This window comes from Diaphorina citri, unplaced genomic scaffold, assembly GCF_000475195.1.
Source record: "Diaphorina citri unplaced genomic scaffold, Diaci psyllid genome assembly version 1.1 scaffold882, whole genome shotgun sequence".
In the NCBI taxonomy this organism is placed as follows: Eukaryota; Metazoa; Arthropoda; class Insecta; order Hemiptera; family Psyllidae; genus Diaphorina; species Diaphorina citri.
In genome coordinates this window covers 69135-131955 of record NW_007378314.1, presented here as the reverse complement: position 1 = coordinate 131955, position 62821 = coordinate 69135, and the positions used below count along the sequence as shown (strand labels likewise).

Here is a 62821-nt window from a genome sequence, read left to right as displayed (position 1 = left end):
CCCTCACGTATGAGACGGCCGATTTTATAGAGGCTAAACACCGCAAGATGCGGTTTTTACGCACATGTGCTTGCGACACCCAAACTTTTAGCCGGTAGGAAAACCTTGAGTTCCACACAAGTTTTTATCTGTCCCGACAACTAGCTTCTTCCACTTAGATACAGGACCTCCGTCACACATGCCAAAGTCAGCTGTAACTGCCTGCCGGGCAGCTGATACACACCGTTTTGAATTTCTCGCTTTAGGCATTTCAATGCGGCAATGGATGATCAATAACAATAACTAATAATAATAAAGTAAAGATTCTCCAAACTGTCTAAAGACAATTGCATCTGAGTAACGCACCCGAGTAGCAGTCGTTTACATTCTACTCGACGCTTATGTACCACTATCCTACATTTCGGCCGGCTAAGGCTCAGTCGTTCGGTTAAGACACCTCACGGATGACCTGTTCGTCAGGTACAGGACAATTAAATTAAGGCCCTTAGCTCGATGGCTACGAAAGATCGCATCTAGTCCATCAATAGACCGAGATGAGCTTTCAAGTATAATAATAAAAAGATACGAAGAACGCAAATTTGGTAGAGATATTAGAAAACAAACTAATCCAGTGACAAACATGCTACTTGATGGTTATTCAAGACAATGGTGATCGTTCTCTCTAACACTGAAGAGTTTGTGAATCAACAGAACAAACATCTACAGAGTCAACAAGGTTCGTTCACAACATGAAAGTGAAAAAGACCTAACAAAAATGTCATCCAATGGGTTTACAGTTTATTCAGCAGACCTTTTTTAAAATTTGATACTTTAACGTTTTGCACAACGCAAAATGTTTACTTTCTCGCAGTGGATAACTGATAATCCAGTAAGAATATTAAAACGTTTACATGGGCATGCAATTTACTTAATTCGTCTTTACTTCTTATAACCTAATAAATGTTCTGAATATAGGACAAAAACTAAGGTTAACAGTTAACACACGCGTACCTCCAATTTGTCCTCCCGCACCCAAGCTAGGGTCGGCTCCGTCACCTTAAAATAGGAGTAAATAAACTACTCACAACTGGTGGTGAAAAAATAAAATTCAATATAACAAGATTCCCAATCACACCAATCCTTATTAGCGAGAGGAAGGCCGCAAATGAAGCCAGGATTAGAGAAGGTGAGTTATAGGTCACATAATAATACATAATCAATAATAATATCTTTTCAAGAGCTTTTGTGCAAGGCCGTTAGCGTTCTCTCCTCCCGGGTCCTCATCGCTTTCCCCGGTCGACAAGGCTCGTTTGCCTGTCATTATTTGGGAGTAGTAGAGAAGATCCAGTCGTATTTCCACACGCGACGCCTACCACCCTTAGTCTTGGACGCTAGACGTGACATCAATGGATATCGTACGGACGACGGTTCCTTGAACTTTTTTTAAACGCGTCCAACCTCACGCGGGGACTTAAAAGAGATTCTCCCAAACGTGTCACCCTTGACAATTTACGACGGATTCCAAGATAGCAGGGCTTTAGCTTCCTCTCGCATCATTCTGTCCTATCCTCTTTCGGTCGGCGAAGGGGCTTTGCTTGTAATATGGTAGTCCTATTTTTGGCGCGGCCCGCCTTAGCTTGGGCGCCCGGATCGTGAATGTTCCGTCCCTGCGCAATGGTTGATCCCGAACTGACGCGACTGGAATCCTCGAACTTAACTTCAACTTTCCGGACAGTTCTTATCAGTATAAGATTTTATTTTTGAAGACGATCCATTACCTTTTCATTTTTTCCTTTACGGACCTAAAGCAGGTTATGCGTAGCACATTGTTCCTGGAAACATTTAAACCCTCCACAATACAATCGACTGAGACCCAAATAATGAGGCCCAATAATGACTGACGGTTAACTTAAGACAATAAAGAAATGGCAGTTGAAGATTCCCCATCAATTATACTCCCAAATGAGTAAGCTCCTATTCGACGGCAGGCAGGAGTGGTTGAGTCGTAAATATAAGTTTGGAGTGAGTCGGATAAAGATAAATACACTTTCCTGTTAAAAAGGATTAGGTTTTAATAAGGGTGACACCCAGTGAAAAAATAGGGGTGTGGTCACGAAAAACATGACCTTTATTTTACGTTTCAGTCGGACTAAAGAAGAAAGGTAAATGATCAAGTTTACGAATTATTACTTTTTTTCACCTAAACAACCTTTTTTTTCTACCGCTGTTTTTCCTATGTTAAAAAAACGAGAAGGTTGTCTCCACTTTTTAAAAAGTGAGTTTAGAGGTTTTTTATAAGGTTGTTCTCTTTCCTCCCTTCACTTATTAATTTTAATGTTTTTGTACCCCTGTGCCTTTACTTTTTAAGTGAAAAAAGGTTGCACGGTGTTTTACTTTTATGCGCAAAATTCCGCGCCATGGTCGGGGTCTAACGGCTACGTAAGTGCTTTCTTTGGGCTTAGACAAAAGCCGATGTAAACCTTTTCGGGGGACAAAAAAACCACAAACCTAAAAATTAAAAACACTAATACTCAAACTCAAAACACATGTGAAAAAAGTAATTATAACTTCACAATTAACTTCACAGAATAACATTAAAATTTACGTTTTCTACCATCGTCTAACCTGGCAGACTAGGACAGTTTCCCGCGGTTCATCTATGTGAAAGCAAAAACAGTTAAAGGTTACGTTGCAAAAGGTAGGGTTCTAGACTTTACTGACAATGTTGGAGGGATGGATCTTATCATCCTTGGGAAAAGTCCATGGTCTTGGGTCTTCCGCTCCGTTTCTTTACGAAGATATATGTTGGTACATCCTTTTAACTTGGTTATGGCACATAAACGACGAACATAAGATACCTCTAAAGAGAACACATCTACTTATAGCACAACCTTATTTGTGTGTAGGCTGTCGAAAGGATATAACCATCCGAGCTACTAAGTACCTGACTTACATTTTTTTTATGAAACTGTGTTGAGACGGTAACATCATGCCATAAATGGATACTATAAACTATTTTTTGTGTTGGTACCTATCGTCATTCTCATTGGGGGATCCCACGATCCACGTGTCAAATAATGAATAGAAAAATTTTAACGTGAAACTCGTAGTAGAGCTCACAGCTTTTTACAAGTTTGTGGAGTCGTAAACTGACCTTTTGGACACCCACTCCACAAAACAATCCTTATACAATGTACAGTAAATAGTCGTAAGGTCTTGAATAAGGTGTTTCCTGACAGTCAAATCTTGGTTCTACAAGTAATACGATTGTTAAAATTATTTCGTGGGAGAATAATGTATTAAAACAAATGTCTGGACTAATTATTTAATTTATGTAAATAATTCCATGTCAAATCAATGAAAGAGAACACTGTCTGTCTTAACCGAATTAACCACTAAAGAGGTACTCAAAAAAAATAATTAGAGTCTTTCTTTGATATTTTAATTTTTTTTATAACTCTGATTTTGCTTTCTTTACGACAAGTGTCTAGCCACTCCTATTGTGTCGAGAACCTTGTACTCTCAGGAGTTCGTGCGGCTATAGTATGCATCGCTGTTGGGCCCGGGGCGGATTTTATCCTGAACGGATAATATTCGTTCTCGGAACGGCCGGCTTTCTCCCATCCTGTCTTCCTTCTCCCTTCGATTTCGGGACGATAAGACGTTAGCAGTTACAGTTCCCTCTGAAGAACCCCAGCATCACACTCATAGGTCGCTCTAGCATCACACCCATAAGTCGCTCTAGCATCACACCCAAAGGTCTTATAACAATCCCTGCATCTCCTTCATAAACTGCAGGTAGGCATCATCTTTAGTTTGTCCAGGGGCGGCAGGGGGCGGTACTGTCGGCGTATGTACGGATTTACCCGTTTGGTCTGGTTTGGTCTTGGTATCACCGGCTGGTTTAGAGGTTCGCTTCATGGCGTCATCTCCTTTCTTCATCCGCAGGGTAGTTGGTACGAACCGGGTTAAGTCAGCACTGAGATTCCTGAAACACGTGAAAGAGAAACAATTAAAATAACGCTTATATTAAAATTATATAAAGAAACAATTAAAATAACAATTAAATAATTGAAGTGAAAGCTAGCAGTGATATTGTAGGACGCATGTACTGCTCTGATACAGAGTTACAATTTATAGCGATACAATAAATTATCATGTAGGTATACTTTTTCAAATCGTTCTCGGAACGGCTGTCTTTCTTCTCTCTTCGATTTCGGGACGATAAGACCTCAGCAGTTACAGTACCCTTTATCAAACCTCTTGGAAAGAAATCCTTGTAATAAATATACAAAATTATCTGTATACAAACATTAAGGAGTCCAGATATTGTTTCTAGGCGTCCAAGGGGGGTTTAAAAACCCTAATCATTCCAACACCGTGAGATAGATACCATGCCTATCTCACGGACAGAAAATCTAAGAGAGAAATAGAACTAAGGTTTGATCAAGGGTGGGTTTCATTCCTGTAAATAATAATCTTCGAACTCTTGACGTTCGTGCGTCTCCCGGCACGCTTGATACAAAGATTCAACACTTACCTAATCTTAGGTTTGGCGGTAATGGTCTTGCCGTCTCTACTGGTAACACTCTCTATTTCTCCTTTCCTGTCCTCTTCTCTTTGATTTAAGGACGCTAAGACTTCTGTTGTGTTGTTTGTTGTTGTTTACAAATGCGATTTTATTCTGAAGGGATAAGGTTCGTTCTCGGAACGGCTGGATTTCTCCTATCCTGTCCTCCTTCTCTCTTCAATTTCGGCACGATAAGACCTTAGCAGTTACAGTTCCCTTTATCAGACCTCTTGGAAAAAAACAACTTGCAACCCAATATTATTCTACCATGGAACTGCTGGCTTCGTAGGCTGGACAGGAATTTAGGTGTGCTTGGTCCATGGGACCTTTGTTCTTAAAGTCCCTAATCAAACCTAGGTATTGCCAGCCTAGGGAGCTTGGTTGGTCGGTCTGCCTTGTAAGCGCTAGGCCGCGTGTTCCTGCCCAGGCTGGATTCTATTCGTTCAGGATAAAATAATAATAATAATAATGATAAATAAAATAAAGCACTCACCAGGTGGGGGAGGTACCAGATTGCCCAGTATGGACGGTGGTAGAGGAATACCCAAGTCACTAGGCAAAGGTATCTGTGATGTATACCCAGCTGCCAGGGCTGCTAATGACTCCGGTGGTAGTTGCTGCAGAGGTAGTGGTATGTCATCGACTTGGACTTGCTGTGCGTGTTTCACTGCCTCGTAGTACGAGATGAGAGCCGTACGACGTTTTTCATATTCCACCTCACCTCGCTTGAGCTCCTCCCCCGGTGGTAGTTGCTGCAGAGGTAGTGGTATGTCATCGACTTGGACTTGCTGTGCGTGTTTCACTGCCTCGTAGTACGAGATGAGAGCTGTACGACGTTTTTCATATTCCACCTCACCTCGCTTGAGCTCCTCCCACTTGTCAGGGTCATCTTTTACCTGATGGAAACAAGAAGGATTTGGTATAAGGCATTATAACACTACAATATTGGTGTCCTCAGAATTTATTCGTATTAAGATAATAACATTTTTATACAGATAATTTTTAGCTCCTCCCACTTGTCGGGGTCATCTTTTACCTGATGGAAACAAGAAGGATTTGGTATAAGGCATTATAACACTACAATATTGGTGTTATCAGAATTTATTCATATTAAAATAATAACATTTTTATACAGATAATTTCAGCTCCTCCCACTTGTCGGGGTCATCTTTTACCTGATGGAAACAAGAAGGATTTGGTATAAGGCATTATAACACTACAATATTGGTGTCATCAGAATTTATTCGTATTAAAATAATAACATTTTTATACAGATAATTTCTATTAGAAAGGTTTCAAATTGGTGAGCTTTTAGTACCATTTGGGGTATCATTGTCAGACCAAGATAGGGAGATGTTGACACTATCAGAGCAGGAGTAGAAGTGGAGAAAGTAAATGGTATAGAGACCTTCTAAGCTGACAACATAAATAGAGCAGTAATTCTTATACTTAAAGTTTCAAATCTAGCATTCCAAGGAGGCATGATATCAAAGTTTGAAGCAACATATTAATTTGAAGTGAAGAAAGTAAATGGTATAGAGAAGCACCTTCTAAGCTGACAACATAAATAGAGCAGTAATTCTTATACTTAAAGTTTCAAATTTAGCATTCCAAGGAGGCATGATATCAAAGTTTGAAGCAACATATTAATTTGTAAGTAATACTTACATACATCTTCATGACTCTATCAAATGTATCTCTAAGTTTTCTTCTCTTATCCTTGAGTACTTTTTCATTCAATGGGGACGGCTGAAGAACATTGTACTCTGAAATATGGAGAGAGGAAAGAACCAATAACAAACATATCCTTGTTAAGGTCAAACAGATCAGAAACACATTTTTGTTAAGGCATGTTCCTCTTGTCTAGGTTATGTGGTAGAATATGAAGTGGACCAGGGGTGATGTACCTAGTTTCTTTACTTCAAAGAGTTGTATAACTACTTTTTCATTCAATGGGGATGGCTGAAGAACATTGTACTCTGAAATATGGAGAGAGGAAAGAACCAATAACAAACATATCCTTGTTGAGGTCAAACAGATCAGAAACACATTTTTGTTAAGGCATGTTCCTCTTGTCTAGGTTATGTGGTAGAACATGAAGTGGACAAGGGGTGATGTACCTAGTTTCTTTACTTCAAAGATTTGTATAACATTTTAAAAGGAAAAAATAAAAAAAAAATATCATACCCATTTGATCAATTTTCTCCATTTCCAGAAGCAACTGCTGAGGATCTTTGCCTTTGAGTACAGCAGTCCTCACTAGCATACGCTGCTTCTTGTTCTTCTTCAGTTCTTTTTTTCTTGCTTCCTTTCCTGGAAAACACAAACAAATTGATTAATGATGGATTCTGAGACAAGATTGGTTATTCACAAGTTCAATTATCTGTAGCGAAAAAGAGAGTTTTTATTCTCTACCAAATGGAAACTACCTACTTTTTGCATTTACTTTTGAATGGCCATGATAGGATGGAAATAGCATTACTGCTTCCTTTCCTGGAAAACACAAACAAATTGATTAATGATGGATTCTGAGACAAGATTGGTTATTCACAAGTTCAATTATCTGTAGCAAAAAAGAGAGTTTTTATTCTCTACCAAATGGAAACTACCTACTTTTTGCATTTACTTTTGAATGGCCATGATAGGAAGGAAATAGATAGCATTATCTTCATCCGCAGGGTAGTTGGTACGAACCGGGTTAAGTCAGCACTGAGATTCCTGAAACACGTGAAAGAGAAACAATTAAAATAACGCTTATATTAAAATTATATAAAGAAACAATTAAAATAACAATTAAATAATTGAAGTGAAAGCTAGCAGTGATATTGTAGGACGCATGTACTGCTCTGATACAGAGTTACAATTTATAGCGATACAATAAATTATCATGTAGGTATACTTTTTCAAATCGTTCTCGGAACGGCTGTCTTTCTTCTCTCTTCGATTTCGGGACGATAAGACCTCAGCAGTTACAGTACCCTTTATCAAACCTCTTGGAAAGAAATCCTTGTAATAAATATACAAAATTATCTGTATACAAACATTAAGGAGTCCAGATATTGTTTCTAGGCGTCCAGGGTAGTTGGTACGAACCGGGTTAAGTCAGCACTGAGATTCCTGAAACACGTGAAAGAGAAACAATTAAAATAACGCAATAATTATATTAAGAAACAATTAAAATAACAATTAAACAATTGAAGTGAAAGCTAGCAGTGATATTGTAGGACGCATGTACTGCTCTGATACAGAGTTAAAATTTATAGCGATACAATATATTATCATATAGGTACTTTTTCAAATCGTTCTCGGAACGGCTGTCTTTCTTCTCTCTTCGATTTCGGGACGATAAGACCTCAGCAGTTACAGTACCCTCTATCAAACCTCTTGGAAAAAAATCCTTGTAATAAATATACAAAATTATCTGTATACAAACATTAAGGACATGAAAGGAGTCCAGATATAGTTTCTAGGCGTCCAAGGGGGTTTAAAAACCCTAATCCTTCCAACACCGTGAGATAAATACCATGCCTATCTCATGGACAGGAAATCTAACAGAGAAATAGAACTAAGGTTTGATCAAGGGTGGGTTTCATTCCTGTAAATAATAACTCTTGACGTTCGTGCGCCTCCCGGCACGCTTGATACAAAGATTAAACACTTACCTAATCTTAGGTTTGGCGGTAATAGTCGACCGGCCGTCAATCAATGTCGACTGAAACCGTCCACACTGCCTCCAGGACATAGATTCACCTCTTCGATCAACAGCCTGTCTATTTTTGAACACACTTTGAGTTCCAAAAGGACTCGCCGATTTTCAAACCCACAGCGTTAGTGTACCACGCATTTTTGCGTAGAACGCACAACTCGAGAGATTTCACCGCCAGAGTATGCACTCCCGCCCGGGGCGGATTTCATCTTGAACGGATAATATTCGTTCTCGGAACGGCCGGCTTTCTCCTATCCTGTCTTCCTTCTCCCTTCGATTTCGGGACGATAAGACGTTAGCAGTTACAGTTCCCTCTGAAGAACCCCAGCATCACACTCATAGGTCGCTCTAGCATCACACCCATAAGTCGCTCTAGCATCACACGATAATTTTTTATTAGAAAGGTTTCAAATTGGTGAGCTTTTTGTACCATTTGGGGTATCATTGTCAGACCAAGATAGGGACATGTTGACACTATCAGAGCAGGAGTAGAAGTGAAGAAGCATCACAGCCAAAGGTCTTATAACAATCCCTGCATCTCCTTCATAAACTGCAGGTAGGCATCATCTTTAGTTTGTCCAGGGGCGGCAGGGGGCGGTACTGTCGGCGTATGTACGGATTTACCCGTTTGGTCTGGTTTGGTCTTGGTATCACCGGCTGGTTTAGAGGTTCGCTTCATGGCGTCATCTCCTTTCTTCATCCGCCAACATAAATAGAGCAGTAATTCTTATACTTAAAGTTTCAAATCTAGCATTCCAAGGAGGCATGATATCAAAGTTTGAAGCAACATATCTATTTGTAAGTAATACTTACATACATCTTCATGACTCTATCAAATGTATCTCTAAGTTTTCTTCTCTTATCCTTGAGTACTTTTTCATTCAATGGGGACGGCTGAAGAACATTGTACTCTGAAATATGGAGAGAGGAAAGAACCAATAACAAACATATCCTTGTTAAGGTCAAACAGATTAAAATCTAAGGTCAAACAGATCAGAAACACATTTATGTTAAGGCATGTTCCTCTTGTCTAGGTTATGTGGTAGAATATGAAGTGGACAAGGGGTGATGTACCTAGTTTCTTTACTTCAAAGAGTTGTATAACATTTTAAGAGGAAAAATAAAAAAAAATATCATACCCATTTGATCAATTTTCTCCATTTCCAGAAGCAGCTGCTGAGGATCTTTGCCTTTGAGTACAGCAGTCCTCACTAGCATACGCTGCTTCTTGTTCTTCTTCAGTTCTTTTTTTCTTGCTTCCTTTCCTGGAAAACACAAACAAATTGATTAATGATGGATTCTGAGACAAGATTGGTTATTCACAAGTTCAATTATCTGTAGCGAAAAAGAGAGTTTTTATTCTCTACCAAATGGAAACTACCTACTTTTTGCATTTACTTTTGAATGGCCATGATAGGATGGAAATAGCATTACCATTTGAATAGCTATCAATCAGACATTTTCCTTTAAAAATAATAATTGTAAAAAAAAGTGCAGTAAAGGCACTGACCAAATATACTTACTGGCTTGATCTGTGGGGTTCATGTATTTACCACTCTTGGTGGTATTTATGGAACGTCGCCCCATTATTCAAGTTTTTGTGTCACTAAAATGTCAAGATCTACTGGCAAGCCTGAAATGAAAAGGAATAATCAAATTAACTCAAATAATGCATAGAACTATATTAAAACTAATCAGTCTCAGAATAACTGAATTTCTTCTATCCTACCTTGATTCTCTCTCTCTCTGCTTTTAGGACAATGGGACCTTAGCCCTCTATCAAACCCATTAAAAAAGTTTATTTGGCAAGAAACTGACAATCATCATAAAAAGAACTTTAAGTGACTTTGACCCGAGTGAAGTAAAATCTACTGTAGACATGAGGATAATACTCCTTTTGGAGGTAATAATAAATAGCAACAAGCTGGGTCCATCCCTCTGGGAATTTTTAGCCTGTAGTTTATTTGAGCATGGTTAAAGAAAATCAGTACCTATGTATAGGTACCTACCTAATTTGTTTAATATTCAGTTTATTATTATTATTGATCAGATTTTACTTTCATGCAATGATAATTATGCAGAAGTCACGTCTGTGGAAAAGAAAAGCTCCTTTTTGTATCCAACCTTATTTCCTTTTTGTAACCCTATAATAACACAAATCACTGCTCTAATTGTAAAAACTCCTTCTTGCGTTTAACTACACTCTCCGAGGCTGAGCTGACAGCTGACTTGTTGATAAGCTGAGGTCCGGCCGATAGAACATTGGGTGTGCTCATATTGGAGGGGTGGACTTGTGGGGTGGGAGGGAGAGGGATACCCATGGGGGGAGGGGGAGGGAACCGCATGATCCTGGGGGGCATGCCTGGAAGGGGGGGAGACAAAAAAAGAAAAAGAAAAAAGATGATTATGTAGGTACTAACTATTCTAACTAACAAATACAAATGGTTTTATTTTGTCAAACCCACAGGAAAAAAAGGAGAAGAAGAAGAAGAAGAAGAAGAAGAAGAAGAAGAAGAAGAAGAAAAAGAAAAAAAAAAAAACACACAAGCCTAGTTAGCTTGGAGGGTAGCACGCCTGCCTTGTAAGCGCTAGGTCGCGGGTTCGATTCTCACCCGGAGTGAAATTTATCCTAAACAGACAAGGTTCGTTCTCGGAACGTCTGACTTTCTTCTATCCTCTCCTTCTTCTCTTCGAATTCGGGACGATAAGGCCTCCGTTGCGTTGTTACAGTTCCCTCTGAGCGCTAGGTCGCGGGTTCGATTCTCACCCGGAGTGAAATTTATCCTAAACAGACAAGGTTCGTTCTCGGAACGTCTGACTTTCTTCTTTCCTCTCCTTCTTCTCTTCGAATTCGGGACGATAAGGCCTCAGTTGCGTTGTTACAGTTCCCTCTATCAAACCTCTTCTGTAGCATCTAAATGGAAAGTATTGTGTCTCTTCTCGCACATCTGATGAGAGACATACTACTACACAGACCACACGAATCTAATGTAGCAGTTGATTCATTGCTACCAAATAAAAACGGCAGTAACACTCATCTATTTTTTTTTTTTAAAAATATGAACCTATGTACTTTAAAATATGCTTTTTTTACAGCGTCTTTAATCCATCCAGTTTTGTATAACATGTTAAACAATACAATAAAGTTTGAATAGAATTTATACCTTTTTTAATGGAATATCAACCTTTTTTCAATAGAATAATGAACCTTAAAAAAAAAAAAAACAACACACAAAATTCGTTCTCGGAACGGCAGGCTTTTTCCTGTTCCATTCTTCTTTTTTCTTCGATATCAGGACGATAAGACTTTAGAAGTTACAGTTCTTTCTATCAAACTTAAAAAAAATCTTTTTGAAAAAAGAAAAGAAATAAAAAAAAATGCTCAGCACTGTTGCCAAATCATAGCGAGCATAAAAAATTTGAGAACCACTATAAGCGCAAATAAGCACACGCTAGCTTCACACACATGTATCGCTGTGAAGCGAGCTTTCTGCACAAATGTTTTTGTATTTCTCCCTCTTCAGTTCTTCGGTTTTTCCTGCTTTTCTCCCTCTTCTGTTTCTTACATTTCTTGAACTAAAGTGACTAGGTTTCTCGGAAAACGGACAAGGTGATGTAGGAAGTAAAAACCGGCGCATTTAATGCAGTTACGCAGTATGTATTTATAGCGGCTCATTATTATATTTCCTTGTCCTACTTATGAGTATTTCTCACCGACCTTCTTTAAGCTCTAATTTTGTGAATTTGTGCTCGTCTATCCCAAGAATGCCCAAGAAGTGTGTGAAATCAAGCATGTCAGTCTGACTCATTAGTTCTCCATTGCATAACAATGTGTGAGCATTAATAATTATTCTGGTCTGAATTGCCACAGTCGTTGAAGTGTTTTTGGCTAGGACATTAAAATGAAGTTCACCGTCACAGGAAAGCACAATCTGAGGCTGCCTAGTCCCTACTATCGTGATGGGTATCCTATCCAGGTATTGAACGCAGAAATGAAAACACAGTTGATTGAATTTTTCACCTATTTTTTTACCTATCAAACTGGTATACCTACTTGCAGCTCCTTTTAAGAGTCATAAATTCATTACGTAGGAAAACTTTGGTATGGCTTTTAATAACAATGAAAAAAAGCTAGGTACTCAACTAAGACGTTTTGTCACTTTCAAAATTTCATTCTGATAATTATTTAGGGTATGTAATATTGTAATGAAAAAAATCTCCACTTTCCCCCATTACAGGCACTAAAGGACACCTGTGTGATAGCTCCAATCCAAGGTGGTCTGGATTTATCTCTGAGGAGGTATTGTGCTGAACTGTATGCCACACGAGATGTGCATGGCTTCCTCATAGATGGACTTTGTGCTGATGAGGGAGCAACTGAAGATCTTGGCTGTGATGTTGTGAATGCTGTATTGGAAAACACAGTGGTGAGTTTTTTTTTCTAGAGGTTTGATGGAGGAAGATATAACTGCTAAGGTGTTATCATCCCAAAAGCAAAGAACATATAGGAGGTAGTCAGCCGTTCCGAGAACGAACCTTATCCATTCAGGATGAAATCAGATCTGAGTGGGAATCGAACCCGCGATCTAGCGCTTACAAGGCAGACATGCTATCCTCTAAGCCTGAGTGTACCTACTTGCTTTCTGTGTCCTTGAAAGCTTTATCTGAGGAAGCACGTTTTTCATCAGCTTCTCAATCAGCCCTAGGGTGATTGCTTTGAACAGGCTGCTATCCTCCCTGTTAAATGTCCCCCAGCCAAACTAAGCTGGTCTCTTTCCCATTTAATGGTCCCCAACCAGACATCTTGAGCTATTAGGACGCCAAAAACCCCTCTCACCCATGATCATATTGTTTGCTTCATTCACAGCCCTACTTACCCAATGACAAGCTCCGTATAATCCAAGGGCCTTGGTCTCCAATGAACATTGTTCAGTTTGTACAGCGAGGCATTGACATGTTTGATTCTGGCCTACCACTGGTACTTGCAGACCGAGGCTGTGCTTTCACGTTCCAATACACAAGACACATTCCTTTGTAAGTGTAAATTGGCACCTAACAATATTATTGCCTATTGATTATTAGTTTTTGTGTCACTAAAATGTCAAGATCTACTGGCAAGCCTGAAATGAAAAGGAATAATCAAATTAACTCAAATAATGCATAGAACTACATTAAAACTAATCAGTCTCAGAATAACTGAATTTCTTCTATCCTACCTTGATTCTCTCTCTCTCTCTGCTTTTAGGTTTGATTATTATTTGTATTTAGAGTAAAGCCTCCGTGGCCGAGTGGATATCACACTAGGCTTGCACTCCGGAGATCCCAGGTTCGATTCCCGGCGGGGTAGAAGTTTTTTTGGCTGTGTGCTTGGAGTTGGTTACAAATTTTATATAGTTCACTTTTTTTTATGGTGTTGGTAGGTACCCTTAAAAAATATGAAAATAAAATCAAATAAATGAAGTTTATCTGGCAAGAAACTGACAATCATCATAAAAAGAACTTTAAGTGACTTTGACCCGAGTGAAGTAAAATCTACTGTAGACATGTAGACAAGAATGTAGGTATCCTGTATTGATTGTGTGTTGTATGGAAATGCGGGTACATAGGTACTATGATCAGGGATTCAAACAGATGCAACTCTTCAAATGGAGTGTCCATCAATGGTGATAAAAATGGAACATCCAATGGCGTTCCAAGTAGTATTAATGGTAAAAACGGAGTATTCAATGAAGATTCCAGTAGTACCAATGGTGAAAATGGATTGTCCAATGCAGATTCTAGTAGTATCAATGGTAAAAACAAAAAAAATACCTCATTATGCTATAAAAGTAAATCCCCCGTGTTAGCCCACACGCTCAATTTTTACCAATCACTATTTTTTCTTTTTTTTGTATTCATTTTACCTATTGATCTCGATATTGTTTATTCAAGTGTACCTGTTTTATTTTGAATTTTACCCACATAATATACTTTTAAAATAGTTGATAAGTTTTAATCTACAATCTTCTCCATTCAAACTTTTAGATAGCTTTCAGATTGGGAATCCGCCACTGAAGCCAGAGGCTTATCTTCGAATCATATTGTCAAATCCACTGACGATCACCGTAGGCTAATCTTATCAACATTTTGGTACAAAGGAGATTGACACACCTCAGCTAAATCCACTAGCTCTCTCACTCTTTCGAGTATCAACTTCGGACAAATCAATTGTCGGCCCATCCAGTGGCTTAGTTTTCTACCACCACTCTCTTTCCCCTTGTATAAATTGGCGCCCAACGGTAATCATCCACAGGTAAAACTTTACCTAACCAGGGGAAAAGGAACTTGCCTTTCTCTCCAAAGCAATCTCAATCTTATAGCAATCAATCTGAACACTTTGGGAAATACCAAAGAAACAAAATGTCAAATTCTCACAGACTACCTATGAATCCTTCGATTCTACCACCTGGTACAAAAGTCTTGCTCAAAGACAGATCATTATCCAAAGGTCTGTACACAATAATCTCAAACATCGGTCAAGTCTACACCATGCGGTGTAACTATTCAAATTGGAAAATCAAAGCTCACAGAAGTGAGATAAACACAATATCTCACTAAGATTATTATATTATTATCTTAAACGGCTAACACGGGGAGATAAGATAGATAGGTTAATTAGCTAGAATTTTTCACTTTTCCTCTCATCTTAAAAATATAATTTGACTCTTATAAGGGGCGTTTGATACAATTGTATCACAAGCCTCATGTCCAGTTTTCCAATCTCAACATGAGCCTTTAATTATTTCTTAAGTCAAATTATACTTTTAAGATCTCATCATAAAATTATTTAGATCTCATCCTAAAATTATTTAGAACATAAAAAAATCATTTCCCAATATCTAAAATTAATATTAAAAGTTATCACGGGAATCGAACCCGGCACCTTCATTTTAAAATCCAGTACTGCTACCACAACATATCATGCAACGCACACAGTCAGTACATTTCAATACCTACATCGACTCGCATCTCAGATCTACTTTTCTTCGCGAAGCAATATTATAATGTAAAACAAAACTTCTCACTCTCCGCGCTCACAAGCTTTGTTCATATACACTCCGGTTCAATTTGTAGGTATCCTTTCTCCAGTACATCTCTCTTCACCGAGAGCAGTAAAGAGGTTTTAAGCAAGAAGCCCCCCTGACTGATTTTTTCTATAAACCGTGCCCGAGTTCAGCTCTCACGGTGGCCTTGCGCTGCCCGCGGTCTATAGTTTAAATCAAGTCTTACCTTCTCTCTTGTTTTTGTGTATCGGTTCGGAGGAACAGTCTCCGCGGCACACCGGGGGAGGAGCCCACCGCGCCAGCCGACGCAACGTTTGCAAACAATGCGCGCTTGGTGTAACATTACCTTTAGCTTTTGTAGAAAAACCGACAGCAGCCGGATCAACTCTGCGCACACACGGACGTTGTTTGCAAGCCAATGTTTGTGGAAAAATGATTGCAAACGTTTGCAAACACTGTTTGCAAACGATGCGCGCTTGGTGTAACATTACCCTAATAGGAATTATGTTGATCGGCAATATGTGTACCATACACTTCTAGTTTAATTTAACTTATAAACGTCTTTTTGTGGGGCTGTCTTGTCCCTCTTATGGCTAGGGATACAATATGAGTCTGTCAGACTCGGTTTAACTTTCTACCACCACTCTCTTTCCCCTTGTATCATATTATTATTATTATTATTTTAATCAGATTACTAAATCCGAGAGTTAAACTTTAAAACCTTTTTTAATCTCGAATTGTAGCCGCGGCCGATAATATTAATACGCTTCTATTTATCTTGTCCTGTCTTGTTTTACATTTTTTTATATTTAGTTTTGTTTTACATTTTTTATATTTAGTCTTTTTTTTCTTTTAGGCGCTTTAACTATGTGTTGGAACATGTCGTTCGCGCCGTATTTAGTCTTGTTTTACGTTTTTTTTTTTATATTTAGTTAATTTAATATCAGTCCAAAGTGAACCCAGTTTTGTTTCATGTACTTAAAATGCTACTAGCACATTTTTTTTTACCTCTAGAATAAGTAGTAAATAAGTTCTTAGTCTAATTCCTAATTATTCCATTTAGTTCCTAATTTTCCTATGCAACAAATGTTTATATATCCACCACCTGTACTTACAAGGTTTTTTTTTGTGTTAAGTACACTTTAATTTATTGTTATCAATAAATTCCCCATCCGTTTAGTAAATTTTTGATTTCGCTGGTGTTTTCATTTTTTGTCCCTCGGGGATATCACGGAGTATTGAAAGTTAAAAAAAAAATACGTGCTTACATAAGGTAAACGATAATGTCACAAAAGAGGGGATTTTCTTCTCTATTCTGCCAGTGCCGTATTCAAGGGGCCGAGGGATCCGCCACCCCTCGGGCTTTCTGCTTCCCCATCCGTTTAGTAAATTTTTGATTTCGCTGGTGTTTTCATTTTTTGTCCCTCGGGGATATCACGGAGTATTGAAAGTTAAAAAGAAATACGTCCTTGCATAAGGTAAACGATAATGTCACAAACTCACAAAAGAGGGGATTTTCTTCTCTATTCTGCCAGGGCCGTATTCAAGGGGCCGAGGGACCCGCCACCCCTCGGACTTTCTGCTCCTTTACTGTGGGCCGGACTCCGAAAATTTGGAGCATCCCCCCCCCTCCGAAATTTCGGAGGTTTGATAGAGCGGTTACTGAAAGGTCATGTTTTATTGTCCCAAACGCAAATAAGGAAGAAGTCAGCCGTTGCGACAAGCTGAGAAGGAAGCCTGATCTGTTTAGGATGAAATCCGTGCGGGCGGAATCCAATCCGCGATCTTACAAGGCAGACGCGCTACCCTGCAAGCAAAGAAAAAAGAACCTCAGTCCTACACACGAATCACAAAAAATCCTGAGAAAATTTTAATGGTAATAAAAAGTCGTGTGATGTTTAATCGTCAAATCGTGCATGATGTAAACGCGCCTTTTTGATAAAAACGTAAACAACTAAACACTAAACAAACCATTTCTTTTTTGTCCACGAAATCAGAAATTTGCCGAAATTAGAATATTTAAATAATAATTTATTCTCTTGATATTCTGAGCTTTTGATAAAAGGCTGTAATACATTTTAAAGCTTCCTTCTTGATACCTGTTCCCGTGATCTCAAATCTTCCAAGGTAAGGTTACTCTCTTCCATTCAACCAAGATGGTTTGGGTCATTTTAGAAGGGCAGAGAACACAGGTGTTTTTGACTACTTTGATCATACCAGGGGAGTTTGGGGCCCCAATGGCCCATCAGTCGAGGTTGATACTTGTTACAAACCTACTGGAAACTCCTGTGTAAATAGGTCAAGAAAGTAGGTGTGAAAAATGTATTGGGTACATATGTATTTGGTTATCATCCGAAGGATATAACACAACAACCAAACTCAACTCATCAGTCACTAACCCTGGGATTCAATTTTGTCAAAGTGTTCATTGTCCTATGATAATGTTTAGAGAGGTTGGAGACTGTTTTGGGCATAATCTCTGAACATACTCAGTAGTCAACAAAAACTGAAACTTAATATTATGCCAGAAGAAGATCGTGTGTGATTGTGATAGTAGGTTTTCCCCAGAAATACATTAAAATTTATGTATCCATACTTTGTAGATATGTAATCTATGTACCTAACAAAATAAGATAAGGAAAACATTTGTAGTTTTTTTTTATTATTTTTTTTTTCTTATCTATGGATTTAGCTATTACTAATACACCTAATGTGTTTTGCAGAATGATTTCTGACGTACAGTTGGCCATCTTTGCCAATGTGTTGGGTGTGTCTCTCTTCTTGTTGGTGGTTCTCTATCACTACATTGCTGCAAACTATTCAAAATAATTCCAACTTCTACTCAATGATGTAATTGAGAAAAATTTATCCGTGTGTGTTTTTGTTATTGCTATGGGTAAGTAACATGAAATATCACTGTCTTTAATTAGTCTTTGAAATTTGACCAAACAATCAGGCAACTTGAATAAATTTTTATTAGTGTACTGTGGTATAGGTACCAAGATTAGTGGTTTGAGTCAAGTTATGAAAATTAAGTAATTAAATTTATATTAATCAGATAATTAGGGACAAATTTCAGTTTAATTCAAATACCTTCCTTTTATATAGCTACCAAGGTACCTATTTTATTTATTATTTTTTTCTTCATGATTTAGTTTCTTATACCAGATTTGTAAGATATTGCACAACATCCTATAGTTGTCCACTGTAGTGCAGGTGTTGGTAGGACAGGTACATTCATCGCACTGGACACGGTACTGCAGCGGCTTCACAACTCAGAACGCGCGGGTTCGGTGGATATTCTGCGTATTGTGCATGGATTAAGGAGGCAGCGTGTATTGATGGTGCAGAGTTTGGCTCAGTATGTGTATATCTATGAGTGTGTCCAGGTGTACCTCCAGGGAGGTGTACGTCATGAGAGACAAATACAGAATAATGAAGCCATTGAAAGGGATGAGGGTGTGGATGATCTGTAGTTCTAGGAACAAAACCTCGAGACAGGATGATCTGTAGTTCTAGGAACGACACCTTGAGATATTTGACGTGAAGAAGAAGTTGACAATATTACTCTTACTTACGCGAGATTGAAAAAATCCGTACCACTTTCGTATTAACATTTATTAGAGATTTACAACGAGACATTCTAGGTGATATGTTACTAATCTGTATCCTTATCAACTTGTGTAGGTTCTTGAGCTCTGAATTATCTGTAGACCTTTTCCCCCTCCTCTTCTTCTTGTCCTTTTGAAATAAGCTGTGATTCCAATGGACTAATAATGTATAATTGTATACGAAAGACTAAATCACCAGAGTGCTTTATATTTCATTCTATATTTTTAATAAAGTATTAAAAAGTATTCATTATATTCTACGAGGCCTTAAACTTGAGTGTCTTTCTACTCTATTGAAGACTTCAATCCCTTTAGTGATCACACGATATGGCAGAAAGGCATTGTTCCTCATTACCTCATAATGGTACAACATAAATAATGTATAATCTGATGGAAAAAAAGAGGTTTGATATTTTTTTTTTTTTTTTTTTTTTTTTTTTTTTTTTTTCTAGAGGTTTGATGGAGGAAGATATAACTGCTAAGGTGTTATCAACCCAAAAACAAAGAACATATAGGAGGAAGTCAGCCGTTCCGAGAACGAACCTTATCCATTCAGGATGAAATCAATCTGAGTGGGAATCGAACCCGCGATCTAGCGCTTACAAGGCCTCTAAGCCTGAGTGTACCTACTTGCTTTCTGTGTCCTTGAAAGCTTTATCTGAGGAAGCACGTTTTTCATCAACTTCTCAATCAGCCCTAGGGTGATTGCTTTGAACAGGCTGCTATCCTCCCGGTTAAATATCCCCCAGCCAAACTAAGCTGGTCTCTTTCCCATTTAATGGTCCCCAACCAGACATCTTGAGCTATTAGGACTCCAAAAACCCCTCTCACCCATGATCATATTGTTTGCTTAAGGAAGAAAATTGAAATAAACAGTATGCCTTTTTATAAAATATCATGAAGATAAATCCAGAGTTTTTACTTCAAATTGTTTTGGTGTTCTTGCCGTGTGTGCAGTAGATTATTTTTTCTTGTTACCTGTCTACATATTTTTATATTTTACTTGTAAGTCTGAAGATTTTTTTGTTGGTGCCTTTAAATTGTTTTGTAGTTTGCCACCTAGTCTGAAATATTTATAACCTGAATTGTTAATTTACCCTTCCTTTGTCAATTTTCATCATCTGTGATTCTTACAACTTGGGACCATGTATTTTGCAAGTTGTTTTTGTGCGTTTTTGCATGCAGTTTTCTTCCTTTTTGTGTGTATGCCATTTTGGTGTCATGTTAACTCGAGCCCACTTGTCACACAGTCAAACTTGCTGCAAGTGTGGTTTAGAAATGAAACAATGTTTCAAATCTTATGGAAACCAATGGTTGATGAAGACAAATTAATTGAACACAAGGTATCTATTAAACCACCAGATGCAGTGACCAGTACTCTGATTATTAAAAACAAAAATAAACCTTTCTTCATAACATTCTCAGGACTGGTGCCTGGTAGAGCTTATACGATTTCTGAGGAAAGATTTGATCAAGATAACAAGCCTTCACTTCTATCTAGTAATGTACTCCGCACCTTACCCCTGAGGCCTGTTGTTATCATTGATAAGGACTCTATTACAATATCTGGGTTCAAGATAACCTGGACACCCCCCAGGGATGTGAGTGAATTCGACAGGTATATACTTTCTTTTACCACTGAAACTCTTCCTATTGAGAAAACTTTTGAGAAATCAGATCAACTAGAGTATGACATTCATGACAATGTTCTACCTGGACATACCTACATTGTTTACTGTAATTAAACTCACATGAAGGGGTAAACGCTTCGATGTACGAAACACTTCATGAGAAGACATGATGATTTCATGACTTTTTCAAGGATTTTCCATGACTCTATAAACTAAAGACCGTGTCACATTAATAAATAATAATCAATACAGGAAGCTTACTGCTACAATAGGCATATAATAATTGTAAAAAAAAGTGCAGTAAAGGCACTGACCAAATATACTTACTGGCTTGATCTGTGGGGTTCATGTATTTACCACTCTTAGTGGTATTTATGGAACGTCGCCCCATTATCCAAGTTTTTGTGTCACTAAAATGTCAAGATCTACTGGCAAGCCTGAAATGAAAAGGAATAATCAAATTAACTCAAATAATGCATAAAACTATATTAAAACTAATCAGTCTCAGAATAAATGAATTTCTTCTATCCTACCTTGATTCTCTCTGCTTTTAGGACAATGGGACCTTAGCCCTCTATCAAACCCATTAAAAAAGTTTATCTGGCAAGAAACTGACAATCATCATAAAAAGAACTTTAAGTGACTTTGACCCGAGTGAAATAAAATCTACTGTAGACATGTAGACAAGAATGTAGGTATCCTGTATTGATTGTGTGTTGTATGGAAATACGGGTACATAGGTACTATGATCAGGGATTCAGGCCGTGGTTATGAACAGGGCCATCGTAGGCCATCGTCGGTCTTTTTGCATGTAAAGTTGGCGGGAAATTCGAATTTTTGATTTTTTTTCCGCAACTTGTACAATCTGAATTCATTTTTTACTTTTTATCTTTAGTTTTTAACTTAACCCTATAATAACACTGGTCACTGCTCATTTGTGCCAGTTCCTTTGGTAGCAATATTCCATGGACGTGACTTCTGCACAAGTACCCCTTTTGTTATTACTATGGTAATAATAAAGGTAGGACGGGCTAAAAAGTAACTCCTACTAAATCTGAAGAGGTGATAAGATTATGTGCCAAGAATGTATAGGTATCCTGTATTGATTGTGTGTTGTATGGAAATGCGGGTTCATAGGTACTATGATCAGGGATTCAAACTTGTTACTTACGATTGCAGATGATCGCTGAGCCGCTCTGGCTGTCGATTGGCTAGTTGGCTATTTGTCTTATCTTTTTTGGTCTGCTCTGCTTCTTGAAGAGTAGAAAGAAAAAACACTCCGGAAAACTCCTCAAAAATTTCAAAAAGTACCAAAAAATCCAAAAATGACAAAAATCAAAAATTTCAAACATCGACCACCACAAATGATGTGAAGTTAGCAAACTCCAAACTCTGAAACTCCGATGTTTTGAGAACCACTGAAATCAGACTACGGAATCAGTGGTTTCCAACCAGTCGCGTAAAGACCGGGCTAAAGGTCCCTTCCCACTTGTCGTTCAGAAAAAAATCGTGTTGTGCATTTATATGGGTCGTGGAACCACTCTTATTTTTTTTAAAATTACATTACCCACAGGACATTAAAAAAAATCGAATGAAACTCTCACAAGTGAGAACGGTTGTCCGTTTTCTCTTGTCCCTTTTTGTCCGTCCGATTGATGGCTTGATTCGGACGAAAAAATAAATCTCTCTCAAGCATTATATTACCCACAGGACATTGAAAAAAAAAAAAATCGAATGAAACTCTCACGACAAATGAGAACGGTTGTCCGTTTTCTCTTGTCCCTTTTTGTCCGTCCGTCCGATTGATGGCTAGGTGATTCGGACGAAAAAACAAATCTCTCTCAAGCATCTCATGACATGACTCAGATAGCGGGTGCGATTCCTCCCCTTGGCGGATTTTTTTCTAAAAAAAAAAACAACACACAAAATTCGTTCTCGGAACAGCATTTCCCCTGTTCCATTCTTATTTTTTTCTTCGATATCAGGACGATAAGACTTTAGAAATTACAGTTCTTTCTATCAAACTTTAAAAAAAAACTTTTTGAAAAAAGAAAAGAAATAAAAAAATGCTCAGCACTGTTGCCAAATCATAGCGAGCATAAAAATTTTGAGAACCACTATAAGCGCAAATAAGCACATGCTAGCTTCACACATATGTATCGCTGTGAAGCGAGCTTTCTGCACAATTGTTTTTGTGTTTCTCCCTCTTCAGTTCTTCGGTTTTTCCTGCTTTTCTCCCTCTTCGGCCTCTTCCCTCTTCTTCTGTTTCTTACATTTCTTGAACTAAAGTGACTACGGAAAACGGACAAGGTGATGAAGGAAGTAAAAACCGGCGCATTTAATGCAGTTACGCAGTATGTCAATGCTCAGCACTGTTGCCAAATCATAGCGAGCATAAAAATTTTGAGAACCACTATAAGCGCAAATAAGCACATGCTAGCTTCACACACATGTATCGCTGTGAAGCGAGCTTTCTGCACAAATGTTTTTGTGTTTCTCCCTCTTCAGTTCTTCGGTTTTTCCTGCTTTTCTCCCTCTTCGGCCTCTTCTGTTTCTTACATTTCTTGAAACTTGAACTAAAGTGACTACTAGTTTCTCGGAAAACGGACAAGGTGATGTGTGATGTAGGAAGTAAAAACCGGCGCATTTAATGCAGTTACGCAGTATGTATTTATAGCGGCTCATTATATTTCCTTGTCCTACTTATGAGTATTTCTCACCGACCTTCTTTAAGCTCTAATTTTGTGAATTTGTGCTCGTCTATCCCAAGAATGCCCAAGAAGTGTGTGAAATCAAGCATGTCAGTCTGACTCATTAGTTCTCCATTGCATAACAATGTGTGAGCATTAATAATTATTCCGGTCTGAATTGCCACAGTCATTGAAGTGTTTTTGGCTAGGATATTAAAATGAAGTTCACCGTCACAGGAAAGCATGTGTCCCACATGGGCAGACTTGGTGTTGTCGAGGAGATGAACAGAACCACAGATGTACAATATGAAACACCAACTTTCATGCTGTATGCTAAGGTAAGAGTATGGTGAAATAGGACTGAAAAGTCCCTTTACTCCAGCAGTAGGCTACTACTATTATTGTGGTCAAAGTCTCAAATTATATGAGGATAAAATTTCATACCTTGGCTGGGATTGAACCCACGCCCTCCTGTTTACCAGGCGAGTGCCTTGACCACTACACCACCGAGGCAGACCACTACACCACCGAGGAAATAGGATTGCCATTGGGTAGAAAGGTCGAGGAGATGAACAAAACCACAGATGTACAATATGAAACACCAACTTTCATGCTGTATGCTAAGGTAAGAGTATGGTGAAATAGGATTGCCATTGGGTAGAAAATTGTATGAATAACATTATGGAATGATAGTACCTAATGTTAGATAGTTGTTTGATCAATATTTGAAATGATTAATTGTGTCTTATTATAGGTAGGTAAACTATCTTTTTCCTTGTCAACTGTAGAATAATTTCAAGGTGTCCACAGATTTTTTTTTTTAGTTTTATTCTGAACCCTGTAAAATGTCCAGTCTCTCAAAACTCAGTTGAATGAATGAAAAATATGGATGTTATCAAACAATTAACTCACATGTTTTATTTTATTTCAGGGAGGTGTAATATGTCACTTGACATATGAAACAATGCAAATGATCTCTACGAGTTCCTCCATTCTACAAATTCCATTTTCCTCTATATCTGGAGTAAAAGATGCTGTGCAACAATCCAATCAGTACCTCTCCAATTTCATTGGCATGAAGGTTATTTGGTAGTTCATGATTTTTGAATATCTGTCTATGTATATCAAGGACAGGTTGAGTTGGACAAAAATTTATGAGAATTTTGAAGGGAGGATATATAAAAGATGCTGTGCAACAATCCAATCAGTACCTCTCCAATTTCATTGGCATGAAGGTTATTTGGTAGTTCATGATTTTTGAATATCTATCTATGTATATCAAGGACAGGTTGGGTTGGACAAAAATTTATGAGAATTCGAAGGGAGGATATTTAAAATGAATTTTAAAAATTGCCGCCGGGACAGCTATCTCACGTCGTCCGAGCTCATCTCAGCCCTGTTCATAAACACACCCTCAAACTTGTTACTTACGATTGCAGATGATCGCTGAGCCGCTCTGGCTGTCGATTGGCTAGTTGTCTTATCTTTTTTGGTCTGCTCTGCTTCTTGAAGAGTAGAAAGAAAAAACACTCCGGAAAAGTGAAAACTCCTCAAAAATTTCAAAAAGTACCAAAAATTTCAAACATCGACCACCACAAACACAAATCCACAAATGATGAATGATGTGAAGTTAGCAAACTCTGAAACTCCGATGTTTTGAGGGTGTATAAAAAAAGTGACCACAGTGGAATATTTTGGATTAGGAAAAATTTCCATTTCACATAAATAAAATACCCCTAAAATACCCCTGGCTTTTCAAGGTCTCATCCGGTCACTAGCCTGTGGTGGGGATAAAAAAAGTGACCACAGTGGAATATTTTGGATTAGGAAAAATTTCCATTTCACATAAATAAAATAGGCTGAGTGAGGTTTGAATATAATGTGAGATTGTGAGGACGGACGGCAGCTTATCCTCGAATGGAGGTAAAACCCTCATATTAATACCCTTAGAAGTTAGACGGTAAAAAATAACAGAATTCAAGTCAGTAATAAACCCAGTAATAAACCCAGAGTCAGTAATAAACTCCAAATTTAAAAGGTCCTTTTACACGATGCAGTATTCGAACGAATCACGGCATTCCTTTTTACTTTCCATTACCTAGCAGAACGTTTTTATTTTAGAATATTGACTATTCTTGACAGCCCTTTCAACTTCAACTCCTAAGGTTCAGGCCAGTCAGCCTAGTTGGTAACGCGTCTGCCTTGTAAGTGCTAGGCCGCGGGTTCGATTCCCGCCCGGGGCGGTTTTTATCCTGATGGTATAATGTTCGTTCTCGGAACGGCTGGCTTTCTCCTATCCTGTCTTCCTACTCTCTTCGATTTCGGGACGATAGAACCTTAGCAGTTACAGTTCCCACTGTCAAACCTCTTAAGAAAAATTCAGGCCATCAAGCCTCGCAATTTTTTCAAGTTTCCTTGGCAGCACGCATGCTATAGGTATAAGTGCTAGATCGCAGGTTTGATTCCCACATGAGGCAGCAATTTTTTCAAGTTTCCTTGGCAGCACGCATGCTATAGGTATAAGTGCTAGATCGCAGGTTTGATTCCCACATGAGGCAAACTTTAACTTTATCCTGAACCTAAAGAGAATGATGAGGTTTATTACTTCGTTCTCGGAACAGCTGGCTTTCTTCTATCCTGCCCTCCTCTTTTCGATTGCGGGACGTGTTTTCGAAACTTTTCTATCTCGGAACAGCTGGCTTTCTTCTATCCTGCCCTCCTCTCTTCGATTGCCGGACGTGTTTTCGAAACTTTTCTCTCGGAACAGCTGGCTTTCTTCTATCCTGCCCTCCTCTCTTCGATTGCCGGACGTGTTTTCGAAACTTTATACCTGCAACATTAGAATTTAGATATTTATCTATTCAAAATCGCAGGAACAATTTAATTTGAGAACAGAATAGAATATGAATACCTTATTTATACCTGCCTCAGCCCTCCTTAGAATACCTGCAACATTAGAATTTAGATATTTATCTATTCAAAATCGCAGGAACAATTTAATTTGAGAACAGAATAGAATATGTACACCTTGTTTATACCTGCCTCAGCCCACAGCACACAAATACTTTTGTGCTGACTTTCTCCTTTCCTGTCCTCTTCTCTTTGATTTAAGGACGCTAAGACTTCTGTTGTGTTGTTTGTTGTTGTTTACAAATGCGATTTTATCGGCTGGATTTCTCCTATCCTGTCCTCCTTCTCTCTTCAATTTCGGCACAATAAGACCTTAGCAGTTACAGTTCCCTTATCAAACCTCTTGGAAAAAAAACAACTTGCATCCCAATATTATTCTACAATACAACTGCGCTTCGTAGGCTGGAGAGGAATTTAGGTGTGCTTGGTCCATGGGACCTTTGTTCTCAAAGTCCCTAATCAAACCTAGGTATTGCCAGCCTAGGTAGCATACCTGCAACATTAGAATTTAGATATTTATCTATTCAAAATCGCAGGAACAATTTAATTTGAGAACAGAATAGAATATGAATACCTTGTTTATACCTGCCTCAGCCCACAGCACACAAATACTTTTGTGCTGACTTTCTCCTTTCCTGTCCTCCTTCTCTCTTCAATTTCGGGACGATAAGACCTTAGCAGTTACAGTTCCCTTTATCAGACCTCTTGGAAAAAAAAACAACTTGCATCCCAATATTATTCTACAATGGAACTGCTGGCTTCGTCGGCTGGACAGGAATTCAGGTGTGCTTGGTCCATGGGACCTTTGTTCTTAAAGTCCCCAATCAAACCTAGGTATTGCCAGCCTAGGTAGCTTGGTTGGTCGGTCTGCCTTGTAAGCGCTAGGCTGCGGGTTCCTGCCCAGGCTGGATTCTATTCGTTCAGGATACAGCACAGAAGAGTAAGAGGAAGAAGCAAGTTTGTCTCAGTGGCAGAAGAGGAAATCAAGATTACACAGCAGAAAAGTAATTTTTATTAATTTTTCCCATACCCCTCCATTAAATTAGTACCTAATCATGGTCCATTATTGATACTATGTACATCTGGAGAAGAATATGATGGATACATGAAGGACACTGGAACTCCAGTGTGGGATGTGTTAGTATACTGTACAGTCTTTTACATACAGTGGGTATACTTTGCAGAGACATGTAAGCTAGGGAAGCTGTGCTATTCAGACTTAAAAAAAAAAAAAAGGAGGATATTTTAGGTAGGTACTTAGATTTTGTGAAAATTGGTTAAATTACATGTTCAATATCAATAGTAAAGTAGCTGTCTACATGTTAAATATTTTCCCCATTACCTATGTGAATGACTTATTTTTTTCTTCCAGGAATATTCATCCTTTATATCACTCCATGACCCGTTGAAAATTGCAGCACAGAAGAGTAAGAGGAAGAAGCAAGTTTGTCTCAGTGGCAGAAGAGGAAATCAAGATTACACAGCAGAAAAGTAATTTTTATTCATTTTTCCCATACCCCTCCATTAAATTAGTACCTAATCATGGTCCATTATTGATACTACATCTGGAGAAGAATATGATGGATACATGAAGGACACTGGCACTCCAGTGTGGGATGTGTTAGTATACTGTACAGTCTTTTACATACAGTGGGTATACTTTGCAGAGCTAGAGAAGCTGTGCTATTCAGACTTTTTTTTTTAACATTAGACTATTAACACCTTGTGATCTTTTCTTCCCCATTCAGGTTTATATCAGTGATTGAATCTCTCAAACCTGACATGTACCAGGTACTTACTCAGTTAGAATTTACCGACAAACCAAAGAGAATTCAGACCAACATTGACAGATCCGTCCAATTTCTTGATGACTGTCTGACTTTTCACAACAAATCTGAGGTAAAATTTTTTCCCTTGGAGGTTTTTCCTTTTTTCCCTCTTGAGCATTTTTTTTTTTTTTTTTGCAGCCCAATAGAAAGGTAGGCAGGCAACACAAAATCCCAGCACAGAGGTGGCATGAGGGTTAATATCCAGCAGTTTTCAACTAGGGCTGGATCAAGCTCATTTGGTGCCCTGTTCTAAAATCCAAATTGGTGTCACCTTGCCACCCTGTTTGTGGGAATAGTTTGAACAGGCGTTAATCTGAGGCTGCCTAGTCCCTACTATCGTGATGGGTATCCTATCCAGGTATTGAACGCAGAAATGAAAACACAGTTGATTGAATTTTTCACCTATTTTTTTACCTATCAAACTGGTATACCTACTTGCAGCTCCTTTTAAGAGTCATAAATTCATTACGTAGGAAAACTTTGGTATGGCTTTTAATAACAATGAAAAAAAGCTAGGTACTCAACTAAGACGTTTTGTCACTTTCAAAATTTCATTCTGATAATTATTTAGGGTATGTAATATTGTAATGAAAAAAATCTCCACTTTCCCCCATTACAGGCACTAAAGGACACCTGTGTGATAGCTCCAATCCAAGGTGGTCTGGATTTATCTCTGAGGAGGTATTGTGCTGAACTGTATGCCACACGAGATGTGCATGGCTTCCTCATAGATGGACTTTGTGCTGATGAGGGAGCAACTGAAGATCTTGGCTGTGATGTTGTGAATGCTGTATTGGAAAACACAGTGGTGAGTTTTTTTTTCTAGAGGTTTGATGGAGGAAGATATAACTGCTAAGGTGTTATCATCCCAAAAGCAAAGAACATATAGGAGGTAGTCAGCCGTTCCGAGAACGAACCTTATCCATTCAGGATGAAATCAATCTGAGTGGGAATCGAACCCGCGATCTAGCGCTTACAAGGCCTCTAAGCCTGAGTGTACCTACTTGCTTTCTGTGTCCTTGAAAGCTTTATCTGAGGAAGCACGTTTTTCATCAACTTCTCAATCAGCCCTAGGGTGATTGCTTTGAACAGGCTGCTATCCTCCCGGTTAAATATCCCCCAGCCAAACTAAGCTGGTCTCTTTCCCATTTAATGGTCCCCAACCAGACATCTTGAGCTATTAGGACTCCAAAAACCCCTCTCACCCATGATCATATTGTTTGCTTAATTCACAGCCCTACTTACCCAATGACAAGCTCCGTATAATCCAAGGGCCTTGGTCTCCAATGAACATTGTTCAGTTTGTACAGCGAGGCATTGACATGTTTGATTCTGGCCTACCACTGGTACTTGCAGACCGAGGCTGTGCTTTCACGTTCCAATACACAAGACACATTCCTTTGTAAGTGTAAATTGGCACCTAACAATATTATTGCCTATTGATTATTATTTGTATTTAGAGTAAAGCCTCCGTGGCCGAGTGGATATCACACTAGGCTTGCACTCCGGAGATCCCAGGTTCGATTCCCGGCGGGGTAGAAGTTTTTTTGGCTGTGTGCTTGGAGTTGGTTACAAATTTTATATAGTTCACTTTTTTTATGGTGTTGGTAGGTACCCTTAAAAATTATGAAAATAAAATCAAATAAATAAAGCCTTACTAACTTACTTATCTTTTACAGATGCAACTCTTCAAATGGAGTGTCCATCAATGGTGATAAAAATGGAACATCCAATGGCGTTCCAAGTAGTATTAATGGTAAAAATGGAGTATCCAATGAAGATTCCAGTAGTACCAATGGTGAAAATGGATTGTCCAATGCAGATTCTAGTAGTATCAATGGTAAAAACGAATTATCCAATACGTCAGATATCTACTCATCCATGGAATCAGATATCCACCAATCCACTCATCAGGAGGCCCTGATTATCAACACAGATGATGTGGCGAGTAAATCCAGCGAGAAGGACACCCTGTATACGAAATCCAGTGAGATTAGTGACTCCCTGTATAAACCAAGACAGTATGAAATGTGGCTTCAACATCCTAGGTAATTGATCAAATTATAAATAATCTCTTGGCGGGTTTCAGCAGTCATTATATATAAGTTCTGTGGATCAACTTGAAAAGGAGAACCAAAAGGCAAATATATTTTGCAGAACTCATTTGAAGTTCTGCAAAATATATCTGCCTTTTGGTTCTCCTTTTCAAATTATAAATCTCACCTGCATATTCTAGCAATGGTCAGACAGATGCAACTCTTCAAATGGAGTGTCCATCAATGGTGATAAAAATGGAACATCCAATGGCGTTCCAAGTAGTATTAATGGTAAAAATGGAGTATCCAATGAAGATTCCAGTAGTACCAATGGTGAAAATGGATTGTCCAATGCAGATTCTAGTAGTATCAATGGTAAAAACGAATTATCCAATACGTCAGATATCTACTCATCCATGGAATCAGATATCCACCAATCCACTCATCAGGAGGCCCTGATTATCAACACAGATGATGTGGCGAGTAAATCCAGCGAGAAGGACACCCTGTATACGAAGTCCAGTGAGATTAGTGACTCCCTGTATAAACCAAGACAGTATGAAATGTGGCTTCAACATCCTAGGTAACTGATTGAATTAGATTAAAAGAAAAAAAAATTGTACCCGCTCGTAAAATTTGTAACCAAAACCAAATGTCAACCCAAAGCAATTACCTTAGTTACGGCTAATTGAGAGGCTGATGAAAAACGACAAACCCGTCAGCAAAGAAGAGGGAAAAAAAATCCAAGGTTTTGTGAGTCAAATTGAGACGTAACCTCTTGAAATATTTATTTGAATTATCCTGGGGGTCAAAAGCGTTATTCAAAAACTTCTCTGTCGGGAATCGAACTCGGGACCTTTTACTGTGGAAGACGAGTGCCACCCACTCGGGCGCGAATGTATAAACCTCGAACCACCGGGCTCTAGATCTGAAGCCACCCACTATTGATAGTGAATCAATTATTTTCATTACAGATACGTGACTGACTTCACACCCATACTAGCTGAGTGTGAATGTCTCACTTGTCAACATCATACCCGTGCATATATTCATCATTTGCTCAACACCAAGGAGATGCTAGCACCCGTATTGCTTTCAATGTAAGTCCATCTAGCCTCACATTCGAGAGTTTTTGCACCGCTAACTTACGATAACACTTTATTTTGCGCAGAAACGCATGCGCACAAACATATTGATGTGTTGCCTGCTAGGGCGTATGCCGTGACGTCAGAGTTTAAGATTTACTTTAAATCGTTTTATCTCGGGATCTAGGAGTCGTAGAAGAAAAAATCCCAAGTTCCTCATTTTTCTGCTCTTTTTTTAAAAGAGGTTTGATAGAGGGAATTGTAACTGCTATGGTCTTATCGTCCCGAAATCGAAGAGAGAAGGAGGAACTGTAACTGCTATGGTCTTATCGTCCCGAAATCGAAGAGAGAAGGAAGACAGGATAGGAGAAAGCTAGCCGTTCCGAGAACGAATATTATCCCATCAGGATAAAATCCGCCCCGGGCGGGAATCGAACCCGCGGCCTAGCGCTTACAAGGCAGACGCACTACCAACTAAGCTAACTAGGCTGGCTTTTCCGCTCTTTGACTTGGAAACATCTCATAAGTAAGCGCAACTGCTCTATTGTGTAGTTCTCTTCTTGATTGCAGCCACAATCTACATCACTACTTCAAGTTCTTCGAGACGATTAGAGAGAGTATAAAGACTAATGATCCAAATGCATACTCGTTCCAGTATGCAAGCTGAGAATCTCTTACCCCTGAATCTACAATCTTATGTTAGAGTACATATTTTTTTAATCTCTGAACATTGAGCATTCTTGGAGAGTGCTTATAGTTCACACTGCGTCGCGTAATAATCTTCATATTGGCTAGTAAAAATGTTTCAATGCATTATTTTTATAATGCAAGTCCTATAAAGGTAATGTTACACCAAGCGCGTTCACAAACGTTTGCAAACAATGCGCGCTTGGTGTAACATTACCTTTAGCTTTTGTAGAAAAACCGACAGCAGCCGGATCAACTCCGCGCACACACGAACGTTGTTTGCAAGCCAATGTTTGTGGAAAAATGATTGCAAACGTTTGCAAACACTGTTTGCAAACGATGCGCGCTTGGTGTAGCATTACCCTAATAGGAATTATGTTGATCGGCAATATGTGTACCATAAACTTCTAGTTTAATTTAACTTATAAACGTCTTTTTGTGGGGCTGTCTTGTCCCTCTTATGGCTAGGGCTACAATATGAGTCTGTCAGACTCGGTTTAACTTGATTATTATTTGTATTTAGAGTAAAGCCTCCGTGGCCGAGTGGATATCACACTAGGCTTGCACTCCGGAGATCCCAGGTTCGATTCTCGGTGGGGTAGAAGTTTTTTCGGCTCTGTGCTTGGAGTTCGGGGTTACAAATTTTATATAGTTCACTTTTTTTATGGTGTTGGTAGGTACCCTTAAAAATTATGAAAATAAAATCAAATAAATAAAGCTGAGAAGGAAGCCTGATCTGTTTAGGATGAAATCCGTGCGGGCGGAATCCAATCCGCGATCTTACAAGGCAGACGCGCTACCCTCCAAGCAAAGAAAAAAGAACCTTTCAGTCCTACACACGAATCACAAAAAATCCGGAGAAAATTTTAATGGTAATAAAAAGTCGTGTGATGTTTAATCGTCAAATCGTGCATGATGTAAACGCGCCTTTTTTGATAAAAACGTAAACAAACCATTTCTTTTTTTGTCCACGAAATCAGAAATTTGCTGAAATTAAAATACCTAATTATAATTTAAATAATAATTTATTCTCTTGATATTCTGAGCTTTTGATAAAAGGCTTTAATACATTTTAAAGCTTCCTTCTTGATACCTGTTCCCGTGATCTCAAATCTTCCAAGGTAAGGTTACTCTCTTCCATTCAACCAAGATGGTTTGGGTCATTTCAGAAGGGCAGAGAACACAGGTGTTTTTTGACTACTTTGATCATACCAGGGGAGTTTGGGGCCCCAATGGCCCATCAGTCGAGGTTACTTGTTACAAACCTACTGGAAACTCCTGTGTAAATAGGTCAAGAAAGTAGGTGTGAAAAATGTATTGGGTACACATGTATTTGGTTATCATCCGAAGGCTATAACACAACAACCAAACTCAACTCATCAGTCACTAACCCTTGGATACAATTTTGTCAAAGTGTTCATTGTCCTATGTCCTATGATAATGTTTAGAGAGGTTGGAGACTGTTTTGGGCATAATCTCTGAACATACTCAGCAGTCAACAAAAACTGAAACATAATAATAATATGCCAGAAGAAGATCGTGTGTGATTGTAGGTTTTCCCCAGAAATACATTAAAATTTATGTATCCATACTTTGTAGGTATGCTTGGTCTCCAATGAACATTGTTCAGTTTGTACAGCGAGGCATTGACATGTTTGATTCTGGCCTACCACTGGTACTTGCAGACCGAGGCTGTGCTTTCACGTTCCAATACACAAGACACATTCCTTTGTAAGTGTAAATTGGCACCTAACAATATTATTGCCTATTGATTATTATTTGTATTTAGAGTAAAGCCTCCGTGGCCGAGTGGATATCACACTAGGCTTGCACTCCGGAGATCCCAGGTTCGATTCCCGGCGGGGTAGAAGTTTTTTTGGCTGTGTGCTTGGAGTTGGTTACAAATTTTATATAGTTCACTTTTTTTATGGTGTTGGTAGGTACCCTTAAAAATTATGAAAATAAAATCAAATAAATAAAGCCTTACTAACTTACTTATCTTTTACAGATGCAACTCTTCAAATGGAGTGTCCATCAATGGTGATAAAAATGGAACATCCAATGGCGTTCCAAGTAGTATTAATGGTAAAAATGGAGTATCCAATGAAGATTCCAGTAGTACCAATGGTGAAAATGGATTGTCCAATGCAGATTCTAGTAGTATCAATGGTAAAAACAAATTATCCAATACGTCAGATATCTACTCATCCATGGAATCAGATATCCACCAATCCACTCATCAGGAGGCCCTGATTATCAACACAGATGATGTGGCGAGTAAATCCAGCGAGAAGGACACCCTGTATACGAAGTCCAGTGAGATTAGTGACTCCCTGTATAAACCAAGACAGTATGAAATGTGGCTTCAACATCCTAGGTAACTGATTGAATTAGATTAAAAGAAAAAAAAATTGTACCCGCTCGTAAAATTTGTAACCAAAACCAAATGTCAACCCAAAGCAATTACCTTAGTTACGGCTAATTGAGAGGCTGATGAAAAACGACAAACCCGTCAGCAAAGAAGAGGGAAAAAAAATCCAAGGTTTTGTGAGTCAAATTGAGACGTAACCTCTTGAAATATTTATTTGAATTATCCTGGGGGTCAAAAGCGTTATTCAAAAACTTCTCTGTCGGGAATCGAACTCGGGACCTTTTACTGTGGAAGACGAGTGCCACCCACTCGGGCGCGAATGTATAAACCTCGAACCACCGGGCTCTAGATCTGAAGCCACCCACTATTGAGTTCAGTAGATTGTTACTATTGATAGTGAATCTATTATTTTCATTACAGATACGTGGCTGACTTCACACCCATACTAGCTGAGTGTGAATGTCTCACTTGTCAACATCATACCCGTGCATATATTCATCATTTGCTCAACACCAAGGAGATGCTAGCACCCGTATTGCTTTCAATGTAAGTCCATCTAGCCTCACATTGGAGAGTTTTTGCACCGCTAACTTACGATAACACTTTATTTTGCGCAGAAACGCATGCGCACAAACATATTAATGTGTTGCCTGCTAGGGAGCTCTGCTCAGGACAGTTGATGTGACGTCATCGCGTACGGGAGCGTATGCCGTGACGTCAGAGTTTAAGATTTACTTTAAATCGTTTTATCTAGGAGTCGTAGAAGAAAAAATCCCCAGTTCCTCATTTTTTCTGCTTTTTGACTTGGAAACATCTCATAAATAAGCGCAACTGACCTATTGTGTTGTTTTCTTCTTGATTGCAGCCACAATCTACATCACTACTTCAAGTTCTTCGAGACGATTAGAGAGAGTATAAAGACTAATGATCCAAATGCATACTCGTTCCAGTTCGCAAGCTGAGAATCTCTTACCCCTGGATCTACAATCTTATGTTAAAGTACATATTTTTTTAATCTCTGAACATTGAGCATTCTTGGAGAGTGCTTACAGTTCACACTTTTACATAGGCACTTGTTGCTGTAAAAAAAAAAAAAAAAAAAAAAAAATCAATTTTTTTCCAAGGTTTTATGGGTCAATTTATGAAGTAACCTATTGAAATATTTATTTGAATTATCTTGGGGGTTCAAAAGCGTTATTCAAAAACTTCTCTGTCGGGAATCGAACCCGGGACCTTTTACTGTGGAAGACGAGTGCTACCCACTCGGGCGCGAATGTATAAACCTCGAACCACCGGGCTCTAGATCTGAAGCCACCCACTATTGAGTTCAGTAGATTGTTACTATTGATAGTGAATCTATTATTTTCATTACAGATACGTGGCTGACTTCACACCCATACTAGCTGAGTGTGAATGTCTCACATTGCTACCAGTGTATCTTATATCACACCTCCCTTAGCACCACTAGTAGAGGTAACACCTGACAGCTATGGACTTGACTTGGTGTGGAGCTCTGATATCAAATATGGACAGGTGGCATTCAAGGTAGAATACCACAGGATGGATAGTGTGGATAACACCTCTACCAGTGTGCTCACCAATGATACACAACTCGTTATTAATAACCTCTACCCAGGTGCGTTGCTACCAGTGTATCTTATATCACACCTCCCTTAGCACCACTAGTAGAGGTAACACCTGACAGCTATGGACTTGACTTGGTGTGGAGGTCTGATATCAAATATGGACAGGTGGCATTCAAGGTAGAATACCACAGGATGGATAGCGTGGATAACACCTCTACCAGTGTGCTCACCAATGAAACACAACTCGTTATTAATAACCTCTACCCAGGTGCCTTGTATAGTGTTCAAGTGACTTCTATCAGTAAGTATGGACATCAGAGTACATCACGCGAGGTTTATCAAACTGTCTGTCCCCGACCTCCTAACCATGTAACAGCACGCTTCGTAAATACAAGTACTATATCTGTAGGATGGGAGACACCTAATCTGTCCTTGATATCAGGATACCTCATCCAATACCAAACTGAAGAGGAGAAACAATGGATGAGATTCGATGTAGAGAACACTGAATTGAGTAAGTTGACCACTCGAGATCTTGTCAATTTACTACCGGGTGAACGATACTTGATCCAAGTGAGTTCTGTTAGTAACACCACACAGTCCCAACATGTACAAATCAGCTGGACGACTCCCCCTCGTCCTGTCACCCATGTGGCAGCCTTAGTGTCACCCTACATTGTCACACTAAAGTTCCCTAGAGCACCAGGTCGTGTAGAGTTATACAATATTACATGGCAAGGGAATGATACCCGGGTGAGGAGTAAAGAGGTGTTGCATCAGCCTGCAGTAGGAACGAAGTTTGTCCTGTTGAAAATTGATGGTCTTGTACCTGGAATGATTTACACATTTAGTATCACCTCCGTGTCCTATAATATGCATAGCAGTGTTACCAATGTATCTGCTCAGACGTGGCCTCTTGGTTCTGACATTCTACTTGACAACAGTGCATCACCATTCTCCCTCATACTCAACTACATTCCTCCTCTCGTACGTAACTTTGATATGTTCTGCTTCAACCTATCTGCACCAGCATCGCGTATTCCTACTATAGAGAAGTCGGTGAATGATAACAACACGAGGGTTTCGTTTGATCCGGTGATTCCTGGTGAGCTGTACCACGTAACGGTGTGGACAGCATCGGAGCACGAGTTGAGTGTACCGACCATAGTGCAGTATAGATTACACCCGGAGTCCATCACTAAGATTAACATAACAGAGGTGACTAATATGACAGTGACATTGAGCTGGGAGATACCACATGGTGTGTATAGTGCGTTTGAAGTGGACTATGAGAGTGGGTCTCTCAGGACACCCGAACCTAATATAACTATCACAGCGCTGAAACCTTATCATAACTACACCTTCACCCTCACTGTCCTAGCAGGCACCAAGTCCTCTCTAGTGACTAAATCATCTCCCACTTCAGTTAGAGCGCAAACATTAGAATCATTCCCAGGGAAAGTACGTGGGTTTTATCCCATTGAGATTCACGCTCACAACATTACATTCGTGTGGTACTTGTCTGAGAGTGATTACCATGGTGTCATCACTAAGTTCACGTTATCCCACAGGATGGAGGGCACGAGTGATTGGTCCAGTGTGGAGTATGCACCGAGTAAAGATCATGGTGTAGTCACAGGTTTGAACCCCGGGAGAAAGTACACGTTCAAGATTCAAGCTTGTACCCAGGTCGGCCCGGGCCCCGAGGTGGTTTGGATTGGAGATATACCACCCCTCCCTCCTCCACCACCAAGTCATGATATATTCCCACAAACAAGACTACACACGTCAAGTACCATTGAGATTCGCTTCCACAAGAACTTCTTTTCCGATGACAATGGACCGATTTTGTACTACACGATTATCGTGGCTGAAGATTTGAGCAAGAACTCAGCGCTCCTTAAAATGCCAAGTTGGTCTGACGTGCAGTCCTTCAGGATATGGCCTCCTTATCAAGTGTTGGAACCTTGTCAATTCTTCACCAACACATCGGAAGTATGTACTACACGATTATCGTGGCTGAAGATTTGAGCAAGAACTCAGCGCTCCTTAAAATGCCAAGTTGGTCTGACGTGCAGTCCTTCAGCATATGGCCTCCTTATCAAGTGTTGGAACCTTGTCAGTTCTTCACCAACACATCGGAAGTCGATTTCACCATAGGACGGGAGACATGTCCTAATGAGGCTCACTATTGTAATGGACCTCTCAAGCAAGGCACCACCTATAGAGTGAAGGTCCGAGCATTCACTAGTCCTGAGCTATTCACAGACACAATATACTCTCCTCCTGTTAGCACTGGGAAAGATGTGAGCTGGTTACTTGTGATGGGGTTCCTGGTACTTATTGTACTCCCTGTACTCTTCATCATTATTCGTCGCAAAATTGTTGGAGTGACATCACCGCGCGCTGGAGGTATCAGAGGATGGCTTCCTAGAATGTCAGTCACCCGTCGAGACACCTGTCACCCATCACAAGATGTGACATTACACAACTGCAGTCACCCCATTCCTGTGACTTTGTTCTGCACTATGACTCTAGATCCAGACTGGATCGCTGTGGAGTTTGAAGATCTCAAGTCAGTCGGCCGTGGCCAACCCACCACAGCGGCTGAACTGCGGTGTAATCGACCCAAGAACCGCTACACCAATATCTTCCCGTATGATAGTTCCCGGTATAAGTTACAACCTGTGGACGATGAGGAGGGGTCAGACTATGTGAATGCTAACTATATTGGTGGCTATCTATCCCCCCGTCAGTACATCGCTACACAAGGACCTCTGTGTTCTACAGTGGATGACTTCTGGCGTATGTGTTGGGAGAGTAGAACCCCTGCTATTGTCATGTTGACACAATGTATTGAGAAACATCGGGATAAGTGCTACAAGTATTGGCCGTCCGATCAGCATCCTATGCGATGTGCAGACATTGAGATCTCTCTACAAGATGTCTGTCACTATGGTAGTTGGGTGTTATCTGAGCTGAGAATGTGTAGGGGTGGAGAACACAGGATGATTAGTCACTATCACTTCACGACATGGCCTGACAGTGGTGTTCCCAGTAGTCCTAACACACTGGTTAGTTTCGTGTTATCCTTCAGAACTCACATCTCCCCTGCACAACATCCTATAGTTGTCCACTGTAGTGCAGGTGTTGGTAGGACAGGTACATTCATCGCACTGGACACGGTACTGCAGCGGCTTTACAACTCAGAAGGCGCGGGTTCGGTGGATATTCTGCGTATTGTGCATGGATTGAGGAGGCAGCGTGTATTGATGGTGCAGAGTTTGGCTCAGTATGCGTTTATCTATGAGTGTGTCCAGGTGTACCTCCAAGGAGGTGTACGTCATGAGGAGAGACAAATACAGAATAATGAAGCCATTGAAAGGGATGAGGGTGTGGATGATCTGTAGTTCTAGGAACAAAACCTTGAGACAGGATGATCTGTAGTTCTAGGAACGACACCTTGAGATATTTGACGTGAAGAAGAAGAAGAAGAAGAAGAAGAAGAAGAAGTTGACAATATTACTCTTACATACGCGAAATTGAAAAAATCCGTACCACTTTCGCATTAAACATTTATTAGAGATTTACAACGAGACATTCTAGGTGATATGTCTCTAATCTGTATCCTTATCAACTTGTGTAGGTTCTTGAGCTCTGAATCATCTGTAGACCTTTTCCCCCTTATCCGGATGGGTGACCTTCAGGACACTCGTATGCTGCTGGCTTTTCCCAGCCTCACTCAGGCTGGGTGAGTAAATTAAGTAGATATATGGCAAATAGTCGGTGAAACTAGAGATACATATGTAAGGAGTGAGTGAGTTAAAAGAACTACTCTTTTCAGTGAACTACTCAGTCGATGAGTCAGATCCTAAAACATGTAACTCGCTCTTCAACTCCCTTTAGGCAGGTATAGGGAGTTGGGATCTGACTCATTGAATGAGTAGTTCACTGAAAAGAGTAGTTCTTTTAACTTGTTACAGTGTTGCCTTACCTAGGTTACAGAGATCGGGACGGAACTTGTTACAGTGTTGCCTTACCTAGGTTATAGAGATCGGGACGGAACTTCTTGTTACAGTGTTGCCTTACCTAGGTTACAGAGATCGGGACGGAACTTGTTACAGTGTTGCCTTACCTAGGTTATAGAGATCGGGACGGAACTTCTTGTTACAGTGTTGCCTTACCTAGGTTACAGAGATCGGGACGGAACTTGTTACAGTGTTGCCTTACCTAGGTTATAGAGATCGGGACGGAACTTCTTGTTACAGTGTTGCCTTACCTAGGTTACAGAGATCGGGACGGAACTTGTTACAGTGTTGCCTTACCTAGGTTATAGAGATCGGGACGGAACTTCTTGTTACAGTGTTGCCTTACCTAGGTTATAGAGATCGGGACGGAACTTCTTGTTACAGTGTTGCCTTACCTAGGTTATAGAGATCGGGACGGAACTTCTTGTTACAGTGTTGCCTTACCTAGGTTATAGAGATCGGGACGGAACTTCTTGTTACAGTGTTGCCTTACCTAGGTTATAGAGATCGGGACGGAACTTGTTACAGTGTTGCCTTACCTAGGTTACAGAGATCGGGACAGAACTTCTTGTTACAGTGTTGCCTTACCTAGGTTAAAGAGATCGGGACGGAACTTGTTACAGTGTTGCCTTACCTAGGTTACAGAGATCGGGACAGAACTTCTTGTTACAGTGTTGCCTTACCTAGGTTAAAGAGATCGGGACGGAACTTGTTACAGTGTTGCCTTACCTAGGTTACAGAGATCGGGACAGAACTTCTTGTTACAGTGTTGCCTTACCTAGGTTAAAGAGATCGGGACGGAACTTGTTACAGTGTTGCCTTACCTAGGTTACAGAGATCGGGACAGAACTTCTTGTTACAGTGTTGCCTTACCTAGGTTAAAGAGATCGGGACGGTACTTCTTGTTATCACCCAAGTCCAGTGTGGTCAACTCAGAATCATCCATCATTTCTTCTTTGACTCTCGCTTCGAATGATCGCTTTCTACTTTTAGTCCGGCGTGTGGCACCGCTCGTCTGAAATTCCCTCTCCTCTTTCTCCTTGTCACGCTTGGGACATGCACACACCTTCACACCTGACGAGAGGAAAATATAATTAGATGTCTAGGGAACTTTAAACAGGGAGCAGACTAGCTTAGTCTGGCTGGGGGACTTTAAATAGGGAGGACCAGCTTGGTCTGGCTGAGGGATTTTAAACAGAGAGAATACCAGCCAAACCAGAGAATAATAAAAATTGTAGCCAAAATTAAATGTCAGCTCAAAGCAATCACTTCAGGCCTGATTGAGAGGCTGACGAAAAACGCCGACCCCGTCTGAACACGGGAAAAGAGTCTTGTGTAAAATAATAATAAAATAAAAACTCGTTTAGACTGTGGGAGTAAAGGGACTTTTCAGTCTCATTCTATAGTGCCAACCTGCCTCGGTGGTGTAGTGGTCAAGGCGCTCGCCTGGTAAACAGGAGGGCGTGGGTTCAATCCCAGCCGAGGTATGGAATTTTATCCTCAATATAAATTGAGAATTTGACCACAATAATAGTAGTAGCCTACTGCTGGAGTAAAGGGACTTTTCAGTCCTATGCGAGCAGTATAAATAAGCACTATTATTATTATTACATTAGAACGGAAGCGGTACTTTTCGAAGAAATATGGAGGTGATTGAGTGGAGAGGATTTTGTAGGTTTGGAAGAGAGTGAGAAATTTTCTTCGTTCCTCCACTTTTAACAACTGAAGATGGTTATAATATGAAGTAATATGTTCCCATCGCCTACGTAAAGTGTGCCCGTACGCCGTACGTAAAGCGCAGGACTAGCTTCAATAGTAATGACACCATACAGCTAGCTTCAAAGGTTTGATGTTCGCCCGATTTCGAACAAATATGTGCGGATTTACCTACTTCAGAACTGATAGTAATCATAAAAAAACTCATCCCGTAACTACTGTAAACTTTTTTTTTTTATCTTTTCAGTGAACTACTCATTCAATGAGTCAGATCCCAACTCCCTATACCTGCCTAAAGGGAGTTGAAGAGCGAGTTACATGTTTTAGGATCTGACTCATCGACTGAGTAGTTCACTGAAAAGAGTAGTTCTTTTAATAACTCACTCATTCTTTACACACCTTAACATCAAATATAGTCCGTTTCTGATAGATAAAGTGTTTGATAATGTCCAGGTCCAGGGTTTAAACTCGGTTTAAGTTTAACCCTCGGATTGAGCAATCTGATTTTGCCTGATTCAAGAGTTTAACTTAAACGGAGTTTAAATTCATTTCATGGACCCACTCATAAATCTATGACGTGATAAAAATCTTAGCGTCAATCGTTAAAATCAATGGTTGAAATTTTTGTCTTGTTTAACTTAAACGGAGTTTAAATTCATTTCATGGACCCACTCATAAATCTATGACGTGATAAAAATCTTAGCGTCAATCGTTAAAATTTTTGTCTTATTAAAATAACAAAAAGTCTTGTGATGTGATGGATGTGTACTAGCATTGGTGTGTGCGATTTCTTAAGGAACTTTGTATGTATGGGGATTCCCGTTGAAAAAGAGGACCCAATTGTATGAACAGAAATGATTTTGAGTCCTAGAAGCGTGGGGATATCATTTTCGAACCACGCATTCTATTAGGGCTCAAAATACACATGAAATTTAGTCCGAATGTTCGGTTTTTATTTATTGTTTCTTATTTTTTTACCTATTTGTTTGTTTGTTTTTTTTTTTTTTGTTTCTCTCTCTTGGGGAAATAAATAACAAGATTCGCGAGGTGAATTAAAATAGGAGATTGGGATAATCCTTGTTCGAAATTTGGGCTTTTCTAGATAGAACAGAGATTCATATCACAAAAGAAGTCTACGAGTGTCTTCTACATCACTCACATATTTTGACTCCATCTTTTCAGAAAAAGATAAAGTGATATTTTATCAATATGTATTCGAGGATTTTTCATTGTCATGAGGACGTGAATCTTTGATAATTTTAAGTATTGAAGCTGGTTAGGATTCTTATTTCATAACAAGTCGTATCTACAGTATTCAGAAAAAGATAAAGTGATATTTTATCAATATGTATTCGAGGATTTTTCATTGTCATGAGGACGTGAATCTTTGATAATTTTAAGTTGAGGCTGGTTAGGATTCTTATTTCATAACAAGTCGTTATGAAAGAGGTTTGATAGAGGGAACTGTAATTGCTAAGGTCTTATCGTCTCTAAATCGAAGAAAGAAGGAAGACAGGATAGGAGAAAGTCAGCCGTGTCGAGAATGAACCTTATCCGTTCAGGATAAAATCCGCCCCGGAGCGGGAATCGAACCCGCGACACCCTCCAAGCTAAGTAGACTGGTCGTGATACTTTAATGAAGTTACCCTTTTCCAGTTTCCATTTGCAGTTGAATGTGTTTCGTCACTTTTTTACTTTCTATTTTTTGCTAGAAATCTTGGACATATCTATTGGACTGTTTCACTGTGCCCGTGATATAGCATGCCCCCTCACGTAGTATGTCTTTGAAGTTTTTGCATGTAATAGAAAGACCTTTCAAAGAGAACTGTTGCATTTGGGTAAAATTATTAATAAAAGGTCAATTCCTACGTATATAATTATAAGTAATTTAGACTGTCAGCTTAGAACAAGTTGTTCCATTATACCAACAGTTTAATAGAGCACCTCTTTGTTGATATAATTTTGTGTACATATTACAAAAATAAGAATAATAGAATAACAACATACCTAAAAATATAAAAAAAATATGAAAGTAATAAAAAAAAAGTAAAAACTAAAAGTTATTAAAAGAGGAAATGTTAAAAGGACAATATAACTAGGTAATGATGAAATTAATGATAGACAAAGTGATCGGGAAAAGGGAAGAGAGAGAAAGGTGAAGAAGAAGAAGAAGAAGAGGAAGAAGAAGAAGAATAAAAATGATGATGGGAATGATAATGAAAACAGTCACTCACACATTCACACTCCACGGTTAAGGAACTTAGGAGGTATTGACAGGAGGGGAAGATGGGGGATTAGAGTCGGATGGTTTTATTGCCAACTGCCTCAGTCAACAAGGTTTTAAATGCAAAGAAAGAGTGACATTGGAGGGTGGAGTAGGGGATAGAGTTCCAGAGGGTACCAGAGGATATGAGGAAGGCGAGGTGAATTAAAATAGGAGATTGGGATAATCCTTGTTCGAAATTTGGGCTTTTCTAGATAGAACAGAGATTCATATCACAAAAGAAATCTACGAGTATCTTCTACATATCACTTACATATTTTGACTCAATCTTTTCAGGAAAAGATAAAGTGATATTTTATCAATAATATTGATATATTATGTATTCGAGGATTTTTCATTGTCATGAGGACGTGAATCTTTGATAATTTCAAGTATTGAGGCTGGTTAGGATTCTTATTTCATAACAAGTCGTATCTACAGTATGACATCATTTTTACAGTAATGAATCACAAAACAAATAAATTATTAATCAAACATGTTCTCGTACAACACAAATATTTCATTGAGGGAGGCTATTTGAGGCACACGAATCCTCTACAAAGGCGACATTTCTTCTCTGGTTTGCAATGGAGTGCCTCTGAAATTTATATATTTATCTAGAAAAGCCAAATCGGAACAAAAAAATATACCGAGGGATTTTACACGTGCGGATAAAATGAGAATCCGGGCACAGTAATCACTGAAACCCCCTGTAGGAAACACCGCTCCCCTAATGATTCTGAGGGTCACACTGTAGGAGTCTCACGATGGATGGATCGCTCTTCGCTCCCTCTATGAACTCTTCAAGGGAAAGGCGGCCATCTTGGTTTTTGTCCATCTGGCGAAAGATCTTGTCAGTTCGTTTCTCGGGCGTGGATTCGTCCTCTGGCATTTTCATGACGGTGCCCACCATCTTGTATATTGCCTGCAAATGGAAATTATAGTGGTCATTTTTATACTGTTTAAATTGGACTGAAAAGCCCCTCTACTGCAGCAGTAGGCTACTGTTTACTGGAGGAAACTGTTACAATAGAGGTCTTAAAGTCTAATCGTTCCGAAATCCAGAGAAGGACAGGATAGGAAAAAGCCAGCAGTTCCGAGTGCGAACCTTATCTGTTTGAGATAAAGTTAACCCCTAGCGGAAATCGAAACCATAACCTAGCGCTTACAACGCAGACACGCAGACACGCTACCCTCCAAGCTAACTAGGCTGGCTGTACGAAAACCTTGAAGGAAGGCAAAAGCGGTTCCGAGATAAATAAAGAACTACGTGAATGTAAAAACACACTACCATCAAGTAACGTCACGTGAAGTCATAGGGAGTCAGAAACATTTAGTTAAAAGTTTTTCCAGAATATTGTAGGTAATTTCGTTCAGGACAGCCAATCACGCCACGTGATGGTAGCGAGCTTCTACCTTTTAAACTTACTTGTACAATCTCAAGCATTTCGTTCCGCGAGATATAGCCGTTCCCATCTAGATCATACATGGAGAAGGCCCAGCGTAACTTCTGCTCCAGTTTACCCCGGGACGTCACGGAGAGGGCACATAGGAACTCTCGGAAGTCGATGGTGCCGTCCCCGTTCGCGTCGAACGTTCGGAACACATGCTCGGCGAACTGTGGAAACGGTGAGAAAAACGGTGTTAGGAGATATCAAACGTTTTCATTAGTTCAGCTGGGCCAAGCAATTAGACTCATTAGAGAAACGCTGCCATTTTCAAGTTTTCTTCCGTTCCCTTTGCTCTGCTTGAATCTTGACAATTTTTTATTTGTTAGGTTTATATTAGACATCCTATGTATTAACATTATTCTTACCGTTTTCATTATTATTTGTTTTTTGTTTGTTTTGTTTGATTTTTATTTTTCGTTTGTTTTATTTGAAAAGTACCTGCCCAAAATGTACGAAAATCATGTATGTTATGGAAAAAATACCAAGTCACACTGATAATCCTAGGTCCCATTATGCAAAGAAAAACGAAAGAAATGACAGCGTTCCTCTAATTGCTTGGCGTAGTGTATAATCAATCGTAAGACTGAAGATTTTTTGTTTGTAAGGCCAGCCACTCACCATCAGGTAGACCTGACAGGTACGGCTGAAAAGGTCCGCCTGTCAGGTCTACCTGATAGTGAGTGGCTGGCCTAACCATGCATAGAAGAAAACTTGGCTCGTATACGTATGATTATGCAAAGTTTGTTCAAGGATTCTTAGCTCACGATATGAATGATGAATGAGGGGACAGGCCAAACAAGCCAACGTAACTTCGTAGCTACCAGAAGGAATACTTCATACTATCCAGTTTCTAGCTACTAGAAGGAAAATAATACCTACATTTAAAACCAATTATAGAGGCCCCAAACAAAACGTCACATATGATAAGTAGGTACTGCATAATCCGTACTTGTTCACTTTTGTTTATTTGAGCAATATGACCTAATACTTAATCCTTGACAGTCACTAATCGCTAACTATATGTGGAACAGGTTGATACTATCGTATAACAAGAGTCCGAGAATGGCAGTTGTTAAGGCATGGGATTCATAACCTAGGGCACTGCGGTTCGAATCCCAGGACCGACATGAAATGATTTAGTCAGAGGAAGACCATAAATGTCCACCTCGAAATGACGCTACTCATTTCTATGTTGCTACCGGGACTCGAACCCCAGAGTAAGTAGCTTTTTTCTTTTAAACTTTCACCATTCTAAGTCACTTTACTGGTGTTCACAGCTGAAAAAGTCGGGTGCCAAAGTAAAGGTAAAAATCATATCTGTAGAATAAGATTTCTTTTCCACTTTAAAATTTCCATCTTCCTTTTCCTTCACCTAAAATGTCTATCAAAGTTTTTTCTAATATTTTAACGAATTTAAGAGGGTTTCCCCATTTTTATTTGTGTTCCAAAGTACTCAATCTTCTCTTTTTCTTTTCCCTTGTGCTCCGCTTTCAACTATCCTTCATCCCCCACTTTCCAATTCATCTTCTCTCGATTTCGTGACGTCATTTGAGAAATGAATCAAGCTTCAAGCATTTTTCAATTTAGATTCGATTCATTATTCTTATTTTTTTCAATTTTTTTTATTTCAAATTGACATGATTGTTGCGGGTTTTTATTTTTAATTAATCCTTAGAGTACTTACAATTAAAAATGTTTGATTAGAGAAATAAAAGAAGTAATTAAAAATCTGCCGTTAACCCATTGGTGTCCAGGTTTGATGTTTGGATTTTGGAAAATTTTACGAAATTTTTTGGTGCAATGAGTGAGACCAAAAAAGTGACTAAAAAGCGAGGAACGAAATTGATTTGCCTGGAATTCTTATAAGAAGAAATATTTCATACATCAATTGGACACAAACGGGTTAACATAGGTAAGACTTATGACATCATTTTTACAGTAATGAATCACAAAACATGTCATAAATAAATTATGAATCAAACATGTTCTCGTACAACACAAATATTTCATTGAGGGAGGCTATTTGAGGCACACGAATCCTCTACAAAGGCGACATTTCTTCTCTGGTTTGCAATGGAGTGCCTCTGAAATTTATATATTTATCTAGAAAAGCCAAATCGGAACAAAAAAATATACCGAGGGATTTTACACGTGCGGATAAAATGAGAATCCGGGCACAGTAATCACTGAAACCCCCTGTAGGAAACACCGCTCCCCTAATGATTCTGAGGGTCACACTGTAGGAGTCTCACGATGGATGGATCGCTCTTCGCTCCCTCTATGAACTCTTCAAGGGAAAGGCGGCCATCTTGGTTTTTGTCCATCTGGCGAAAGATCTTGTCAGTTCGTTTCTCGGGCGTGGATTCGTCCTCTGGCATTTTCATGACGGTGCCCACCATCTTGTATATTGCCTGCAAATGGAAATTATAGTGGTCATTTTTATACTGTTTAAATTGGACTGAAAAGCCCCTCTACTGCAGCAGTGGGCTACTGTTTAATGGAGGAAACTGTTACAACGTTAACATAAGTAAGACTAAACACTACATCAGTGAGTAATAAAGTTTTTTGAAATTTTTGGTTTTTATTTCAGAAATCTAAAAATATTTTTTAGAAAATAAAAATGGTGAAAAAGTATTTTCTTGTGCGATCTTTAAAAATCTTTATACGTAACTCTAATACATAAGTACAGTAAATAGATGATTGGTTCAGCTTTTAATGTCAATAAATTTCAATTCAACATTATCTGGCATAATTTTTCTGAATTTCTTTATTATTCTTTTTAATTCCATAATCATATCATTCGTTTGCAAATACGCTTTTTCTTAACTCATGATATCTTTATTTCATTTCCATTTTCTTTCAATGGGAAAAACAGATTTGGACATTAAAAGCTGAGAGAAACATTTTGAAAAATCATTCTAGTCCTTGAAGAAGAAAGAAAAAAATCAAGATATCAATATTTTTCAAAACATGAAAATATCACTTTAACACGAAGCTTGGCATTTTGTTCACTGTTTCACAGAAATTTGCATTACTTCTGAAATGATTTTTCAAAACTATTTCTTTATTCCTAAAAGGTATGAAAATTAATAATGGCAGAAATATGAGATCCATACCATTAGTTTCAAATACACCTATCCGAAATCCAGAGAAGGACAGGATAGGAAAAAGCCAGCAGTTCCGAGTGCGAACCTTATCTGTTTGAGATAAACTTAACCTCTAGCGGAAATCGAAACCATAACCTTGCGCTTACAACGCAGACGCGCAGACACGCTACCCTCCAACCTAACTAGGCTGGCTGTACGAAAACCTTGAAGGAAGGCAAAAGGGGTTCCGAGATACATAAAGAACTACGTGAATGTAAACACACTACCATCAAGTCACGTCACGTGAAGTCATAGGGAGTCAGAAACATTTAGTTAAAAGTTTTCCCATAATATTGTAGGTAATTTCGTTCAGGACAGCCAATCACGTCACGTGATGGTATTGAGTTAGTCCTTGACACTTTGCAAAAAAAATCAAGATATCAATATTTTTCAAAACATGAAAATATCACTTTAACACGAAGCATGGCATTTTGTTCACTGTTTCACAGAAATTTGCATTACTTCTGAAATGATTTTTCAAAACTATTTCTTTATTCATAAAAGGTATGAAAATTAATAATGGCAGAAATATGAGATCCATACCATTAGTTTCAAATACACCTGCAAACATGGGATCCTCTCAGGAGTTTTCTTCTTTAAGCATGGGACACTTTGCAGCAAAATCATGCTCAGGTCCTGATTGGTTGGAAGTAGAATATACACAAATAACACTATAGTGCCCTGAATGGGGTCAACGAACAACGCCGGGTGTGATTAAGGCTCTGAGCCTTGGAACAGATCCGTCATCTTGCGCGTAAAGTGTTCTTCAGCAAAATCTTAGGACCACTTCAGATGCTGTACCGATTTCGACGGAAGACGCCAGCCCTAATTGCCGATACCGACTCACTTCCTTGGAAATTTGGGGCCTGAAGACCGAACCCTAGGACTGGTGCCTGGTAGAGCTTATACGATTTCTGAGGAAAGATTTGATCAAGATAACAAGCCTTCACTTCTATCTAGTAATGTACTCCACACCTTACCCCTGAGACCTGTTGTTATCATTGATAAGGACTCTATCACAATATCTGGGTTCAAGATAACCTGGACACCCCCCAGGGATGTGAGTGAATTCGACAGGTATAGACTTTCTGTTACCACTGAAACTCTTCCTATTGAGAAAACTTTTGAGAAATCAGATCATCTAGAGTATGACATTCATGACAATGTTCTACCTGGACATACCTACATTGTTTCGAAGAAGAAGAAGAAGAAGAGGAGGGAGAAGGAGGAGGAGGAGAAGAAGAAGAAGAAAAATAGAAAGTAAAAACAATGATGGGGAAGATAATGAAAACAGTCACTCACACAATCACACTGCATGGTTAAGGAACTTAGGAGGGGAAGATAGGGATTAGAGTCGGATGGTTTTATTGCCAACTGCCTCAGTCAATAAGGTTTTAAAGGCAAAGAAAGAGCGACATTGGAGGATGGAGTAGGGGATAGAGTTCCAGAGGGTAACAGAGGATATGAGGAAGGAATTGTGATATGATTCCGTTCTGAATGCTGGTGGATCTAGGAACAGTTCATGGGTTCTTGTGAATCTTTCTCTTACATGGTGGTGTAGTGGTCAAGGCGCTCGCCTGGTAAACAGGAGGGCGTGGGTTCAATCCCAGCCGAGGTATGGAATTTTATCTGTTAGTCCCTTAGCCAGATTAAACAGGTCTACACTCTCTGTTCAAATTCCCCCAGCCAGACTAAGCCTCGGTGGTTTGGTCAAGGCGCTCGCCTGGTAAACAGGAGGGCGTGGGTTCAATCCCAGCCGAGGTATGGAATTTTATCCTCAATAAGGCGCTCGCCTGGTAAACAGGAGGGCGTGGGTTCAATCCCAGCCGAGGTATGGAATTTTATCCTCAATATAAACTTACATTAGAACGGAAGCGGTACTTTTCGAAGAAATATGGAGGTGATTGAGTGGAGAGGATTTTGTAGGTTTGGAAGAGAGTGAGAAGTTTTCTTCGTTCCTCCACTTTTAACAACTGAAGATGGTTATAATATGGAGTAATATGTTCCCATCGCCTACGTAAAGTGTGTCCGTACGCCGTACGTAAAGCGCAGGACTAGCTTCAATAGTAATGACACCATACAAAGCTAGCTTCAAAGGTTTGATATTCGCCCGATTTCGAACAAATATGTGCGGATTTACCTACTTTAGAACTGATAGTAATCATAAAAAAACTCATCCCGTAACTACTGTAAACTTTGAAAGATAAATAAATGATAAAATCCGCCCCGGGCGGGAATCGAACCCGCGGCCTAGTGCTTACAAGGCAGACGCACTACCAACTAAGCTAACTAGGCTGGCACTGTAAACTTTGAAAGATAAATAAAAATAAGTAAATGAAACACGCATGTAAAAAATAAATTAAAAATAAGTAGAAGATAGTATTGTTTATTAGGTTGGTAGTCGAAATTTTGATCACAAAGAAAAGAAGTTCGTCTAAAAAATTCTACGAAGAAAAACGAAAAATAAAAGACCTCAAGGCAAAATTAGTTGGAACGCAAGATTTTTTTACTTTCTACTACTGCAGTTATTTTTTCTTCTGGACTTCAATAGACCAGGTAAATGTGACCTCATTTTGGACAGACTAAAAGCCAATGATTTGTAGTTAGCCGGGACCACAATGTGAGCTTAACTCTTGGAGCAATCTGATTAGCTGACACGTTTGAAATCGACCAAAAAGATTGTAAATTTTGCGTTCCTCTAATTTTAATCCATCGGGGTTAACGAGAAAATCCGATAAGGTTAAAATATTCGAGAGATTTAGTACTTTCCGATTAAATAATCGATAACCATAACGATAATTTTCCTATAAAATATTCGATAACCATAACTATAGTTAGAGTCTGCATTCGAGAGATTTAGTACTTTCCGATTAAATAATCGATAACCATAACGATAATTTTCCTATAAAATATTCGATAACCATAACTATAGTCGATAACCATAACTATAGTCGATAAGTGTAAGGTGTTCTTACACGAATGGAGCAAAATTACGATAATAGAGATTTTGCACTACCCACAATAATGTTCCCCATAACGAAAACGATATTTAAGGCTTCTGCGCATGAGCAGAGACCTAAGCTTTTTTCGTTATCGGGATTACGTTCGTTATGTGCAAAAATGTCTATTGATGAAATAATTGTGGTTTCTGCTTACAAGCAGAAAGTCAAAATTGGTATATGGTTATGGTGCTGTCACAAATATCGTTATGGTTATATTGTGAATATATTTATGGGAAAATTAAAAAAAATTCTCTACTTAAGAAGAAACAAAACATGTCACAGCGTAATGCGTATTGCATTCAACATACACGGGATATTTTTGCAGGGGCTTTTCATAAGCCACATTTAGGCGAGTCTCCTATCTAAAATCAGAGTGCGTGTTAGGCGTGTTTCGCACTGAGGTAACACGTCGCAAGTAGCAAGTCGCAAGATGCTACCGCTTACGTCCTGAATCTTGTTCAAAGAAACATGAACTTTCACATTGGAGTAACAACTAACAACATGTGACAATAAAAATGAACTGCGTAGGTATCAAAAAATAATTTTTCCCACAAACAATCACAAGTAGCAACTAACAAAACTCCAGACCGTTGGTGTTGAAGTAACACTGTTACTTGTTTCCAGGGTTCAAGTAGCAACATGTATCCTCAGTGAGGAAGGTTTCATTTGAAATAATGGTCTGGTCTTTGAAGATGCATGCTACGAAGCATCTTGCGACTTGCGACGTGTTACCTCAGTGTGAAAGCCGCCTTAGGGAACAAAATGCTGGCTCTCAAGCTGCACTGAAGCATCAATTCCCCAAACATCTAATGGGTTAAAATTTGTATCAGTCTGACTTGAGAGCGAGAATTTTACTGAAGAAGATGGGGTGTTAGCGCCTCTATATCTTCTTATTTAAAAAAGCACAGTAAACCTCATGTGCCTCTAAAACTTATTCATAAAAGCACTGTAAATCTCATGTGGCTCTAGAACTTATTCATAAAAGCACAGTAAATCGTATGTGCCTCTATAACTTATTAAGCACTGCAAAAACAGGTGGAGTGCAATAAATAAGGCAAAACAAGAAAACCTCACAAATTCATTGATTTCAAGCTAAGGGAAACATTATTTTCTCGCTGTGTATGAAAGCATACAACCAGGGGCGCGTTCCAAGAACGACTCTGCACTCCTCGCTTTTTACTCCACGCGAAAAAACATCGTACCACTTGTGAATGTCTGTCTGCACGTGAAGTGAAAAGTCAGGAGTGCGGAGTGGTTCGTGGAATAGGCCTCACATGTGAACATTATTGAGTTGAAATAGAGAGATAAAGGTGGGGGTTGGTATTTTAAAACGAAAAATTTGGCAAAGAGTGAAAAGTCAGGAGTGCGGAGTGGTTCGTGGAATAGGCCTCACATGTGAACATTATTGAGTTGAAATAGAGAGATAAAGGTGGGGGGAGGTATTTTAAAACGAAAAATTTGGCAAAGTTTTTTTTTTTTAAAAAACATTTCACGTCTAGAGAGAAAAAAGCAGATTCATTGTTTAGAATATCAAAGGTCGTGACTAGAAATGAAGCAATCGGGATGTTATAACAAGTTTAGGAATTGGACGCAAAATTGTCAAAACCATTGAAAAACCTTGACAAAATTTTCCAAGTTATCGATGTATTTTAACAAAATTGTCCAAATTATTGGTGTTTTTCATTTAATCACTTTTTTCCCGAATTCGTTTTTTTTCTATCTCCTGGGGTGTTAAATGTTCGTAAAACTTGTTTACTCACAGTGTTCTTACAAATATGTAACGCCAGGACTTGAAGTATTAACGTGTTGCCATAATGGGACCTTTCAGTCTCAGCCTGGTAAACAGGATGACCCGGGTTCAACCCCAGCCGACGTATGAGAATTACTCGTTTGCTAAACCTCTAGTCACTTGGAAAATGAAATAAATTAAAATTATGTTTTGTCAAAATTAAAATTTACATTAGTTGATTTCTACATTATCTCTATGACAGCCAAGATGGACTTTGTATGTCCGAGTGTAAAAAAAATCTCAAATTGCTATGAAATTTTCATCGATTTTTTTTTCTTCTAAGAAATCTAAAAAATCAGTTTTCACTTTCTCTATATTTCTTTTTTAATCGACCTTCTTGTCAGAAAAAGAAAGAGAAAAGGTACGTTTATGATACATTTTTTAACAATGAGACATCTCCTGCGTTGGACTTTACGGTTCTGTGCCGTAGCATGTCCATTCCGTATTATATGTTCCACTGAGGTGAATTCTCTTCTATTTATTCTTCCGAAAAGTTCAACCTGTATAGACTTTCCCACAGCCAATATTTATTATTATTATTATTATTTTTTTCTTTTCTGGCGTTTAGAAGGAACTTACGAATGGAGCAAAATTACGATAATAGAGATTTTGCACTACCCACAATAATGTTCCCCATAACGAAAACGATATTTAAGGCTTCTGCGTATGAGCAGAGACCTAAGCTTTTTTCGTTATCGGGATTACGTTTGTTAAGTGCAAAAATGTCTATTGCTGAAATAATTGAGGTTTCTGCTTACAAGCAGAAAGTCAAAATTGGTATATGGCTATGGTGTTGTTAGGAATATCGTTATGGTTATATTGTGAATATATTTATGGGAAAGTTAAAAAAATCTCTCTACAAGAAGAAACAAAACATGTCACAGTGTAGTGCGTATTGCATTTAACATACACGGGATATTTTTGCAGGGGCTTTTCATAAGCCACATTTAGGCGAGTCTCCTATCTAAAATCAGAGTGCGTGTTGGGGCCATATTTATGAACAAAATGCTGGCTCTCAAGCTGCACTGAAGCATCAATTCCCCAAACATCTAATGGGTTAAAATTTGTATCAGTCTAACTTGAGAGCGAGAATTTTACTGAAGAAGATGGGGTGTTAGTGCCTCTATATCTTCTTATTCATAAAAGCACTGTAAATCGTATGTGCCTCTATAACTTATTCTAAGCACTACAAAAACAGGTGGAGTGCAATGAATAAGGCAAAACAAGAAAACCTCACAAATTCATTGATTTCAAGCTAAGAGAAACATTATTTTCTCGCTGTGTATGAAAGCATACAACCAAGGGCCCGTTCCAAGAACGACTCTGCACTCCTCACTTTTTACTCCACGCGAAAAAGTGAAGTGAAAAGTCAGGAGTGCGGAGTGGTTCGTGGAATAGGCCTCACATGTGAACATTATTGAGTTGAAATAGAGAGATAAAGGTGGGGGTTGGTATTTTAAAACGAAAAATTTGGCAAAGTTTTTTTTTTTTTTTTTTAAACATTTCACATCTAGAGAGAAAAAAGCAGATTCATTGTTTAGAATATCAAAGGTCGTGACTAGAAATGAAGCAATCGGGATATTATAACAAGTTTAGGAATTGGACGCAAAATTGTCAAAATCATTGAAAAACCTTGACGAAATTTTCCAAGTTATCGATGTATGTTAACAAAATTGTCCAAATTATTGGTGTTTTTCATTTAATCACTTTTTTCCCGAATTTGTTTTTTTTTCTATCTCCTGGGGTGTTAAATGTTCGTAAAACTTATTTACTCACAGTGTTGTTACAAATATGTAACGCCAGGACTTGAAGTATTAACGTGTTGGCATAATGGGACCTTTCAGTCTCAGCCTGGTAAACAGGATAACGCGGGTTCAACCCCAGCCGACGTATGAGAATTACTCGTTTGCTCAACCTCTAGTCACTTAGAAAATGAAATAAATTAAAATTATGTTTTGTTAAAATTAAAATTTACATTGATTTCTACATTATCTCTATGACAGCCAAGATGGACTTTGTATGTCCGAGTGTAAAAAAAATCTCAAATTGCTATGAAATTTTCATCGATTTTTTTTTTCTTCTAAGAAATCTAAAAAATCAGTTTTCACTTTCTCTATATTTCTTTTTTATCGACCTTCTTGTCAGAAAAAGAAAGAGAAAAGGTACGTTTATGATACATTTTTTAACAATGAGACATCTCCTGCGTTGGACTTTACGGTTCTGTGCCGTAGCATGTCCATCCCGTATTATGTTCCACTGAGCTGAATTCTCTTCTATTTATTCTTCCGAAAAGTACCTACAACCTATAAAGGCTTTCCCACAGCGAATAAAAACATTTTTTTTCCGGCGTTAAAAGGAACATTTTTTCTCTCTTTCAATTTCATTTCAAGAAGAAACCAATGAGCATTTTTATGTTTTCTCCCTTAAAACAAAAGCAAATCGATTCTATACAATAAAAATTGCTAGTTTAAAATAAATCTAGAATCAGAAAGAAACATATTGAAAAAACGAACTTGAACAATCTTGATAAAAAGAAAAAAAATCAATCAAATGACTCGAAAATTAGTATTATAAACAACAACAAAAAATATATATTACTAAAAATAAAAAGAGTAAAAAATAACTTCTGTCATACAAATGACAATTTGATGCGAAAATATTTGAAAGTTCAAATCACCTCACATCTTACTATGCGCTAGAAATAAAATTTATTTAACAAAGTACCTATGGGTGAATCTTTTGAAGCCAGCGGCGATAGCACGTTGAATGCCCCAGTTCCAGAAGGATCACCGAAGTGAAGCAACGTTGCGCGTGGTTAGTATCCGGATGGGTGACCTTCAGGACACTCGTATGCTGCTGGCTTTTCCCAGCCTCACTCAGGCTGGGTGAGTAAATTAAGTAGATATATGGCAAATAGTCGGTGAAACTAGAGATACATATGTAAGGAGTGAGTGAGTTAAAAGAACTACTCTTTTCAGTGAACTACTCATTCAATGAGTCAGATCCCAACTCCCTATACCTGCCTAAAGGGAGTTGAAGAGCGAGTTACATGTTTTAAGATCTGACTCACTGACTGAGTAGTTCACTGAAAAGAGTAGTTCTTTTAATAACTCACTCATTCTTTACACACCTTTACATCAAATATAGTCCGTTTCTGATAGATAAAGTGTTTGATAATGTCCAGGTCCAGAGTTTAAACTCGGTTTAAATTTAACCCTCGGATTAAGCAATCTGATTTTGCCTATGTAATAGAAAGACCTTTCAAAGAGAACTGTTGCATTTGGGTAAAATTATTAATAAAAGGTCAATTCCTACGTATATAATTATAAGTAGTGCTTTATTTAGAGTGTCAGCTTAGAACAAGTTGTTCAATTATACCAACAGTCTAATAGAGCACCTCTTTGTTGATATAATTTTGTGTACATATTACAAAAACAAGAATAATAGAAGAACAACATACCTAAAAATATAAAAAAATATGAAAGTAATAAAAAAAAGTAAAAACTTAAAGTTAATAAAAGAGGAAATGTCAAAAGGACAATATAACTAGGTAATGATGAAATTAATGATAGACAAAGTGATTGGGAAAAGGGAAGAGAGAGAAAGGTGAAGAAGAAGACGAAGAAGAAGAAGAGGAAGAACACCACGTTAAACTTTGGAAGATAGTAATATGCCTATCTCATCTCTTCTAGAGATTATTCGAAGCATTATTGTAAAAGATATAAACTTAAGTCAAAAGTCTGACAAAGCTAAAATAGTCTAAATAATATTGAGTTAAAAGGCTGTAACTTTTATACATAAAAGTCGAAGTGGCAAACAATGAACATCCATCGCGCAAAGTGACTTTTTTGTGGCTCTATTGGTCAAATGTCAATAAGAGTAAGTAGCTTTTTTCTTTTAAACTTTCACCATTCTAAGTCACTTTACTGGTGTTCACAGCTGAAAAAGTCGGGTGCCAAAGTAAAGGTAAAAATCATATCTGTAGAATAAGATTTCTTTTCCACTTTAAAATTTCCATCTTCCTTTTCCTTCACCTAAAATAAAATGTCTATCAAAGTTTTTTCTAATATTTTAACGAATTTAAGAGGGTTTCCCCATTTTTATTTGTGTTCCAAAGTACTCAATCTTCTCTTTTTCTTTTCCCTTGTGCTCCGCTTTCAACTATCCTTCATCCCCCACTTTCCAATTCATCTTCTCTCGATTTCGTGACGTCATTTGAGAAATGAATCAAGCTTCAAGCATTTTTCAATTTAGATTCGATTCATTATTCTTATTTTTTTCAATTTTTTTTATTTCAAATTGACATGATTGTTGCGGGTTTTTATTTTTAATTAATCCTTAGAGTACTTACAATTAAAAATGTTTGATTAGAGAAATAAAAGAAGTAATTAAAAATCTGCCGTTAACCCATTGGTGTCCAGGTTTGATGTTTGGATTTTGGAAAATTTTACGAATTTTTTTGGTGCAATGAGTGAGACCAAAAAAGTGACTAAAAAGCGAGGAACGAAATTGATTTGCCTGGAATTCTTATAACAAATATTTTTCATACATCAATTGGACACAAACGGGTTAACATAATTGTTCTGTTTTCCCATGATAATGATCAAACTTACCGGTGAATTCTGTGTTCTGTCTCAGATCTTCCAATACTTCGGGTTTGAGTTTACTGTTCTGTTTTCCCATGATCTACACATGCAAATCCCTTCGGCCTAGAGCCGCGGAGTCCAGCCTCTCTGTAAACAAGGAAACACATATGAGGCTGTCATTGATTACTCTACGAGGCTAGGTTCCTGAGTGAGTGAGTTGTAGAAAGAACTACTCTTTTCAGTGAACTACTCAGTCAATGAGTCAGATCCTAACTCCTTATAGGCAGTTTCATGTTTTAGGATCTGACTCATTCACTGAGTAGGTACATAGTGCATTAAAAAGAGTAGTTCTTTTTTTGTAACTCACTCTTTACAGTTTCTTTTTAAACGAGCGCGCAGTGCGGTTAGGTTTATTGAAGGTGGGCGTGCACGCCTCGGCTTCTGACTTATTTAAAGGCGTTTTTTTAAGGAGTTAAGGACATTCTTTGCAACTTACCAAAGTAACAAGTAGAAGAGTAAACACCACGTTAAACTTTGGAAGATAGTAATATGCCTATCTCATCTCTTCTAGAGATTATTCGAAGCATTATTGTAAAAGATATAAACTTGAGTCAAAAGTCTGACAAAGCTAAAATAGTCTAAATAATATTGAGTTAAAAGGCTGTAACTTATACAAATATACATAAAAGTCGAAGTGGCAAACAATGAACATCCATCGCACAAAGTGACTTTTTTGTGGCTCTATTGATCAAATGTCAATAAGAGTAAGTAGCTTTTTTTCTTTAGGGGGGGGGGGGGGTGCCTCCCTTAAATACGACCCTGCCAGCCCTGCCTACTGATAAATACACTTTACCTTAGAAGCGTCTCCGTAGGGGAAGAAGTTTCCGTAGATCTTTTTGAATTCTTCCACGCTGAGGTGACCAGTGGGACAGTCTTTGAGGAAACCTTTGTACCATTCTTGTATTTCCGCGTCTGAAATTCGACAAACAATAAAACAATAATCAAATCATGAATACATACCTACATATTAAGCACGGTAAAGGGTAGCCTTTCTACAAACTTCTGTAGATATCACAGGATTACCAAGTGAATTTTCTTTGCAATCAATTTCCATAATCTTTTCCATTGGTAATGCCGCCGAGAAAACTTCGAGAAAACAGAGCCGAGAAAACTTCGACTCCGCCGGGAATCGAACCCGCGACGTCCGGCATGCAAGCCTAGTGTGATGTCCACTAGACCGCGGAGACTACTTTCGTCACTATACATTCAGGGAACTACAGAGCAGTATAGAGCCTTTTTTTCAATACAAAATAAAACCTTGTTTAGACTGCGAGAGTAAAGGGAATTTTCAGTACTATGCTGGCAATATAAACAAGATGTACATAGTCTATTCTATTTAGTACTTAAAAAAATCAATAATATCCAAATAAATTTCCGTGGGTGGAGGAGGAAAAAATAATGTAATAAAAAATATATTATGAGTTGAAGAAAGAAGAAGAAGGAGAAGCAGAAGAAGGAGAAGGAGAAGAAAAAGGGAATAAAAGAAGAAGAAGAATAAGAATAAGAAGCAGAATAATAAGAAGAAGGAGAAGAAGAAGTAGAAGAAGGAGAAGAGGAAGAAGAAGAAGAAGAAGAGGAAGAAAAAGAAGAAGAGGAAGAGGAAGAGGAAGAAGAAAGAGTTAGGAGAAAGATATAACAAGGTAGAAGAACTAGAGATAAGGAAAAAAAAGATGCCGTTAAGTAAAGGAGGGAGAGGGAAAGAGAGAGACTGTGTGAGAGAAAGAGAGAGACAGAAAAACAACCACAAAAGATATAGAAAGAGAAAGTGGATCAGAGTGGAAGAGAGAAAAAGAATAAAGAAAGGATATTTTTCTGTAATTTATTTTTTATTTAATTAAAAAAAAAAAAAATGTTATTATATTTCTCTATACGTTTTATGTTCCCCTTCTTCTTCTTCCCCTTCTTCTTCTTCTTCTTCTTCTCCTTTTCCTTCTTCTTCTTCTTCTTCTCCTTTTTATTATTGTTATTATTATTTATTACCTTGTACTTTTCTTATGCATTACGCGATATACGCGTAATTTCCCTTGAGCTCTCTCTCTCTCTCTCTCAATCCCTAAACTAAAAACTGACCATCGAAAATTTGACCCGATTACATTACTTTCCTTCCTATAGGATAAGGAAAGTAAAAAAGAAATCTTTTTTGACAATATGTAGGTATTTTCATCATTTTGATTTTGTTGACATTTCCCAAACTCAAACCGGGACCCTCCTGATGGGGTGATCAATCATTTGCCAACCATCAAACATCTTCGTTCCACAACGCCAGCTTTATATTCATAAGTCTCTCTCTCTCTCTCTCCCTCTCTCTCTCTCTCTCTCTCTCTCTCTCTCTCTCTCTCTCTCGCTCTCTCTTTCTCTTTCTCTCTTCTTTAACCTTCTCGCTCTCTTTCTTACTGAGGCGTAACTTGATAGAAATAAGGAAAATAACCTTAAATAGAAAGTAAAAAATACTTACCAAGATTAAGTAAAGGTGCTCGATACACAATGTGTATAATTCTTCCCTCTTATTTGACTTCTTTTTTCGGTCCCATCTTTTCTCCTTTTGCTTTTTTTCTTATTCCTCCCTGTTCTTCTTCTTCTCTTTTCTTCAAGCACGAGGTGTCTTTCCTTCCTATTTTTTCCATCCTATTTCTGTTCGTTTTTTCTTCTTCTCCTCTTCTTCTCCTGCTTCTCCTCTTTCTTCTTTCTGCTTCTTCACCTCTCACTTTTTCTTTCGTACTTTTTCTCTATAGGTACTTGGGGGGGGGGGGGGGGGGGTATCTTCGTATGTCGTATCCTGTGTGTATAGGATTTTCCCTCCATGTAGGTAAGGGTTTTAGGTACATAGGTATACAGGGTGTGCAACCTAAAAGTGCCCCATAGGAAATTAACCCGTAAAATGACTTTTTTGTTCTATAAAAGTCCCCAAGATACATCTTGCTCTAAGCGAGAGAGAGAGAGACGGAGGGAGAGAAAGGGGGGGGAGAGAGAGGAAAAGAGAAAGAGATAGAGAGAGAGGGGGAAGAAGAGAGGAACAGATATACATACAAAGTAGGGAAGGAAGATACCTATAGAAAGAGAGAGAGAGAGAGGAAATTTTAGGCTGATGTATGCATGAGTGAGAGAGAGAACATGATGACATAATAACACCAAAATTTTCTCTCTCTCTCTCTCTCTCTTCTACTCTTTTTCCTTCTCTCCCTCTTCTTTCCTCTTCAAATTTTCCTTAACATGAATTCTCTCTCTCTTCTCTCTCTCCTTATCTCTCTTCCTCTATCCTTCTCTCTCTCTCTCTCTTTCTCTCTCTCCCTCTCCCAAACATGTTGTTTTGAATGCAGGCTATCTCTGTCGTCCTACACTTGATTTTAAAATCATCCGCCTTACATTGAAATAGAAGACAAACATCAGAAATCAACAGAGAGAGAGAGAGAGAGAGAGAGAGAGAGAGAGAGAGAGAGAGGGAGAGAAAGAAGGAGGGAGAGAGAGAGAGTCAGGGTAGTGAAAATTTGAATTGAGAAAATATGTCAGGAAATTGAATGAGGAAACTAAAGAGAGAGAGAGAGAAAGAATAAAAGCAGATGGAGATAGAGAAGAAGAGAGAAAGAGACAGAAAGATAGGGAGAGGGATGGGAATATGGGAGAGAGAGAGAGAGAGACAGAAAGAAAGAAAAGGGAAGTGAAAGAGGGAGAAAGAGAAAGAGGGAGAGTGAAAGAGAGAATGATATAGATACTCTCCCCCCCTCTCCCCCTCTCTCCTCTCTCTCTCTCTCTCTCTCTCTCTCTCTCTCTCTCTCTTCTTCTTCTTCTTCACCTCTCACTTTCCTTCTTCTTTTTTATCCTCTTTTTCTTCTTCTTTTTTCCCCCTCATCTTCTGCTTTCTCCTCTTTTTTCTCATTCTTCTGAAACACGGAAAATACATCAATCTTGGAGGCTAATGTAAATATATTGAAAAGCAATCTGGAGAGACACATACTCTAATATGAGGAGAGAGAGAGAGAAAGGGAGAGAGAGAGTAGGGGGAAAGTAAAAAAGAGAGAGAGAGAGTAAGAGAGAGAGAGTGAGAGAGAGAGGGATAGAGAGATAGTAAGAAAGAAAGAAAGAGAGAGAGAGAGAAGAGGGAAGGAGAGACAGAGAAGGAGAGACTGTCACACAAAAGGTAATGTGACTCGTGATTTTTTCAAAGAATTTTTATAGGGAGAACTGTAATGGCGGAGCTCTTGTCGTCCCGAAAGCGAAGAGAGAATTGCGGATATTAGAAATCAAATCAAATCACATCATGGTATCTTTGGTCTCAGAATTTCTCATTCGGAAGAAATTGACAGGAAGAAAGCAATAACGCGTATCCCACTGTCTGGCGAAAAAATGAAAATAAATATAATATGTACGATGACAAAATAACAACTTCTCAAACAATACAAACGTAGAAGACGTAGGTAGAAGGAAAAGAAGACGAAGACGTGGAAGAAGTAAAATAAGGAAGAGGAGAAGAAGAGGAAGAAGAAGAAAAAGAGGAAGAAGGAGAAGAAGAAGAAATACATGAAACAGGAGCAAAAAGAGAAAGAGGAGGAGGAGAAGAAGAAAAAGAAACTGAAGGAGAAGAAGACGACGAGGGAGAACGAGAAAGAGATTTATGGAGGGAGAGACAGTCATGAAGGGAAAGATAGAGGGAGAACGAGAAAGAGATTTATGGAGGGTTTTTTTTTTAAAAAAAAAAAAAAAAAAAAAAAAAAAAATTCCCGATTTGAAACAAAAATAAGGACTGATTTTCTAATCTTCCAAGGAATCGGTTTATTGAACATAATATGGTGAAGAATTTGATAGAAATAATGGTATAGAACTCAATGATTATATTAACAATGCTTTGAAGGACATGGAATTATTTTCAGGGCATACAAATGTGTGTTGGAAAGCCAGAAACTTGCGTCGATGCGATGGTTCAGAGGACACAGACATTAGTATGACTAAAAAATTGATAGAGTTGTTTGATTTTGTTTCGACTCCCCATTAGAGATTATTTTGACAAAGAAATAAAATTTCTAGCCTTTGGAACAAACGGTCGTTTTGAAT

General features: G+C 38.6%; 6 protein-coding genes, 1 long non-coding RNA gene and 1 pseudogene across 8 annotated transcripts; 6 read left to right on the top strand and 2 right to left on the bottom strand.

The window, feature by feature from the left end:
* Positions 1-3595: 3595 nt before the first annotated feature.
* On the bottom strand, positions 3596-21896 carry LOC103512779 (WW domain-binding protein 11). The gene is made up of 7 exons (XM_008477564.3): positions 21712-21896; positions 9779-9888; positions 9395-9520; positions 9069-9166; positions 5043-5445; positions 4520-4592; positions 3596-3967 (listed from the first exon to the last, which is right to left on the bottom strand). Exons 2-7 carry the CDS (start codon positions 9840-9842, stop codon positions 3742-3744), a joined length of 990 nt encoding a protein of 329 aa, XP_008475786.1. The 5' UTR covers positions 9843-9888; positions 21712-21896; the 3' UTR covers positions 3596-3741.
* Positions 12158-14368, top strand: LOC103512778 (queuine tRNA-ribosyltransferase accessory subunit 2-like). Its single transcript, XM_026826159.1, has 5 exons — positions 12158-12232; positions 12494-12682; positions 13123-13289; positions 13887-14083; positions 14280-14368. Exons 1-5 carry the CDS (start codon positions 12158-12160, stop codon positions 14366-14368), a joined length of 717 nt encoding a protein of 238 aa, XP_026681960.1.
* Positions 17252-18174, top strand: LOC103512770 (dolichyl-diphosphooligosaccharide--protein glycosyltransferase subunit 4). 2 transcript variants are annotated; one of them, XM_026826165.1, is made up of 2 exons: positions 17252-17425; positions 18022-18174. In XM_026826165.1, the coding sequence occupies exon 2, from the start codon at positions 18023-18025 to the stop codon at positions 18125-18127; it is 105 nt and encodes a 34-aa protein (XP_026681966.1). In that variant the 5' UTR covers positions 17252-17425; position 18022; the 3' UTR covers positions 18128-18174. The 2 variants fall into 2 exon arrangements, with proteins under 2 accessions (XP_026681966.1, XP_008475776.1); XM_008477554.3 differs by lacking the exon at positions 17252-17425 and adding an exon at positions 17488-17605.
* Positions 21897-23165: 1269 nt separating the features above from the next.
* LOC103512777 (queuine tRNA-ribosyltransferase accessory subunit 2-like) lies at positions 23166-35202 on the top strand. The gene is made up of 14 exons (XM_026826158.1): positions 23166-23568; positions 24162-24311; positions 27513-27631; positions 27889-28039; positions 28589-28777; positions 29205-29371; positions 29649-30017; positions 30980-31105; positions 31661-31752; positions 32824-32836; positions 33377-33508; positions 33786-34154; positions 34569-34694; positions 35014-35202. Exons 1-14 carry the CDS (start codon positions 23449-23451, stop codon positions 35108-35110), a joined length of 2220 nt encoding a protein of 739 aa, XP_026681959.1. The 5' UTR covers positions 23166-23448; the 3' UTR covers positions 35111-35202.
* A 459-nt stretch (positions 35203-35661) lies between these two features.
* On the top strand, positions 35662-39418 carry LOC113468890 (tyrosine-protein phosphatase 10D-like). The gene is made up of 3 exons (XM_026826160.1): positions 35662-35784; positions 36003-37722; positions 37872-39418. The coding sequence occupies exons 1-3, from the start codon at positions 35709-35711 to the stop codon at positions 39142-39144; spliced, it is 3069 nt and encodes a 1022-aa protein (XP_026681961.1). The 5' UTR covers positions 35662-35708; the 3' UTR covers positions 39145-39418.
* Positions 39419-44092: 4674 nt separating this feature from the next.
* Positions 44093-58691, bottom strand: LOC103512775 (neurocalcin homolog; the record flags this gene model as incomplete). Its single annotated transcript, XM_026826157.1, has 3 exons — positions 44093-44666; positions 45171-45359; positions 58569-58691. Coding segments are annotated over 3 exons (507 nt in total), but the record flags the coding sequence as incomplete, so codon positions are not given.
* On the top strand, positions 52016-53444 carry LOC108252818. The gene is made up of 2 exons (XR_001809598.2): positions 52016-52650; positions 52770-53444. It is a non-coding gene; the product is annotated as an uncharacterized LOC108252818 (long non-coding RNA).
* LOC113468894 lies at positions 55874-55991 on the top strand (annotated as a pseudogene).
* Positions 58692-62821: the final 4130 nt, after the last annotated feature.

Bases quoted from the DNA above. Each gene is read 5' to 3' on its own strand.
- LOC103512770 (XM_026826165.1), top strand. From the start codon at position 18,023: ATGATTTCTGACGTACAGTTGGCCATCTTTGCCAATGTGTTGGGTGTG.
- LOC103512779 (XM_008477564.3), bottom strand. From the start codon at position 9,842: ATGGGGCGACGTTCCATAAATACCACCAAGAGTGGTAAATACATGAAC. The intron at 5,446-9,068 runs GTAAGTATTACT...TGTTTCCATCAG, and splicing joins ATAGAGTCATGAAGATGTAT to GTAAAAGATGACCCTGACAA. The intron at 3,968-4,519 runs GTAAGTGTTGAA...CACGTGTTTCAG, and splicing joins ACCGCCAAACCTAAGATTAG to GAATCTCAGTGCTGACTTAA.
- LOC103512777 (XM_026826158.1), top strand. From the start codon at position 23,449: ATGAAGTTCACCGTCACAGGAAAGCATGTGTCCCACATGGGCAGACTT. The intron at 28,040-28,588 runs GTAAAATTTTTT...CCCCCATTACAG, and splicing joins CTTTTCACAACAAATCTGAG to GCACTAAAGGACACCTGTGT. The intron at 29,372-29,648 runs GTAAGTGTAAAT...TATCTTTTACAG, and splicing joins TACACAAGACACATTCCTTT to ATGCAACTCTTCAAATGGAG.
- LOC103512778 (XM_026826159.1), top strand. From the start codon at position 12,158: ATGAAGTTCACCGTCACAGGAAAGCACAATCTGAGGCTGCCTAGTCCC. The intron at 12,233-12,493 runs GTATTGAACGCA...CCCCCATTACAG, and splicing joins GTGATGGGTATCCTATCCAG to GCACTAAAGGACACCTGTGT. The intron at 13,290-13,886 runs GTAAGTGTAAAT...GGATTCAAACAG, and splicing joins TACACAAGACACATTCCTTT to ATGCAACTCTTCAAATGGAG.
- LOC113468890 (XM_026826160.1), top strand. From the start codon at position 35,709: ATGGATAGTGTGGATAACACCTCTACCAGTGTGCTCACCAATGATACA. The intron at 35,785-36,002 runs GTGCGTTGCTAC...ACCTCTACCCAG, and splicing joins TATTAATAACCTCTACCCAG to GTGCCTTGTATAGTGTTCAA. The intron at 37,723-37,871 runs ATCGGAAGTATG...CTTCACCAACAC, and splicing joins TGTCAATTCTTCACCAACAC to ATCGGAAGTCGATTTCACCA.